This window comes from Arachis hypogaea, chromosome 13 (assembly GCF_003086295.3).
Source record: "Arachis hypogaea cultivar Tifrunner chromosome 13, arahy.Tifrunner.gnm2.J5K5, whole genome shotgun sequence".
In the NCBI taxonomy this organism is placed as follows: domain Eukaryota; kingdom Viridiplantae; phylum Streptophyta; class Magnoliopsida; order Fabales; family Fabaceae; genus Arachis; species Arachis hypogaea.
The window spans coordinates 9,297,425-9,369,513 of NC_092048.1; the positions used below are offsets into that span (position 1 = coordinate 9,297,425).

Genomic DNA, 72,089 nt, shown 5'->3' on the forward strand with positions numbered 1-72,089 from the left:
GAATTAGCAACCATAGTCTCTGATCTATCTAAGACCACTCTCAGTTTCATAACTGAAACAAGGTCCTCTATAAGAAATTTGGAGGCACAAGTGGGTCAACTGACAAAAAGAGTGACTGAAACTTCTCCTAGTACTCTCCCAAGCAATACAGAAGAGAATCCAAAGAGAGAGTGCAAGGCCATTAATATACCCCACACGGCCGAACCTGGAGAGAGTCAAAAGGCAGTGATTTCCAATGAGGAAGACCTCAATGGACGTCCACTTACCACTAAGGAGTTTCCTAATGAGGAACCAAAGGAATCTAAGGCTCACATAGAGACCATAGAGATTCCACTGAACTTACTGTTGCCATTCATGAGCTCTGATGAGTATTCTTCCTCTGAAGAGGATGAAGATATTATTGAAGAGCAAGTTGCTCAGTATCTAGGAGCAATCATGAAGCTAAATGCCAAGTTATTTGGTGATGAGACTTGTAAGGATGAACCTCCATTGCTCATCATTGAACTGAATGCTTTGGGGCAACTAAAGTTACCTCAAAAGAAACTGGATCCCGGAAAGTTCTTAATCCCTTGTACCATAGGCACCATGACCTTTAAGAAGGTTCTGTGTGATCTAGGATCAGGAATAAACCTCATGCCACTCTCTATAATGGAGAAACTAGGGATCTTTGAGGTACAAGCTGCTAAATTCTCACTGGAATTGGCAGACAAATCAAGAAAACAGGCTTATGGACTTGTAGAGGATGTCTTAGTGAAGGTTGAAGGCTTTTACATCCTTGCTGATTTCATAATCCTAGACACTGGAAGGGATGAGGATGAATCCGTTATCCTTGGAAGACCCTTCCTAGCTACAGCAAAAGCTGTGATTGATATGGACAGAGGAGAGTTGGTCCTTCAATTGAATGAGGACTACCTTGTATTTAAAGCTCAAGGATCTTCTTCTGTAACTATGGAAAGGAAGCATGAAAAGCTTCTCTCAATACAGAGTCAAACAGAGCTCCCACACTCAACTTCTAAGTTTGGTGTTGGGAGGCCACCATTAAGCTCTGAGTCTCTGTGAAGCTCTCTAAGAGCTCACTGTCAAGCTATTGACATTAAAGAAGCGCTTATTGGGAGGCAACCCAATGTTATTTAATTATATTTATTTGTTTTCCATTGCTATTTTATGTTTTCTTTAGGTTGATAATCATGTGAAGTCACAAAAATAACTACAAAAATAAAAAATAGAATGAAAAACAGCATAAAAAATAGCACACCCTGGAGGACAGGCTTACTGGCGTTTAAACGCCAGTAAGGATAGGAAAATGGACGTTTAACGCCCAGTCTGGCATCATTCTGTGCGTTAAAAACCAGAATGGGCAGCACTCTGGGCGTTTAACATCGGAAAAGGGTGTCTGGCGTCTAGCTGGCGTTAAACGCCAGAAAGGGGCAGCAGACTGGCATTTAACGCCAGGAAAGGTAGCAGAGCTGGCGTTAAATGCCAGGATTGGCACACAGTGGGCGTTTGAATGCCAGAATGGTGCAGGGAGCAGAATTCCTTGACACCTCAGGATCTGTGGACTCCACAGGATCCCCACCTACCCCACCTCTTCTTCTCTCCTCTTCACACCTTTCCATAACACTCTTCCCCAAATACCCTTGACTAATCCCATCAATAAATCTTCCCCAAATACCCTTCACCTATCAAATCTTACCCTCTTCTCCATAATCTATTCACCACTCACATCCATCCATCATAAAACCCCACCTACCCCACCATTCAAATTCAAACCATTTCCCTCCCAAACCCAGCCCCTATTACAAGAATTCCCTCTCCACTCTACTCCTATATAAGCCCATCATCACTCCTTCATTTTACACATCATAACCACCTAATACCCCCTTGGCCGAATCCATCACACCCCTCCATTTCCTCCATTTCTTCTTCCTCTAATCCTTTCTTTCTTCTTTTGCTCGAGAACGAGCAAACCTTTTAAGTTTGGTGTGAAAAAAGATCTACTTTTTATTTTTTCATAACCATTAATGGCACCTAAGGTCGGAGAAACCTCTAGAAAGAGGAAAGGGAAGGCAATTGCTTCCACCTCCGAGTCATGGGAGATGGAGAGATTTATCTCAAAAGCCCATCATTAAGAAAAGGATGGAGCAAACAAGAGAGCCCACTCATGGACCTCAACAAGAGCATGAGGAAATTCCTCATCAAGAAATCCATGAGATGCCTCAAGGGATGCACTTTCCTCCACAAAACTATTGGAAGCAAATCAACACCTCCTTAGGAGAATTGAGTTCCAACATGGGGCAACTAAGGATGGAGCACCAAGAGCATTCCATCATCCTCCATGAAATTAGAGAGGACCAAAGAGCCATGAGAGAGGATCAACAAAGGCAAGAAAGAGACATAGAGGAGCTCAAGCTCTCCATAATATCTTCAAGAGGAAGAACTAGCCGCCATTACTAAGGTGGACCCGTTCTTTAATTTTCTTGTTCTTATTTTTCTATTTTTCGAAAATTATACTTTATGTTTTATCTATGTTTGTGTCTTTATTACATGATCATTAGTGTCTAGTGTCTAGTGTCTATGTCTTAAAGCTATGAATGTCCTATGAATCCTTCACCTTTCTTAAATGAAAAATGTTTTCTGAAAAAGAAAAAGAAGTACATGAATTTCGAATTACATCTTGAAAATAATCTAATTATTTTGATGTGGTGGTAATACTTTTTGTTTTCTGAATGAATGCTTGAACAGTGCATATTTTTTATATTGTTGTTTATGAATGTTAAAATTGTTGGCTCTTGAAAGAATGATGAAAAAGGAGAAATGTTATTGATAATCTAAAAAATCATAAAATTGATTCTTGAAGCAAGAGAAAGCAGTGAAAAGCTTGCAGAAAAAAATTTGGCAAAAAAAAAAAAGAAAAAAAAAGAGAAAGAAAGAAAAAGAAAAAGCAAGCAGAAAAAGCCAATAACCCTTTAAACCAAAAGGCAAGGGTAAAAAGGATCCAAGGCTTTGAGCATTAATGGATAGGAGGGCCCAAAGGAATAAAATCCTGGCCTAAGCGGCTAAATCAAGCTATCCCTAACCATGAGCTTGTGGCGTGAAGGTGTCAAGTGAAAAGCTTGAGACTGAGCGGTTAAAGTCGTGGTCCAAAGAAAAAAGAGTGTGCTTAAGAGCTCTGGACACCTCTAACTGGGGACTTTAGCAAAGCTGAGTCACAATCTGAAAAGGTTCACCCAGTTATGTGTCTGTGGCATTTATGTATCCGGTGGTAATACTGGAAAACAAAATGCTTAGGGTCACGGCCAAGACTCATAAAGTAGTTGTGTTCAAGAATCAATATACTAAACTAGGAGAATCAATAACACTATCTGAATTCTAAGTTCCTATAGATGCCAATCATTCTGAACTTCAAAGGATAAAGTGAGATGCCAAAACTGTTCAGAAGCAAAAAGCCACTAGCTCCGCTCATCTAATTAGAACTGAGCTTCATTGATATTTGGAATTCATTGTATTTTCTATTCTTTTTATCCTATTTTGAGTTTAGTTGCTTGGGGACAAGAAACAATTTAAGTTTGGTATTGTGATGAGCGGATAATTTATATCCTTTTTGGCATTATTTTTACATAGTTTTTAGTATGATTTAGCTACTTTTTATTATATTTTTATTAGTTTTTATTCAAAAATCATATTTCTGGACTTTACTATGAGTTTGTATATTTTTATATGATTTCAAGTATTTTCTGGCTGAAATTGAGAGACCTGAGCAAAAATCTGATTCAGAGGCTGAAAAAGGACTGCAGATGCTGTTGGATTCTGACCTCCCTTCACTCGAAGTGGATTTTCTGGAGCTACAAAAACCTAATTGGCGCTCTCTCAATTGCGTTGGAAATTAGACATTCTAGGCTTTCTCGCAATATATAATAGTCCATACTTTGGCCGAGATTTGATGGCCCAAACTGGCGTTCAAATTCAGCCTAAAATTTCTGGCGTAAAACGCCCAAACTGGCACCAGAATTGGAGTTAAACGCCCAAACTGACACCCAAGCTGGCGTTTAACTCTAGGAATAGCCTAAGCACGAAAAAGCTTTAATGCTCAGCTCAAGCACACACCAAGTGGGCCCCAAAAGTAGATTTCTGCATTATCTGCACTTAATTACTCAATTTCTGTAAACCTTAGTTACTGGTTTAGTATAAAAACTACTTTTAGTGATTTATTTTAGATAATCTTTGGCAGTCTTATTTGAATTATCATAGACCATTGTACACATTTGGAGGCTGGCCTCACGACCATGCCTAGACCTTCTTTCACTTATGTATTTTCTACGGTGAAATTTCTACACCCCATAGATTAAGGTGTGGAGCTCTGCTGTTCTTCATGAATTAATGCAATTACTACTGTTTTTTCTTTCAATTCATGCCTACTTCTTCTCCAAGATATACTCTTGTTCTTAATTCAGTTAAGTCAAAATGAAGGGGTGACCCGTGACAATCTCCCAATCTTTGTTACTCGCTTAGCCAAGATCCGCGTCCCTAACAACCACAAGCGGTCTACATGATGTTCAACGTAGTCATTGGACGATAGCCGAAGTATATTCTCTTGAATATCTGATACACGGACCGAGTCCGTGAGATTAGTATCTTCGTGGTATAGTCTAGAATCATTGGCAGCATTCTTGGGATCCGGAAAGTCTAAACCTTATCTGTGGTATTCCGAGTAGGATCCGGGAAGGGATGACTGTAAAGAGCTTCAAACCTGCAAATGTTAGGCGCAAGTGACAGTGTGCAAAAGGATCAATGGATCCTATTTCGATGCTAGCGGAAACCGACAGATGATTAGCCATGCGGTAGCTGTACCTGGTATTTTTCATCCGAGACGAGAAATCCGACAGTTGATTAGCCGTGCAGAAACCGTAGAGGACCATTTTCACTGAGATGATCTTACAGCTTGCCATGGAAGGAAGTAACGCATGGTTGGAAGAAGACAATAGGAAAGCAGAGGTTCAGAAGCAACAAAGCATCTCTATACGCTTATCTGAAATTTCCACCAGTGAATTACATAAGTAACTTTATTTTATTTTATGTTATTTATATTTTAATTATCAAAACCTCATAACCACTTGAATCTGCCTGACTGAGATTTACAAGGATGACCATAGCTTGCTTCAAGCTGACAATCTCCATGGGATCGATCCTTACTCACGTAAGGTTTATTACTTGGACGACCCAGTACACTTGCTGGTTAGTTGCACCAGAGTTGTGAAAAGTGTGAATCACAATTTCGTGCACCAGTGGCGCAGCCAGAAGCGTAACATTCTGGTAGTGAGGGTGTTACATTATGGTATCAGAGCAGTTCATCCTGATTACAGCCTTAGGGATGGACTGACTATGCTTTATTGCATTCTCTGAGTGTCTATCATGTTGTAGGTCTTGTCTAAGTGACAAGAATTAGAATCTTATGCACATGACTGCCTATTAATTAATACTGTTAGCTTACCATTGCATATCTGTTGATGTTAAGTCTAGCCAACTTAATGTTGATGACTTATGTGAACAGGAAGTTAATAGGTTATTATAGGCGAATTGGAATTGATAAGAAATAGATAACGCTTACCGCCCGGCTTGGAAACGTTAGCAGTTAATTCTCGAGGATATTCTTTTATGTGTTTTGAAAATTCTATTGATGATTTGTAACATGTTCTTTCATAGTGTGCCTTGAAAATCCTTACTTGAGATTTCTTTTTGAAAATTAGTTGATTATTTTTCAACCTTATCTCTTGTTGAAATGTATTCTCATTTAATCCTAACTGTCTATGTTTACTTAAATTTTTTGGAGGATTTGTTTTTGTCATGTCTTGTGAATTCTGTTCAAGTTCTTTGATTTAAATTTTTTTCTCAAAATGTGAGTGAGTTTTCTTCCTTACATCTCTCAATCTTCTTAAATATCTTTATGACATTGTGATTTCAAAAAAAAATAAATAAATAAAAATACACTTGGAATTTTAGTTTTAAACTTTTTAAAAGAGATTTTCGATTTTCTTAAAAAAAATTTCAACTTAATCCTTTCTGACCTGATTGTACCTATAACCATTCTTTAAATTTTGATAAAGGTATTTTGAATTTGGCATGTCTTTATTCATATGTATTTTTGAAACCATACCTCAAATTTTCTTTTTCAAACAGAATTTGAAATTCCTTTCAATTTTACTGTAATTTCTCTATATATTTCTAATTGACTAAATGCTTGAGTATCTTTTGAGATTTTTAAAGAATTACTTGTGGTTCTTAGTCCAATTAGATTCCATCTTTCAAATTTCACATATTTTGTCTTTACCTTAGAAATAGTTTTGGCAAAAAAAAAAAAAACTTGATTTCCTAACAACCTCGCTTTGTTTTTATGCAAATTCTTAATTGATTATGTAAAGTACCTTTCAAGGTTGTCGAGAAAATATTTCATCCTTAGCCTAGTTAATTTTCATTTTCACAAATTTTGCATAATTTAGTTCGACTTGAATTTGTTTTAACATGACACAATATTCACATTTTTTATGATTCTCTTGAATCTTGTAAAGCGATTGCCCTGTTCTCCTCTATAGTTCCTATTAGAGTTCTTTAAAATCAAAATTCTTTTCTATTTGTATTTTGATTCTTCCTCCCGGCATACTTTATGACCATTCCTCCATATTTTTGTGAACCTTGTGCTCCTCTGATTTGGTTTTAGTTTATTTTGATCTAATTTACTACTACCCTTCTCTTGTACCTTTTAGAGTTTCTAAATTAAATATTTATTGTTATGATGCGAAATGACTCTTTCCGAAATGTTTTCTCGTGCCTGTACATCATTGCTTAGTTACAATCTTGCACCTCCTTCCGAATTCATGAGAAACATAATTTTATCGCTTATTTTTCTCTTCCTGCAAATTGTATCTCTTTGAATGTACTTGTACATATCTCAGTGTCACACGTGATCCTTAGAGGTAAAACCGATGTGTTAGCTCTTTAGGGAATGACTGGTAGAAGAGAAGGTTTAAGTTTTCAGTAGTTCGATTGAAAACATGTTCGATGTCTTATGCCTAGTTGATCTTGTTTGAACTCCCTTGATTTAAGATCCTTTTTCATATGGCCTGATTCCTTTTTAAGTACATCTTAATATATTTGAATGTTCTTATGTGATGGCATTTTTATTTTGATATGAACTCTTAAAATAAGTTTTGGATTCTCTTCTTAAGAAATTTAAATCAATTTTTCTCGCTTAAATTGCATCCATAACTATTCTTTAAATTGACAAAGTTATTTTGAAGTTGACATGCACTGTTTTAGATAAAATTTTGAAAACCAACTTATAAGCAAATTTTTATTTCGAAGTTCTTTTCTAAATAAAGTTTAACTTTTTCCTCTTCTATATTTGCTATAATTTTTATACACGCTTGATTGAATATAAACTTTGAGAATTTTTAAACAAACGTTTGATTTTCTTACAACCTTGCCACGATATCACTGTATACCTTCATTTGATTGAATACCTGAATGTCTTTTAGGATTTTCGAAAAATTGTTTTAGCCTTAACCCAATTGACTTTCCCTTTTCAAACCTCACCTATTTTGTCTTTAACTTGTAAATTATTTTGACAAGAGGCAATTTAATTTTCTTCTGAGTTTTATGCCTACTTTTGGTTAAGAGGTGCACCTAACTATTTTTCTCAAATATTTGAGGGAATATTTTTGTTCTTAGCCACATCGGTATTCATTTTTTTTTTAAATTCTACATAATCTATTTCAACATGGAATTATATTAACATAATGCCACAAATATACTTTTGTTATTTCTTTTACAAAGTGTTTGATGCGCACTTTTCCTTTAAAAATGTAAAATAATTTTTGAAATATTTTTCATTCTCTATGAGCATTCGTTCAGAAGTATCCTTAATTCTACTCGAGACTTATGAGCCTTGTCTTTGATCTTAGACATTCTTTTTCTGTAAACCTCATACTCCTTGACTCGACTTAATTTTGCTTCAAACTACTGCACTACTTTTTCTTTTGTAATTTCTATCGGGTTTTGTTGATTCGGCATTCTTGAGATTGCCAAACTAATTTTCTATCTGACACTCTTCATTTCTTATGCATTCCTGATTATTTGTGATTTCAACAATCCTTTCAAACCCTGGCGGATTTTGTCGCTTGTCTTTTTTCAAGGTCTTGTATTCTTTTGAATAGACTCGAGGATTATCTTAGAATCACATATGACTTTTAAGGGTAGCAAACGAAACTTAAAAAAAATGCTGTTTGTAAACATGAAAGATGGATTGGTAAGTGTGCAACGTTATGAGGAGTATTGCAGTTTATTCCTCGTAAAAGTTTGCAGATGTTAGGATTGTGACGGGTTATGGAGTTGAGAAATGATTGATGGAATTGGAGAGTTAAGGTTCTAAAATGGGTAAAAGATCTGTGAGCGAGCGTTATATCTGTTGTTTTATACCAGCCTGTTTGCAGCCCTTTTTCCCACACTAGCTACTGTTTTATTTTGTGAACGCCTATCTTGATTTGTACCCTATTTTGTTCCTCCAAGCTTTTGTAAAGTTTTGAACATTTATATATGCATACTAAGATTTCATGCTTTTCTATGAAGTGTATAAAAAGTAGAGTGCAAAGACTATGTATTGCCTTATATATATATTAATTTAATTTTCGATGACGAAAATTTTTATAAGATGGGTAGGATGTAAGACCCATAATTTTTTTTTAAAAAATATTATTATGGATTAATTTTAATTTAATTATTCATAAGGAGTTTATTTTCAGAAAATATTTTATTAAAAGTAATTAAATCAAGTTTTGATAATTAAATAATATTTTTAAAGTAATTTTTGAGGGATTAAATTAGATTTCAAATTAATATAATATAACCTACTTTGATTTAGAATTTGCCAAACTCCAATTAAGCAAAATATCCCTAATTTCAAATTGCCCTAAACCAAACCCTAATCTTAAAAATTAAACACAATACCCTAATCCCTTTTACCCTATTAGCCGCCATCCCTAACACACAATATCTCTAACACTTGCAGCTTCAGCCAACCAAAGAAAGAAAGAAAGAAAAAAAGAAAGAAAGAAAAGAAGAGAGGGTTGCGTCGGGGAGGAAGGAGTCACGCGGCACTGCTGGGTTTGCCGCCGCCGTCGAGTTGCAGTCAATGGAGAGAGAGAGCCGCCAGGAGCTGCTGTGTCGCCATCATCGTCGAAGGACCAGCTGAGGGAGAGCGGCGCCGAAGAGAGAAGAAGACGCGAGCAAGGGCAGAGAGAGATGAGGACCACATCAGCTCGCAGTCTAGCTCAAGCCTTGTCGTCGATTATGTTAGGGAGAGGGAGAATCGTGAGCGACCAGAGGAGGAGAAGAACGCGTGGTGGTGGGTGTTCTCTTAACCATCGCCGTCGAAGGATGCTCCACCGCCGCTGCTGGAATCACGAACCGGGGAGAAGAGGGAGGCTGTTTCCATCGCCATCCCAGGTGTTAGAGAGGACCGCCACCGTTGAAGGAACCATCGCCACCAGAGCACTAGCCGTCGTCGCCGTGGGAGCTCGCCACCACTGTGAAGATGAACCGAGGCAAGCATTCTTGCTTTTGGTTTTCGTTATATTTTTACTTTTGGTTTTTGTTCTGTTCTTGCTTCTAGCTTTTGTTCTGATTATTAGGGTTTGCGGTTCCGTCCCCTTTAAAGCTACTACCGGTTGTTTTGAAGATTTTGCCGTAAATCTCACCGTCAAGCCCAGAAGGAGTCACCGCTATTGTTGTCTCGGGTAGCACTATTCTTCCTATTTTGATTTCAACTTCTTTAATTCTGAAATTTATAATGTTTATGCCTTTGTCCTACTGCTATTTGGTTTTCTTGTACTACCCTTACTCTAATTACAGAAATATGTTTCCATTCTAGCCACTGTCGATTTATCTATTACAAAGTCATAATTGATAATGGAACTGCTAAGATCGTTGCTGCTGCCATGAATTGGGGGATAAAGGAGATTATTGAGTTAAATTCTGCGATTGAAATATCGAGGTAGATGCGCGTTTCTTAAACTTGTTTTACTTTCTATAGTTGTTATAAATCGATATTAACGCGTGGAATGCATTTTTGTGATTTCATAAGTCTTATGAATTGAATTGAGTTGTTTTGGATAAATGAGATTATTAGTTTGATTGATAGATTGATCGATTGAGAAAGTTGGATATTTTGATTAGTTGATTGATGTTGTTAAAGTGGTTTTTTTTTTAATTATTATTGGAGGAGATTTATTATTGGCATTTAGTTTAATTTTGGAAACGGTTTGATTTTAGAAAAGATTTAATATTTAAATTTGATTTGATATCGAACTCGATTTAATATCGGAAACTGATTTTAAAACAAATTTAGAAAGGACTTGATATTTGAAAACGTGTTTGTTTATTAAGAATAATTTACTATTTTGGGAAATGGTTCGAGCAGAGTTTCAGGAATGTTTTGGTTTGAAACTGTTTAAGAAGATCAAGAGTTCTTAATTATTGATTGATGTTGTTGAATGAAGTTGCTTTAGATTGCGATTTATAGGATTGGTTGATTGGATTCTGGATTTTGTAATTTCTTTGGGTTGAGTGTAGTTGTTGTGAAAATGGTTATTGGAAGTGATTTGAATGATTAACAGGCGTTTGGTTTGGTTTGGTTGGGATCCGAAAAGGGTGACAGAGTCTGATTTTTAGAGGAGATGCTGCCAAAATTTTATAAAATTATAAGTTTCATTTGAAATAATTATTTAAAAAAATTTATTTTTAAACATTATATGTTTTAAGATTGATTTATAATGAACGGAATGAAAAGAAGGATGATGAGAATTTTCTTTGAAATATGGTTTTTGAATGAATTTGGAAATGAGATATGGATTGATGAATGATGATGATGTTGAGAATGTTGAGAATGTTGAGATATGGATTGAGAATGTTGAGATATGATCTTTGAATTATTCATATGGCTTATGAATTTGAATTATCTGAGATACGAGGTTCCCTGAATAAAGTACCATGGCTTGCCACCACGTGTACCAGGTTGAAAACTCGATACTCTGTTGACCCTACAACGTAAGTGTGACCGGGCACTATATAAATTCCCGGGAATGTAACCCCCATTGAGCAATATTGATTATTTGAGAAAAAGTTATGCATAGACTATTGGGGATGCACGTCGGGGGACAGTCTAAGTATTTTCAGACTTGTCAGGTTGGCTGGATAACCGACAGATGAGCCTCATCAGCCATAGGACAGGCATGCGTCATATGCATTTGTATGCTTTGTTTGGGTTTGAACTTGTTTTGGTTTGCCTAATTGCTAAACTGTTCTTAACTGCTACTTGAACTATTTGTTGTAATTGCTACCTAAACCTGTGCTTTCCTTGTTTGTCTTGCTTGTGTTTGTCCTGGCGTGCTACATTTGAGAATGAACTTTGGTGCTGGATTAATGATTGTGTTGTTTGATTGCGTGGTTAGTTTCTGATTGAGATTTTCCTATAAGAAAGGAAAGGTTTCGGATTTCTGAAAGATTAAACATTGTTTCTTTGAAAAGGTTTTGAACGATTACCTATTGGTTTTTAAAAGATTCATAAGGCAATGATAATCACTGAGCTTGAAAACAGTTTTCTTATTAAATATCTTCTTATGACAACTTTGAAACTCCGTGGTGAGACCATGTGGTTAGGTTCTCACCCCCTACAGCTTTACCTTTTCAGGAACCAGATGAAGCATTATGAAGAGTTATATTGTGTTTGGTTTATATGTTGTTGTATTAATTAGATTATTTTCTTCCCTCGTCTTTGTTATTACGAGTTTGTAAGAGGGATAGGAGTTGTATGTTTTTTATATGTATATAATATTATAAGATATTATGTAAGGAGTATTGTATATGAATCTATGTCTGCTTGTATTTTTCTTAAAATTAGTATTTATTTCTGGTTTTCAAAAAAATCAGCGATACGGTGTCGAGTCACATGCTCCTATTTTAATATTTAGTATATAAAGTAGTCGTAATACTTTTTGTTATCAAAGTGGCGCAGCCAGAAGCGTGACATTCTGATAGTGAGGGTGTTACATAAGTTAAGGAGTCTTATCAGTTAGGCTTAGTTTGGTAAATCTTTTATTTTTTAAAAATAGTTTATAAAAGTTAATTTTTATAAGTTGTAGTATTTAACTTTGAAAAATCAAATTAAAAATAGCTTTCAATAAACACAAGCAATAACAATTACCTTTGGTAAAATAGCTTTTAAAATTTAAATACTATAATAGACATAAATGTGAGCGTTAAATTTAAAAATTAATTCACATATAAGATTATATTAGACTTTTAAATTTTAAAAAACACAAACCAATTTTAAAAAGTTTTACCTTAAAGTGTTTTTAAAAGTATCTCAATCTTTTAAAAATTACAAGTACAAGCACATAATCTTTTTTATTTACCAAATACAAAAGGAGGAACTTAAACTTTTAAAAAATACAAAGACCTCTTCAAAAAATTTTACCAAACCAAATCTCAACCTAACCAAGTTAAATTAGCGTCTTTAATTCATAGTTTTTAGGGCAAAAAACTAGAATAAGCCAAGGCAAGAAATGTGTAACCTAAATACGCCAAAGTGAAAATCGTTTCAGCAATAAGCCAAACGTGAATTTTATGTAATTCGAACCAGGGTGGTTCGAATTACAAATCTTAATAATTCGAACCAAGGTGGTTCGAATTAGGTGAAGAGGAGCTTTGTGTGTAATTCGAACCAATGTGGTTCGAACTACTAACCCAAGTAATTCGAACTCCTCTAGTTCGAACTATAGCCATTTGTGCAAACTATGTAATTCGAACCAGGCTGGTTCGAATTACCCTTTTCATGGTCCTTCATAAATCGAACCAAGCTGGTTCGAATTAGGGGTGATTCGGCTATATAAGGAGTTCGAATCACCCTCATTTGAACTATTATTCCTTCCCCCTACCCCACCAAATCTCAGAGAAAACGACCCAGATTCTCTCCGAGGAAGACCTGAACGGAATACTCTGCTGATGGGGGACGATCCGGCACGGTTATATCGCTTGGACGGAGTCGCTCATATAGCCGGGGTCATCAACGACGAGGTTAGTACGGAAATATTTTTGATTATAGCGGTATTTGTGACTTAGTAGTTTTGCATGTGGGTTAGATGGTGGTATATGTTAGTGGTTTATGTAGGTGGTTTATGTTAGTGGTTTAAGTTAGCGGTTTAAGTTAGTAGTTTATGTTAGTGGTTTAGGTTGGTGGTTTAGGGTAGTGGTTTATGTTAGTGATTTAAGTTAGTGGTTTAAGTTAGTGGTTTTTGTTAGTGGTTTATTTTGGTGGTTTATGTTACCGGTTTTTGTGAGTGGTTTATGCAAGCGGTTTATTTGAGTGGTTTAGGGTAGGTGGTTTTCGTTAGTGGTTTTATGTTGGTGATTTGTTTGACGTGTTTCATTGTAGTTGTTTTACGCTAGATGTTTTATGTAAACCGGTTTAGTTAAGGTTTTTCTTGTTAGTGGATCTCGTTAAGCCGGTTTATGTTAACGGCTTAGTTGTGCGGTATATGGGTTTGTTTTCCAGTTGCTTATTTTTCATGTAATGTTATGCGGTTTTATTTAGCAGAATGGTTTGTTGATGATTTATCGCGTTGCTTACGGTTGTGGTTGGTTTTTAAGCTGGTTTTAACTATGCGGTTCATTACTACTCGCAGCCCCAGCGATGCATTAGGATGTACCCGCAGTCACATGTCCGCGATGCAAGCGATACTCTGTAGGTACCCAAGGAGAAAGAACCAGTCGGAGTGGTCTCTGCTACAGTGAACTCGGAGTTATCCCGGTCATACAACGTCACCGTGAAGCACCTGGCCGTCTTCAAGTTGGCCTCAATACACTTCACCAAATGCTGACTGAATTGTTGTCCGGTTCCCATCTGCGCCTCAGCCTCTCTCCCCTTGCGAACAAAGAGTTCCGCAAGCCTACAATATGTTGCCTTGACCAGGGATGCTACAGGGAGATTTCTGACCCCCTTGAGGATTGAATTCACACACTCGGAGATGTTCGTCGTCATGTGACCAAATCTCCGACCCTCATCACGATGCTGAGTCCACAAGGAGTAGTCAATCCGGTTCGCCCAGTCACACATCGCCGGGTCTTTAGACCGAAGAATATCAAACCAGTAATCAAATTCAACCTCGGTCTTCGCATACGCCGCGTTGACTAGTAGCCTCCTAGCATCTTTGCCCTTGAAGGTAAGGGCAAAATTAGCCGCTACGTGTCGTATGCAGAATGCACGGTACGCAGATGGCGGCAGCCAACCTCCGTCAGGGGCCTCAAGCGCAACCTTGATGCCGTTATGCCTGTCCGATATAACCAGCAGACCGGGCTGCGGGGTCACGTGCTCTCGAAGGTGCGAGAGAAAGAATGTCCACGACTTTGCATTCTCACCCTCCACCAGGGCGAATGCGACTGGTAGAATGTTGGAGTTCCCGTCCTGTGCAATCGCGATGAGCAACGTTCCCCCATACTTCCCATACAGATGTGTGCCGTCAATGCTGACTAGCGGCTTGCAATGACGGAATGCCTCGATGCACAGAGGGAAAATCCAGAAAAGTTTGTGGAAATACGCTTGAGACTCGTCCACCTGTCCTCCAACTCGAACCGGGCTCGTTCTGAGGACCGCAACACTTCCAGGCATCGTCAGCTGGACACCCAACACCCACCTAGGGATGTCGTTGTATGACTCATCCCAGTCACCGTAGATGAGGGCAATAGCCTTCTGCTTTGCCATCCATACCCTCCTGTAAGTCGGCCTAAAACCAAAGTGCGCTGCCGTGGCGTTTAGGAGCACCTTTATGCTCACGGATGCGTCAGCCCTAACCATTGGCATAATGAACGCCGAAATCACATGATAATCCAAACTCCTGTGGTCGCTAGAGATGGATGTGGCCAGGCAAGTGTGAGGTCCGTTGTACCGTTTGACTTCCCAAAGACCCTTGCGCTTCCGGAGACTCAGTCGAATCAACCATGTGCACCCATTCCCAAACTCGAAACACTTGCCCACGTACCTCCGGTGATCGGACTCCAGCACCTTGTACTGTACCCCTCGCCGGATGCTGTAACTCTTCACACTTAGCAGGGCCTCGTCTTTATCCTGGAATTGCTGACCAACCTGGAACTCTGTCAGACCAGCAGTCTCTTCCGCATCTCTAGCTCCGAATCCAACAGCGTGCCCTAAAATCCCCTCATGCCTCATGGCGTCCAAGTCCAATGAGGAAAAATGTGGTGGATATTGCTGTGTGCCAGAGCTAGAACCACCGCCCGCCAATGCAGGACCAGTCGCTCCAACCTCGTCGCCGCTGTCATCCTCAATCGTATCCGGCTCGACGTCGTCCTCATCTGCATCACCCAAGACTCCGTCTCCGACGCCAACCGGTGGAACGCCCTCTAAAGCGTTCGGCATAATATCAAAGGATCCTGCCTCGTCGCCTACGCCGTCATTCAGATCAACCGCAAAAGACGGGGAGGCGACAAGTTGGACCGCTGGCTCGTACACTGGGACGGACGAAGAAGTCACGGCAGCCCTGGAACTGGAGCCAGCTGCCGTGGCTACATTGGTGGTATTCCGGTTCGAACCCCCTGAGCTGGATACCACATCAATCAGCTTTGTGAGCAACTCTGGTGTCCTCACCTCCGGAAACTGCCTCCGACAAAGAAACATGACTTGCAGGTCCTCATCACTACCAATCGTGAGACAATCATACTTCACCGTATCGTGCAGGATCGTGACTGGAATGCGATAGAAAAACTTCTTAACCCGCTTCGCACCTTCCAGGCCAAGTTTCATCAGCACAGATCTAACAAGGTCATCATAGCTTGTCGTCGGATTCACGACAATACAGAGAGGATCCTTATCTGTGAACTTCACTCCGGAACGAGTTTTCCTCTTAATGGATCCTCTGTGGTGAACCAGAACAACAAAACTCTCCTCACTAGCCATCTTACTGGTCTAATGAGACCAACTCACGCTTAGAACGGTTATATAGAGGTCTATCTCCCACTAATTCGAACCGGCCCGGTTCGAATTATGGTTTGTGTAATTCGAACCAGCCCGGTTCGAATTACTCAGGCCGGATCTCTCTCTATAATTCGAACCTACCTGGTTCGAACTATGTCCAGTCAAGGTTCGAACCAACCTGGTTCGATTTATGAAGAATATTTTGGTGGGAGTTCGAACCACTTTGGTTCGAATTACATTCAAAGCTACTCTCCTCCTAATTCGAACCACCCTGGTTCGAATTACTAAGGTTTGTAGTTCGAACCGACCTGGTTCGAATTACATAAAATTAGGTTCTGGATTATTGCTGAAACGATTTTCAGTTTGGCGTATTTACGTTACACATTTTCAACGTTGGCTTATTAGGGTTTTTTGCCCTAGTTTTTATTTATTGTCGCCAATATTCTTAGATCCGATATATAAAAAATTAGTTTGTCATAAATTTAATATTTAAATATTTATTATTAATTAATATATGACTACATAAAAAAATAAAATTTAAATTTTTTAATACTTATTTAAACAGATAAATAAATTTGCCGTTCTATCAGCTCAAATTGATTCACACTTGGCTAAGCCACCAAGTTTTTTTAATGAGTTTGTGGTACGGCGGTAATGGATGGGACGCAAAGTCGCAAAGGCTTTGTCGTCCCTACTGCATGGAAATGTCACTTGCTCATTTAAATAACCAAGTCATAATGATATTCAATCATGCATGACCCACCCCACATATTTAATATCTTCAGAAGTTGTTGGCTTTAAAAGATTTTATGATTGAAGAGCATGCATATATCTGGCCATCCTGCTCCCGATAACGGACAAAGGAACGATGAATTCCCATGCATGCTTAATTAATTTGATTTTTTCTTCTCTTATCCTTTTTGATAGAATGTTATATATGGAGACAGTAATTTAAAATTATTTTATTTAATTTAATATATATAATTTTATTTTTATATATATAATATTTAATATTTTATATATTTATTTTAACAGTAATGATTAAATACAAATAAACAAATTATAACTATCTTTGACCCCAATTTTAGCTAAAACATTTTCGTATTATTAATAATATTTGATATAGACATGCATACAGCAATTGCATAATGGGGGAAGTATGTAGAAGCATTGGCAATCACAATCCACAGATAGATCTAAGACAAGAAAACCGTTGATGCTGCTGGAACATACATGCTTCTATCAATTGCCTCTGTTATATTTGATGTAAAGTGAATTTTATGGTATTTATGATTTGGTGTTTAATTTTTGTCTAATTTAATTTTTATGATAAAATTTAATTATTTAATAATAATTTATTTTTATATTTTTAAAATTAAATATTAATTTTTTATTTTTTAATAGATTAAACAAATATTTTTAAACATCATAACAATTACCTTCATGTTAAACACCTCAGAAACTTTTTTTCCTCAATCATAAGCTACGCAGCTGATACTTTAAAGTAGCTCTGTTGTCGCACTTCAAAAGCGTGCCTTAAGGGACATTCATAAATACAAACTCTACACTTCTGCAAATTAGGCCACATTTTTGTAAGCGACATCTATCCCACCATAGCCTATTTTCTATTCGTTTCTTTTTGTAACAAACTATTTTTTTTTTTTTGCAATGGCTTTTATTTTTTAAAACATCAGTATTATAGGACTAATATAAATATTATTTAAAATTGTTGATTAAAAATATAATATTAAACTAATGGACTAAAAGTATTGAATTGGTAACTAAAAGTAATGATGTCTAATATAAATTAAAATTGTTTGTTCTTAAACTTTTTCCTTTCTGAAAAAAATGGCCTCTAGTGGAAACTTATAGTGACCCTTTAAAGTATGACATATATATGTCTTGATCTTATTGCCATGCTTTTTCAAAATTATGTGAAACAATAGGTTATTATAAATTTGGATCTTTTAAATTTTGAATTTTACTTTTAGAGGATAGAGTATGATCTATCACCATTTATTTCATAGGTGGAATCAAGAAAAAACATGAAAGAAAAAATATTCAATGATAAAAAATTTTACTTTATCTTTTAAAATGAAGATCTAAAATTTAAAAGATCCAAATTCGGTTATTATATATATGATGTTTGATTTAGATTTAGTGTTATTAAATGAAATAGATTAAATATTCTATAAACAAAATTACATATTCTAAACGGTTATATATCCAAATATAGAAAAAATTTACCATAACAAAATGTTAAAATATAAATATAAGAAATGAAGTCTTACAACGGTTGAAAATGGATTAAGTGAAAAAATATATAATATAAAGGACCCATATGCATAAACTCATTAATTTAAAATTTTGAATCAAAATATGATCTCGAAGGCATTCTTACTTAATCTACTTGTGTATTCCACCAACACAAGTAGATAGAAGATAGTCACACCAATAATATATATGATAGTTATTTTTCATATTATATATAACCACGGTTTCGCTAGCTAGATAAATGAAAATTTAAACAAACGTGAATAATTGGTCTATATTTTGGTCCACTAAAAAAAAAAAAAAACCACCTCAATCAAGTAACAAAAAATTATTTTATCTTACTTTTTCAACTTTTTAACTATCTGATGCTGTTAAAAATTTTATCAGCGCCATTGTTACTCCACTAGTTCTTCATTGGATTTGCAACAAGAACAATCATCTATTTTATATATAAAATGAATATTCATCTTTTTTATATGTAAAATAAAATATAATAATAAATTTGTATGTAAAATATTATTATCTTTTTTATATGTAAAATGAACATCCATCTTTTTTTTATATAAAATAAAATTAATAATAGATTTACAATAAGAACAATCATCTATTTCGTATATAAAATGAACATCCGCATGCAAAAAATTAAAGATTTATAGAGATAGATTTGTAAAGTATAATAGTTTTTGAAATTATTTGAACGGTAACAAATGTAAAAATTTTAATAAAAAAAAATTATAGAAGTCAGCTTCATAAAAGATTACTTTCTTTAAATTAACTATGAGCAATAAGAATATGTTATATGAGTTTGATAAAAAATATATATGTTTTCTGCTAATTTTATTGCCTAGATGTTGTAGGAAAGAGTGCGAAAATAAGAGATGTGATAACTTATAATTACGTTAAGCCAATTGAATGGGATTGTTCTCTTCACGGCTGTCTGCACGAGCTGCGGAGGGACAACATTGCACTGTTAGACTGCACCTATATTGGTGTGGTGGTGCGGTAGCGTCAACACGGGCACGGACATCAGTGTGGGATGAGGCTGTGGCGACGTGCACGGGCGGTTAAACGGTGGCGTTATGATGCATCGAAATGGCTGTCTCCGAAACCGATGCCGAGTTTTAGGCATAGTGTGAATGTATTTAATTGTTAATCCTAATTTTTTAAAGAGAAAATTTGGAAAATCAGTACTTTTATTAAAATTTGGTCAGTACTTAACCAATAAAAGAAAAACGAATAATTCCACACTATTGGATATAATCTCACCCCACTAAAAACACTAATAATAATTAATTGATAGCTACAAATTACAAAACCTGCTGCCCCTAGCACTCCTCTTTTTCAAATTTTAAAATTTAAAATTAAATAATTAATTAAGAATCTCATTTTTATTTTTTAATTTACTTTCCTTTTTAAATTCATTGTTCACATCGTTTATAATCATCATTATTCCCCTATACTTTCTCATATACCAATATCAATATCAATATCAAATACAATTTCTGTAAAGATGATGAAGAAATACATCAGCTGATGATATGCTTATTCCTTCTTCACTTAATTATATATCTTATACATATGACAAGATGATATATAAATATAGTGTTCGTACAATAATGGAATCCATATCATATAGATTACAGAAGATGCCCCTAAATCTAATTAATAATACCTCTTTTAGTAACCTTGACCTTCAAGCCATGTTTCATGTGAAGAATAACAGAAAGACATGGGCACACATTATGCCCTTTCACCACCTCAAACTGAAAATTCAACAGCAAAGCAATGGCGATGATCTTCATCTGAATAAAGCTTATATTTTTACCCAAACAACTTCTTGGGCCTCCATTGAAAGCTATGAACTTGTAAGATGGTACGTGTATGATGCTTCCCTTTTCAGAAATCCACCTTTCTGGCTTAAACTCCAAGCAATCTTCTCCCCATATTTGTTCCATTCTTCCCATTGAGTACAAAGAGTAAAGTATCATAGTATTTGCATTAACACGATGCCCACTAGGAAGTATATCAGATTTAACTGCACATTTGTGTTCAAAAGGAAGTGGAGGGAAAAGTCTCAATGCTTCACATAAAGCTCCATGCAGATAAACTAGCTTGTTAAGAATTTCTAACCTTGAAGTGATGACCCAATTTTCTTCCTTGGTTATCAGGTTTGCTCTAAATTCTTCAAGAATCTTGGCTTCAACAAGAGGGTGGGTTGAAACCAGCCAAAAAAACCAACTGAGACTTGCACTGATTGCATCCCTTCCTGCTGCTAAGAGATTAAGTGCATTGTCTCTTAGAAACTTGGGCTCTATTGTTTCCATTCCACTTTCCATTACAAGAGCTTTAAGCATGTTAAATTTCGATTCATCATCATCTTTGGTGTAGTTGAATTTGTTTTGCTCTTGGAATGTGGATGATATAAATTGATGCAAGAATTGGTCAATTATTTTTCGACATTCACCGTAGCTCTTCTCTTGTCCAATTTGGAGCCACTTTTGAAGCTTCCACAAAAATCTTGGGGCAATGTGTCTGTAGAACATTCCATCTTCCATCTTGTTGAAAGCTGTCTCAAAAGCGTTTTCCGGGAACTCATCCATGAGCTTGTTAGGAAGGGAGTTAGGATCAAAGCCCAGCACTATGGAGCAGATGTTGTCAAAGGTGAATCTCTGAAAAATGTCTTGCAAGTCCACAATGGTTCCAAGTTCCGATGCATCATTGAGAAGTGGAACTAGGCAACTCTCCAGCTTCTTATGAATGGTTTTCACAAACGAACTCTCAAACGAGTTTTGTTTGAACAACGAGTGCAGTGTGTCCCTGTTGCGCTTCCATTTGTCGGAATCGATGTTAAAGATGCCATCTCCCATGATTTCAAAAATCTCATAGAACTTAGGCCCTTTAATGTAGTTGTCAAAGTTCTTGCTGGTAATGTGGTGCACGTTCATAGGGTCAACGGTGATGAGAAAGTCAAGGTTTGTGAGCCAGGGACCTTTGAACAGGAAAGTACCTTGATAGTGCTTCAAAATAGTGGTTGCATAATCATGGATATTGGATAGATTACATAAAAGTGCTGGTAGCATACCAAAGAAGGGCCAATCAATTACGAGGTTATTTCTGTTGGACAGCCATGTGTGGATGAAGAAGAATGAGACAATGGCTAAAAAAATAACAATTAAATCTAAGGAGTCCATCAAGATTTGGCCTTATTTTTCGAGGGCTTGTTTTGAGTGATGTCTGATATATGCATGATGTGGTTTCTTTGATCATAAATTTATATAGGCACATAATCTTTCTAACCATGAAGATAATACTACAGAAAGAAAAAATAAATAAAATAAATAAATACGATACTTAAACGTGTTTTAGTCACCAAAAAAAACGTGTTTTAAAATATTTGTATGTTTGTATTTTATTATTTATTCGTTTATATAATCCCAAAAAATATATGTATATCTGTTTACATTAAAAAAATATTTGCAATATGATTTTAACCGACTTAACAAAGATATAATTTAATTTTATTGAAATTATTGTATTAATTTAAAAAAAATATATTATTTATATACTGAAATTAATCAATACAATTTATTATTGTGTATTTATGTATAAATGTATATTTTATTTAATTTATTTTTAATATATATTTTATATTTTAATATATATTTTATATTAATAACTAATTTTAATAGTGGATTTTACTATACATTTAATATTTTTTATTAATCTAAATCACAATGTAAACGCTTTTTTAAATTGTCTAGTAGCCTGATTTCATTTATACTAACTGCAAAGAGTGATTTGAAATTAAAAGTGATTTATATTAACGCTTTTTTTGGAACTATTTATTATAAATAATGATTTAAAATTAAAAATAAAATTTATTTTTTTAATATTTGATTTTAATTTAATTAAAATTTTATATTATTTTTAATTATTTTATCAATATAATTATACAAGTGACAAAATTTAATTGATTTTCTATCAAAGTAAAAATATTTTTATACATCATTTAACCATCCTCAACTAACTACAATAAATTTTTATTATTTTTATAAATTTTTTATAATTATATTTTTTATTATTGTATTTTTTTCAAATTTTTTGAATAAAAAAATAAAAATTAATTAGATTTTTATAATTATTTTAATTCATCATCAAACAAAATATAAAAACACAAATTTTTTCACCATTGAGTGCATAAACGGCGAGGTGAGGTCTGTTAGCTGGAATCCTGCTTGCCTTGATGATGAGGCTCGCAAAATTGGCTGCCGTTGTGTGAAACGCACTTGTTTATTGTCACCGAAATTGGAACCAAAATTGGTTGTGTCATTGGTCGGCCGTCATTGAAATGGTGCCATTGGCTCTGAAAGGTGTGGCGACGCATTTAAACCAATATTAATGATGCATTTCCTACTTGTGTGCAACTTCTTAATATGATTAGTACAACTATATAATTATGCTTAAACGACTGCATTTGTACAATATTTCGTGGCTAAACTTTTTTATATCAGTGATTTTAATGTGAAATGTAAAAATATTTGATATTTTAATGTTTTATACTATTGTAATAGTAATATATAATAAAAATAATTTTTTAATTATAAAAATTAAAACGTCATTCATATTTTATAGTAAAAAAATTTACTTATAAAAAAAAGTGTTTTGTACTACTAATAAAAAAGGAAAAGTCTAGGGGGCCAGCAGTTTTGGTGAATTTTGGCCAGCATATAACCAACAGAAAAAGGTGAGTCATTGGATGAAATCTCACATTAATCTCACACCATTAGATCATCATTGATGGCTATTTGATGGCTACTAATCACAAAAGTTGCTGGCCCCTAGCATTGCCCAATAAAAAATGCACAACCGTTGGGGCAAATTTGACTTTCACTAGTATAAAAAATGCTCACTTATCCAACCAATTAAAGCCCCACATACATTGTGTTCACGTCATAAATCATTGAAATATTTTTAAGTTAAATTTAAATGCTTTTTAGACACTGACGGACTGAAATGGCAACCTCACCTGAAATGTTTCCGTATACGAGCTCATTAATTATGATGTGGAAATAATACCAACTAAAATAATGTTACTATTTATTTAAATTAAATAAATAGTCTAAATGAGATCTACCGGTTCCAGTTATTCCACATATCTTGAGAGGTTGCTTCCAAATTTTTATGGTGGATATGCATTTTCACAGTTAACAAGTACTGCTCATCAATCAGAGGAGTGCCAGAGGATAGGATGATCATGCACATGCCAATTATTAATAGAAAAATCTTTGTATTATTTAACATTTAATTTTTTAATATTAAAATTAGTTTTTCTAATGTTTGAAGGGTTTAAAATTTAGTAGTTAAAATTTATGATATAAAAGTTAGCTAGAGTGGCTAACGAGAATAACAAATAAAATGGACTAAATACTTGAACTGAAATTGTAGTCATGTTAAGAATGCACGGTGTTAGGAGAAAGAAAGAAAAAAGAGTAGAATAAAAAATAATTAAAAAAGCCAAAATTAATAAAGCTGGCTATAAAAAATTAATTCTTTAATGAAATTGTTTATTTTGCGTGTTTTTATTATTAGGAGATTTAAAGTAAAAATAGAAACAATAGATAACATCTACATTTACTATGTATATATATATACATTCAAATATATGTCATGATTAATAAAATTTATTTATAATTTTATATTATATTTTTTGCATTTTTTATTCCAATTATTTTTAAATTTATGTGATTCATTTATAAAAAATATTTATACCAATAAAAAATAAAATTATTTTTTAAATTTAATGATATTAGACAAATGAGTCGATTATTCAATCAAATAAATTAGTTCAATATAATACTTTTAAATTTGTAATAATAATAATAATAATAATAAATACAACTTTTTACACAGGTCTTAATCTAATTATTTAAATTCATAAACTCATAATCAGCTTTAGACTGATTTATCATTTCTAAAATATTTTCAGTTATTTAATCTATAGTTAAAGTCTCTCGCATGTTATATAATCTATCATTTGTTAAAGTTTGTTAGTTTGTCACATTATTCCTGCATATTAATTATACTACACATTTATAGAAATATCTAAATTTTTATAATCATATTTTATAAGAATAATTATCTAAATAAGATGATTAGAAAAATCTAAAAAAATAAATAAATAATTCAATTACTAAAAATATAAAAAATAATATTTAAAAATATCTAAAATAATATCTAATACTTAAAAATATCTAGAAGTATTGATTAGCCAATTTTAAGAGTCTATAAATAGGTCATGATAGAACTCATTATAATCAAGTGAGCTAACACACTCAAGTCTCATTAATTTTTGTACTCTTTTTTCTAACGAATTTGAATCCTCTAAAATGAGAAAATTGATAAAATAATAAAATAAATAGTTAATTATAATTAATTTTGTAACTTCCATAAAATATATGTTTTATTATCTTAATTTAAGAGTGATTAACTTCTCACTTAAATCAATTTTTTTATTTTAAAAGATCTTAATCCCTTTTAAATTATTAATAATGTAAGTATCAAATTTGTCTAACCATTTATCTAAGTTATTTCTTTATCAAAACTATTGTTACTATTTTTGCTACAATATTTAAGTCCATAATACACGAAATCAACTTCAAACTATATTTCATAAAACTATCGGTGGTACTTGAGCTATGTTTGATCCATCATTTATTGGGCATAGAATATTTTTTGATAGCTTCTCAATTATACATATTCATCATATTATAACTCACTCTAACAAAATTTTCTATAACCATGATTATCTCAATGCAACTATAAGTATTCTCATACCTAGATTATTCAAAAGACAATTATGAAAATTGACATTCTCAAATAAAAACTTTTCTATAAACACAAAACTGGTGGAAGGTTGTCCACAAAGAGTTCACTATACTAAAAAATCAACCAACCTTTTCCGCTATAGAAATAAAGAAATTAAAGGAAGAACAACAAAAAAATTATATTACTTTATACTTTCTCCAACAAACTGTGACCAAGATAAATTTCTCAAAGATAGAAGAAATATTGTCAACCAAGGAATTATGAAAAAATTTGGAGCAGTGGTACTGAGCTGACATAAAGGTACATACAATCTTTTTCCAATCTCTAAGAAAATCATATAGAAATATGAAAACAAAAAATTATAAAAAAATAAAAAATTACTATACAATATTAATGAACTCAATAACTGAAATGAAAGTTTGGAAATCATTTGCTAAATAAAAAGATAATAGAAAAGATACTAATTAGTTTAGTATCCAAATTTGATCTTAAAGTGTCTAACAATTGAATACACTAAGGATTCATCAAAGTTAGTGTTGGTACAAAAAATGAATTTTTTTTTTCAATAAGAGAGCGTTTTGACTGCTAATGGTTTCGACAACAGAAGCGGTGTTTCGACAACAAAAGTAGAAACAGGTAAGCTGAAGTCAAAAAAGATGGTACAAAGAGCGTCGAAGTCAAAAGGGAGTTATTACCTTTTCTTGATCACTAAGACTTGCTATTCGACCTTCAAGTTGAGTAGAGAATATAGGTGCGGAAATTGAAGAGTATGCTAAAGAAACGTGAGGCTTGAAGATCAAGAAAGATGTGAGTGTCAAAATTTAGGAGTCAAAATTCTTCATGGTCAAGACAAGGTCATGACTGAGAAAAAAGAAGAAGTAAGATCATGGACAATATGCTCCATGGTAACACTATTTTCATGATTTATAAATAGTAGAAACTTAAAAGAGTTTTAAGACTTCTTCAAAAACACTAGATTATCACACATAAGTCTTCGCTAAAATTTTCAGTCTCCGTGATGCAATGAAAGAACATGGAGCACAAGTACATGTAAGTGTTGGAAGTCCATTTTTATTTGTTTTTATTTTATTTTCTTTTTTCGTTTCTTTTCATTTATTTGCTTTACGCATTCTATTTTTTACTTCTGTTCTTCAAGAAATTTGTTTTCTTTCAATTTCAACTTTAATTTAAAATTTTATCTACTTTATTGCAATTCTTTATTATTTGCCACTATTCAAGCAACTCATATATTTTGACATGAACGCTAAGTAATTCTCAGGTCGAGCCCACTCTTTTTCAGAGGAGTTGTATCTGCTCCCTGATATTTAAAATCTTGAGACAAGCTCGATTCGACATCCTGTCAAGATATCCTGTCAAGGCTACCAAAAATCGAGTGAAACAGCTAGTATTAACAAAGTTAATAAGCTCATTACATGTTTTTTAACAAAGGATACCATGACGAGGTGGCGATGATGAAGCTGCGGGAGGCAGCGAAGACTCTGCTGGAGGCGGCGATGATGCTGCTGGTGGTGTTACGTTGACGATTTCGTTAGACACGGCGATGACGAGGGAAGATCGATTGGAGGAGGTCGTAGTGATGATGAACGAGAATGGAGCAGGAGGCGCCGACGCTGTTGAACGAGCGCGGTGCATGACGTGGCAATGTTGAGGCAGTGACAGTGACTAGCGATGAGAGTGAGTGATGGTGGCGGTTACCAACGAAACGATAGCAAATGGTGGCGATGGGGGTTGACAGAAAGAGAGAAAGAGAAAGGGGACACAAGTAAGGTTAATGATGTTGCAAAAATGGAGGAGAAGGATTTGCAAATTTGAATTTATGGTCAATTTTACCCGCAGATTTATGCGTAGCCTGTGACTAAAATGGTATATTTCATTTAATTACCTTATCGTCGAATTTTTTTGTCCCTAAATCCAACAATAATGATCGCGCCAATTTTTCTTTTTTCCCCCTCCAATTATTATCAGTGAATTTATTGTTGGAAACCGAATCCGATGTAACTTGTTTACCCGATTGACGAATTTATTGCCAAAGCAGTTGATAAATCTGTCACTAACTTCCGACGGTATTAAGCGTTTTTCTTGTAGTGATAGTAGAACTAAGTATATAGCTATCAAATATTATTTTACACGAAAAGTTTTATTGGAGATAAAAGATATAGATTGAGTATTGCACCACAGATGAACAACTAATTAACTTCTTCAATAAGGCGCTCCCAAAATCAAAGTTTAAACGATTTCAAAAAATATTTGAAGTTACACAAATTTACATCAAAAGAAGTACGTTACACATTTGTAAAAATATCTAAATTTTTATGATATTTATTTTTATCTAAATATTATATTAAAAATTTTAAAAATACATAAATAATTCAAGTCTAGAAATATCTAGGATAATAACTAAAAATATTTAAGATCGTATATATCTAAGATAATATCTAATATCTAAAAATATCTAGAAGTATTGATGAAGCAATTTGAGAAACTTATAAATAGATCATGATAGAATTTATTGTAATCAAGTGCGCTAACACACTCTTTTTATTAGTCTTTGTACTCTCTTTTAAACTATCAATAATATAAGAGAAAATTTCACCGCTTTTTCTGCGAGATACTAAAATGACACTCTTCTTCCCTCTATTTTATAAATGTACATTTTTTTCCTTTCTAATTTTTGAAAAATATCCTTTTTAATCCACTTTATAAATTTTTTGTGTTAACTAATATTAACTTTATCCATTTTTTAAGAAAAAATAAATTATTTTTTTGAAAAAATACCCATTAGCAAAAATTTTATTTTTTATCACTAAATTTTGCTTACCAAAATGTTTTTCTAATAAATTATTTTTTTATTAATTAAATTATATTTTTATTAAAATACTTTTGAAAAAACTAATAATTAAATTATTTTTTTTCTAAAATACTTACCCTTTAATAATTTTTTAATTATTAAATTATGATTTTACTAAAATTTTTGTTAATCATTATTTTTATATTTTACTATTAATTTTTTGATATCAATATATATTATTTTAACATTAAATAAAAAATCTTACCACTGTTAATATATATAACAATTAATATATATTGATATTAAAAAAGAATCTTACTAAAATTTTTTATTTAATGTTAAAATAATATATATAGATATCAAAAAATTAATAGTAAAATATAAAAAAATTGTTAACAAAAATTTTGGTAAAATTATAATTTAATAAATTAAAAAATTATTGAAGGATATTTTTTTAAAAAAAATTATATAATTATTAAATTTTTTAGAAAATACAATTTAATCAATAAAAGAATAATTTATTAAGAATATTTTGGTAAGCAAAATTTAATGATAAAAAATAAAATTTTTATTAATGGGTATTTTTTTAAAAAATAATTTATTTTTTCTTAAAAAATGGATAAAATTAACATTAGTTAACACAAAAAATTTAAATATGAGGTTTTTTAAAAATTAGAAAGGAGGAAAATGTACATTTATAAAATAGAAAGGAGAAGAATATCATTTTAACATCTCATAAGAGACGGAAGTGTAATTTTCTCATAATATAATTATCAAATTTTTCGAATTATTTGTTTAAATTACTCTTTCATTATCAAAACTATTTTTGTCGCAACATCCAAATTTATAAACACTAAACCAACTTCAAACTATTTCATAAAATCATTTTTGCAAAACAGGTAGACAATTACGCTAATTATATAATATAATTATTTTCATATTATATATGATCCATATCAATTACAGACATTGAAAAGATGATGAATATAGTCAATACATGCATCAGCTGATGATATGCTAATTACTTCTTCACTTATTTATCCTATACAGATGACAAGATGATATATAATGTCCGTACAATAGTGGAGTCCATACCATATATATAGATTCCCCTAAATGCTAAATCTAATTAATAATACCTCTTTTAGTAACCTTGACCTTCAAGCCATGTTTCATGTGAAGAACAACGGAAAGACATGGAGACACATTATCCCCTTTCGCCACCTCGAATTGAAAATTCCACAGCAAAGCAGTGGCGATGATCTTCATCTGAACAAAGCTTATGTTTTTACCCAAACAACTTCTTGGGCCTGCTTGAAAAGCTATGAACTTGTAAGATGGTATGTGTATCTTTCTTCCCTTCTCAGAAATCCATCTTTCTGGCTTAAACTCCAAGCAATCTTGTCCCCATGTTTGTTCTACTCTTCCCATTGAATATTGACAATAAATACCATAGTATTTGTATTAACACGATCCCCACTGGGGAGTATATCAGATTTAACTGCAGATTTGTGCTCAAAAGGAATTGGAGGGAAAAGTCTCAATGCTTCACACAAAGCTCCATGCAGGTAACTAGCTTGTGTATAAAGTTTGCTCTGATTTCTTCAAGGATATTGGCTTCAATAAGAGGATGGGTTTGAAACTAGCCAGTAAAACCAACTGAGACCTGAACTAATTGCATCCCTTCCTGCTGCTAAGAGACTAAGAGCATTGTCTCTTAAAAACTTGCGATCTATATGTTCCATTCCAATTTCCTCCACAAGAGCTTTAAGCATGTTAAAGTTTTTCCTTTTAAGCATGTTAAAAACTTGCGATCTATCACTACAAGATTAATGTTTATTTGAGGGAGTATTTTAGTAAAGGTTTTTAAAAACTTCCACAATGCATTTTATTTATGACAATTTAAAAAACCTCCACTTATAATTCATTAAAATTCATAATTTCAAAACAAAGCTCATTTTCTCTTTCTCCAAAATGAGAAGCGTCAAGTTAGCTGAGAGAGTGGCTATGAAACCCTAGGTTTTTCACCTCCATTTTCGCCGCCATTCCGGCTGCCGTTTCCGCCGCCGCCGCCGCCGACGCCGACGCCGTTACCACTGCCATATCCGTTGCAGCAGAGACCTTCCCTTTGAACTGCTGCTGGTACTGTTTTTTCTTCTTCCGACGCCGTTACCACTTCCGAGCTTCTTCTTCTTCAACGCCGCTTTCTGTCACTCCAATTTCTCTTTTGAACTGCTGCTGGTACTTCTTTTTCTTCTTCTTCCCTATTAATTTGTTGATATTTCTTCTTTGTTAACAATAAATTGCATTGTGGATTTTGTTTCTTATTTTTCTTTATACCGTTGAATTGGTTCATTTGGTTAATGGTTTCTTAATCGAACTTTAAGAAATCGTTAATTTATTTATATTAATATATATTTTTTTTGCATTGTGTGGTACTTTGTCTTCGATTAATATATTTTATGTTCGCTGCAATTTTTTTGTTTTTCCGGTTAAATTTCTTTTAATTTTGTTGCTGAAAATATAACTTATTTTTATGTCTTTTCATTTTTTAATTTTGCTCTTTCGTTCTTTATTCACAAATTGTATTCAGTTGAACGAAATCCATTGCAAGACTAGAACTTAGGTTGATAAGTTAATGTTAGGTGAGGGCACGTGGTGGTAGGTCCTTTGGGCTCAATTATCTGCTATTGCTTTACATAATTACATGGAGTCCTTCACGGACCATGATAATTGTGTGGAATGACTCATCCTAACTTCATATATGAGTGTGAAGTGTGAACCTTTGTTTTTTCCTTCCAATTATTTGAATTTAATTTCTTAATTAGCTGTTTTGCAAATGGATAATTCTAGATTATCTCTTCTCTTAATTGATCATCTTATAGATTGAGTATTGGATATATAATATAATAAGCAGCATTTAAAAACTAAGCTCTTTTATTGACATAACATCAAATGATCCAATAGGTGGCTTTTGAATTAGCTCTGTGGCTTCTTTAGAAGAGAAGGAAAGAAAAAAAAGTAAAAGTTAAAAACTAAAAATTGATCTCTTTTTTTTTGGTGATTTCTGAAAGCTTATTAGCAAGATTAAGATGCCTTGCCCTTTTGTCTCAATCAGATAATTCCTCCTTGCTAGTTAGTTTCTGCCAATCAATCTAACTCTTACAACAGAAAAAAAGCAGGAAAAAAAATAAAAATAAATAAATAAGTAAATAAATAAATCTGATCTTTTGTGCTGACAAATATCTCAGTTTCAGTATCCACAGAAGTCCATATTCTTTTGGCAGGAGCTGTTCCAGGATCCTATACCAACATAAATTAAAACATGCCCATTATTCATTTTTCTATGATGTAACAAAACATAAACTCAAATAACATTTTTGAATAAGAGTCTCTTATAGTTTTCTTTTCGTGTTCAAGATAGATTGTTCTGTATCTCTTCAAAGCTGAAGCCTGTGAGTTATTTAGTCGCTGTACCTTTGTTTCTGATTCTCTTGTCTCAGTTTTGAATCTTTGCTGTGAATAGGGCCTATTGAGATGAACTTTGGTGTGTAAGCTTCCTCGTTCAACTTGAATAGATGAGAAGGAACCTTGTAAATGCAACATTCATCAAGCACCAATGGTTCAAAATATTTCTGGAATGTTAATTAATATTTCCTGAATCTTAGGTTTTGTTTCTCCTTCTAAAGCATTATTGTTGTTAATGTTTGGAGAAGCCATTGCAACCTAACTTCTCTTATTGCCTAATAGAATCCATCACAAAGTGAATATTCAATAAATCACTTAGCTTCAAATATATAGTAACATATATAATCTTGAAAGGGTAAAAAATTAAACTGAATCTCTTTTAATTTATACAAAGCAGAGATATAAGAGAAATTCCCTGAATATATTTTACCAAATAGTAATGATTTTTTTCCCTAAAAGAACTTGCAAATACCAATTAAAGTGCAAGAGCTAAATGACTAGTTGCTTTTCAGTTTCCATTATTCATATATTTTCCTTTATAAGGTTTGAAGCTGCCTTTTGATGTGTTTTTTTCTTTCATGTCTTATAGTAATTAGTTTTGCTAAAGAGTTCAGTGATACTGATTTATTATGCTTTCATTTCAATTGAGTTAAAGTTGAAAATTGCTTCAACAAAAATAGCTTTTTATTTCAAGCTCTTTTGTTCCTTATTTTTGGTTTATATGTCATGCCCCTGGGTTATAGTTCACTATTCTTCAGAGTTCAGGCTGCTTATTGCTTCTGTACCACCTCTTGTCATTCTTAGCTCAAACTGATTTATAGTGTTGCACCTTCCGAATTCATTATGTTTCCTAAATAATCATGGGGAATGTATTGTGTATCAGGAGGGGAGAGCCCAACATCCAGAAGCAGTACTCATACTCATACTTGGATTCAATTTTCTAATAAGTGATACTTGCACCGTCCATGATACTACATTTTTCAGTGAGTTAAACAAATCTTCAGCAACCACAATTTTCATGGCTTGACAAGATACTGCATTTTTTAACGAGTTAAACAAATTTCCCAAAGTATAAAAAAAAATTGATTACTATTTTCCATTACTACAGTTTATAATGCTGGATTGCTGGCTGAAATTGTCCAAATTTTGGTTTAAGACCACACCATCACATACAGAGTGGCAACGTGCAATTAGAGATTAGAGAGTGATAACACTTTCTATTTAATAATAATAATAATAATAATAATAATGATAGCACTTTCCATTTAGCTGGATGCATGTCACCGTCACTTTTATTGTTTTCTGGCTCCTTTCTTTAATAAAATGTTAGTTATTTACTATTTACTAATTACTATTTAGTATTTACTAATTAAGTATATGGCTCCTTTCTTTAATAAAATGTTACCTTTAGTGAAAGTTTCTTGCATAGTATCACTGTCAAACAAAGAAAAGGAGAATCAATTTTTTATTAAATAAATTAAACATGTATATTTTGAACTTGGTTATATTAACAATTAATGCATTTAAGTTATTATGTTATTATAATTTGTAATTTCTCCTGCTTGAATGTCCAGAGAATTATGGAAAGGATTTATCTTGTGCATTCTTTAGTAATGAAGGGATAATAAATAATCTTGCACTTGTCTGCGTCTATTTATCTATTTGAATGTCTTGTTATTTTGTATGGATCTATATTAACTTAAAGACCTGATGTTTAATAATTAGTAAATGAAGGGAGTTAATTACTGTAAATGGGAGGTTAGTAGTTTACATTTCACATGGCATTTTCTTGACATTTTTGTCTGACATCACAAATGCTCAAAGTTATTTTCTAATACACTAATTGTTCTAACTATAATGAAGCACTTGATTATTTTTGCTGATTTTACTGTCATGCTTTTGTAATAACAGACTAGTCTTATTCATAAAGGTATAAAAGTATTTTAATATTAGATATTGGACATACATTTTTGTGAATTAAATGTGAATATTACCTGCTTGATATATAAATTTTGAGCAGGTTGTGTAGTTGCTTTGCTGTCACAATTCTTATATGCTGATTTATACTTATGCTCGAACTTAAAATGTAGAGGATTTTTTACTATTCTCAATTCTGAGAGAAAATTTGTAACATTTGTCAATTTTGTAACTTTATTCATAAAAAACTTGTAACTTAATAACAATTTTTTGTAACAAGTTAAGAAACGAGTGAGAATCAATGGAGACTCATGATTTTTATGTCTCTCGTAACAAGTTAGTATAATGTCTAATTATCTTGTGTGCTTAACAGTTTTGTGTTTGTTAATATGCAGTCATGCCAAGGGAAAAACGCATAAAAAATCCATTGAAGTTTGTAGATGAGAGGGAAAACAACAATGCTTCTCGTTCACTTCAACCTCCAGCACCAGCAGCATCTGAAGATACCACTAATGTAGAGGCTAGTGAGACTCCTTCTCAAGCCGCTGCAAATTCCATTTCATCTGATGGAGCCACACGTTGTTCTAATTCAAAGTCTTCATCTGCTTGGAATGTGGAGATAATTGGTATTAATTTATATTGCATAACTAGTGTAGAGGCAACTGATTCACAATATTAATTTTAATAGATAGGAAAACTTTAAAAAATCCTCATAACTTAAAATGGTAAATGATGATAACTGCCTCTTTTTGAGATGTAAACCTCCCAATTTCACTAAAAAATTTCACTTACCACTCACTCACGCCTCAGATTATGATGATGGCTTTTATTTTATTTTATTTTATTTTCTTTTGGCTATTATTTGAGATTTATATATTATGGAAAATAATGGGATTGTAGCAACATTGTAACAGCATGTATATATGCTTCGGGGAACTTGAAGAGTCACTTATTAGCTAGTTTATTATAACACTATTCTTTTATTTATTTATTTTTTAATTACTTGTTTCCTGTATTCATTTCTCCCATACCCCAGGGTTCTAATGTCTTTTTCCAATCACTGCTTCTATTTGTAACAAATATTATACACTGTTATCATTTAAATCATTCTTATTTTTCTTAAGACTCTACAAATGTGAAGAAGAAGGCTAAGATCAAAGTCAAGGATGTTTGCAACTTACTTAGGGGAGACAGTGTAATTGTAGAGGTTGACGAAGAGGGTGCGATATATGGTGAAGCACAAGGTTTACTTGCTGGTTATTGTGGTATATTAGCAACTAATGCACGTATCTTTCCAATTAGCTTTGAAAAGTGGTCAGGACAAGAAAATGGTGGCATACCTAAGTCTTTCAAGGATGAGTGCTTTGATACAATGATAAAGGTAAAATCCATTTTATTTGAAACTTCTATTAGTTCAAGTAATTATTTATTTATTTATTTATTTTTTGTTTGAAGCCCCACTTCTATTTTACAAGCACAGAAAAGATTGCCTACAGGTATTGCATTCAAAGTATTGCAAAGAAGTGGGCAACATATAGGCAAAGATTGTGAAATGAGTTCTATGATCCAACCATGAGAAGAGAAGCATTGGTGAACAATGTGCCTGATGATGTTCCAAGAGATCAATGGGCTTGTTTTGTCAATTATCGACTAAAACCGTCTACAATTGTAAGACACTAAACAATTCATTTAGTTATTGTTCTACTTTAATTAAAAAAATTATTAATTAAAGTTATTATATTTATTTTTAGGAGCTTTGCATGAAAAATAAGGAAAATCGAAGCAAGCAAACCATTCCTCACACTTGTGGATCTAAATCCAACTCTCGGAGGCGACATGAGATGGTATATATATACACACACTTGGTACATGTGTGATTTTACTTGCATTATATATGTTAATTGTTTAACTCTTTATTCCTTCTTTTTTAGTACTTGGAAACGGGAAAGAAGCCTAGTAGAGGAATAATGTACATTGAAACGCATAAGAGGAAGGATGGGTCTTTTGTAAATAACAAGGCATTAACTATAGTGGTAAGTGTTTTATAAACCTTTGCTGTCTTATCTTATTTTATTTGTATGTGATCATGTGAAAATGGGATTTGAGTGTAGTTGCTTGTGGATTGAGATATATAATGATTATAGGAAAGTGGTTCACTTCACTTCACTTTTCATTTTAAATTTTTAGTTGTGATAATGGTCTAGGAACATTAGAATAATCATAATCTGTAATGCCATTGATTACATGTGTTGTTACTTTTAAATTGAATAGTTTCTATTTACTACTTTTAAATAGGAACAAATTGAGCTGAATATGACACAGTCAAATACACAATTTGAGGTGTCCCCTAATGATGCTGTTGGTAAAGTTTTGGGGCCTGAACACTCTGGGAGAGTTCGTTGCATGGGCATGGGAGCAGCGCCTACAAATACCTTTAGGAATGTGAAAACTCGGCTTAATGGGATGACCATCTCCACTAATTCAGCTGTATCTTCTTCACCTACTACTGCTGCAATTTTACAGGAAAAGATCAATAATTTGGAGTCCGACTTACATAATTCACAGCAAAAGGTCATTAGTCTAGAGTCTAAGTTACAGCAATCATTTGATATGATGAAAGCATATCTAATGATGAAGGAAGGAGGAATTCCCGAAGCACTTGTTGGCTTCTTTTCTGCCCGCGAGGTAACTTTATAATAAATTCATTTGTTAGGAATATAAGTTTAGATGGAATAATACTCATTAATAATGGAGTCTAATTATTGAAATTGAATATGTTCATATCATTAATTCTAATTATAGAAAAGGGAGTGTTATGTTAAAGTTGTTACATTATTTTACCAACTTGTTTCATTATCAGTGGTAACTCACGATATAATAATAATTAGCCGAATTTCAGGAGTTCGGCACCAATTGACAAAATAGTTGCAATAATTAGTTATTAGGCAATTACTTAATTATATCAATTTGGTCATAAATTAGTGCAAGTTGTCTCTGATCCTATTTCAGGATAATGATATCATTTTGTAGTAAGCAACCAAGCATATCCGCATGTTTCTGCCTCTTCAATCGTACAGCTGCAGTTTTCTATTTTCTTATACTAGGTTTAGATGCTCTTTAAAATTGAGTTGTAAGGATTTTATATCGAATTATCTTGATGCTTAACTTTACTGAAATTACTAATAACATCTTATGTTTACATATAGGCTAATGATGCTGAAAGCGAGCCTACTACTCCCTTTGATGCTAGGAGATCAGTTGGTGATAGCAACGGACATCCGAGGACAAATATTTGAGATTTTTATGTAATTAGATGATATTAAAATATTGAATATTTTTACTTTTTAAAGAAAAACAGTAATAGTTATGTAGAACAATACCATATGGAATTATGTTTGGAACTATTGATATTGAGAATTTTTTTATATATAGAGTTATGTCTTATATTATTGAGGAATTGTGTTATAAAAGATTTAGTTTTTAAATTTTGATATTAAAAAATAAATTTTTAATTTGAGAATATGTAAATGAGTTGGGATTAATGAATGATTTGAAATTAAAAATAAATAAATAATTATAGGATTTGTGGAGGTTTAAAAATCTCACAAAATAGTTAATTTTTGTTAAATTAAAAAATTAATTTATGGGGATTTTAAACCGTCACAAAAGTGATTTAAAATTGCCACAAAAGTATAATATAAAACCCCCACTAAACACACATAAAACCCCCACTGAATAGATTGTGGAGGTTTTTAAAAACCCCCACAAAAGACCTCGTGGCACCTCAAATTTTGGGGGTTTTGGAAACTCCCACAAACCATTTGGTGGGGGTTATAAACCTCCACAAATAGGAAAAAAAACCTCCACAAATAAACAAAAATCTTGTAGTGTATGTAGTATACTTTTAAGAAGATTTATGCACCATAAGTGACTAAAAAAACTAAAACACTTCTAGCAATAGTAAAGATGAAAAATAAAAGTTTTTCGCTAAGATGGAATTACATCATGGAAACTTTATTAAATGCACAAGAAGATTATTCATGATTGTGGCATCGAAGCTTTGGTCATTTTCATTTTTATGGATTAAAATTGCTACACCATAAGCAACTAATGAGGAATCTATCAAATATTACAGAGATTAATCAATCTTATAAAGGTGTTTCCTTGAAAAACAATATTTTCAACCATTTTCTTTTTAGAAGAGTTTAGTGAGCTAAGGAGATACTTGAATTAGTTTACAATGATGTCTGTGGACCGATGAAAACACTATCACTCAATAACAATAGGTACTTCATTCTCTTCATTGATGATTATACTAAGATGACTTAGGTATATTTCCTACATGAAATATCAGAGGTTTTGGCATTTTCAAGAAATTCAAGCAATACATGGAGTAGTAAAGTGGTTGTAGTATCAACGTACTTCGTAGTAACAGAGGAACTGAATACACTTCCAAAAAATTTAATAAATTTTGTGAAGAAGAGAGTGTCGACTGTCGAACATCAACTCACAGTTGGATATGCTCCTGAGTAAAATGGAGTATATGAGAGAAAAAATAGAATTATGATAGAGACGGCACGCTTGATCCTTAAGGAGAAAAATCTATCAAACATCTTTTGGGCAGAAACTATATACACAGTAGTAGTATACCTTCTAAATCATTATCCCACAAAAGTAGTAGAAAATAAAACTCCAATTAAAGTATGGAGTGGACGAATGCCTTCTACAAAACATCTAAGAGTTTTTGAATGTCTATGTTATGTCCACATTCTCACAAAAAATTATCTCGATGAGAAGACAGAGAAATAAATCTTTCTTGAATATAGTGTACAACCAAAGGGATATCATGTGTATAACTTGCAAACAAATAAACTGATAATCAGTCGAGACGTGGAGTTCGATGAATATATTTCATAGAACTAGGAAGATGAAAAAGTCGAGAAAAAAAGCATTGAAGTATCACAACAACCACCTACAAGACTAGAAGAACAAGAACGTGAAAAAACAAGTACAACTACTCCAACAGTAGAGCAACCATTGATTTTCCTCCAAAAAAAAAAATTAGACCTCTACAAGATGTATACGAAACATCTAATTTTGCCAAGATTGAGCCTAAAACTTTGAAGAAGCAGAAAAGCAAGAAGAATAGAAAAATACAATAGAAGAAGAAATCAAGATTATTAAAAAGAATAACACACAAAAGTTGGTAGATCGCCCTTCAAATAAAGATGTTATTGGAGTCAAATAGTTATACAAGACTAAACTCAATCTTGATAAATCTATTCAAAATCATAAGACTTGGCTTGTTGTTGCAAAAGGATATGCACAAATTACTGGGATAGATTATACAAAACCGCCGTCAAAGGGTAAGTAGTTTTATTTTTGAATATAGCAATGGTTATGAACCGCCACAAAAGGAATCCATAACAAAATTTTGGTTTGTAGTAATTATTCCAACGGTTTTCTAAAACCGTCACTAATAGTTCCTTGTTTAACATTATTCAAAATTGCAAATTGACATTTTTTAAAATATTTTTACACAATGGTCATCATCCCAATCATGTAAAATCCACTGCTAAAACAAAACAAAGCAAAAAAAAAAAAAACTAACAATATTAATTGCCTTTTCCAAGAGCAATCCAATTTATCAACAAGCAAGTACGCTAATTATTTTCTTTTTTTTTAAAAAATTATCAATATAGATGAATGAAGTTTTACATAAAAAAATTAATGTTTATTATTTAGTGATCAATTCTGTTTAATTCAAAATATAGAAATGTTTAGATATATTGGAGTGGTTGGAGAACTGCCGCTGTTGAGCTCTGAAACTGCCGTTATCTGTTGTAAGTGTTGTAGAGCTCCTAGATACAATAAGGGCACTCATTGCTTTAACCGCACAAAAATAATGAAAGATCTATCAACACCTTGATGACGTTATGCATTACTTCTATTCTACACTTGAATTTTTTAGAATCAAAAGTAACACATAATATCATCAAAGCGTTTGTTCTACACTTAAATTTCACAAATTACATGATAATTTAATTGATATAATTTTTTAATTATTTTTTAAATTACATATTGTATAAATATAGTTGGTCTTTTTCTATTGTATAACTATCTGTTACTTCTGACTCTGAAAAATTCTAAGTTCTAACTCGTATACTATTTTGGAGGACTACACTTTATAATAACTTTTTTAACATTAAAAGTTTTGGTAATGATTCTTTATATGCTAAAGAGTTAAAAGACATTTTTAATAAATTTTTAGAAATTATTTATTGTTCTATTTTAAATTCATAAGTTTATAAAAATATATATCTTTTGGAATTTAAACTAAACCACAAAATTTGAATTTATATTCTTATTTGTTTGATTTTTTTATATTTTACTTGAATTCAAATGGGGATATTTCGTAAATCGAATCAACTACTTGTGTAACACATACATGATAAATCGAACCAACTTGATTTTTATTTACTACTAATTGTGCAACACATTCATGGTAAATTAAATAAATTTGATTTGATTTACATGTAAATAGCATAAATCAAATCAATTTGATTTGGCATGTAACTAATTCTGGTTTAAGATATTTGTGTAATTTTGAGCTAAATAATTTTATTTATGTGATTTACCCTATTTTTAGGTACTAGATATTCTCTTAGATATATATTATCTTAAATATTTTTAGTTATTATCTTAGATATTTCTAGACTTGAATTATTTATGTATTTTTAAAATTTTTTAATATAATATCTAGATATTTATTTTTACAAAATATTATCATAAAAATCTCGATATTTTCACAAATGTGTAACATAATTAATACTCATCTTTGATGTACATTTGTGTAACTTCAAACATCTCTTAAAATTGTTCAAACTGTGATTTTGGGAGCGATTTAGTGAAGATGTAAGTTAGTTGCTCATCTGTATTGTAATACTCAATCTTTATCTTTTCTTTCCAATATAATTTGTCATATAAAATAATACTTGATAGCTAGCTATATACTTGATTCAACTTTAATTTGATGAACTCGATTGATTGTCATTGCTATTGCTAATTTGCTGCCACACAATATAATTGTTGGGTCTTCTTGTTGTTTTCCTATATCTTTAAATATTTTCCTTAGTCATATTGCTTGACTGGTAGCTTTCGACTTCAACAGATTATTAAGCCACAGTTTCTTGTTTCTTTGATACCCAAGAGAATACTCCAAATCCTAGTGTAAATATATATATATATATATATATATATATATATATATATATATATATATATATATATATATATATATATATATAGAAGTGCTTTTGATGTCATCAATTGAGTTTGTCCAAACACTATCAATATATCCAAATAGTTTTAGATCTTCAGTAGATTTGTAGTGAATGTCATATCCCTTTGTGCCTTGTGATATCTTAAGATTCTTTTTGCAGATCCATAGTGCTTTTGACTTGGTTTTTGCATGAATTTTGATAGTAAACTTGTTGCATACATAATGTCCAATTTTGTGGTGGTTAGATAATAAAATGGGTTAAGTACGATTTTGGTCCCTAAGATATATGTCAGAAATTTTATTCATCTCAAACTTTTTTTGCATTTGAATTCGTTTCTAAGGTTTAACTTGGTTTTAAAATCATCATTTGAGAAAAATTTTTTAAAGATGATTTTACCCTTAGCTTGTGTGTCGTCATTTCATCTTCAACTCCGTCATCTTCTCTCTATACGCCTTTTTAATCATCCTCTCCCTCTCCCTTTCCTCAAACAATGTGCCGTTCCTGCTCACATGCACCACAAACACCAGCTTGTTCGAGTCATGGGATGAAGGTATCACAGATCTCTTAGCTCGTAGAGGAACGACTTCATCGATGTCCATCGAAACTGTGCCGCCATTTTTGTCGGTGTTCGTGTTGATTCCATCTTCGGTGTCAGCTTGGGGTTTTCCCGCCGAAACCCTCATCAAGGAAACGGAAATCAACCATGCACGCTATCGTTGTGGTAAAGTGTGATATGCAACAACGCGTTCGTCTTTCAGCATCTTTGCCACTTGCCTCTTTACTCTGTCTCTACCCACCATCTCTGTCGTGGTTGTTGTCCCGCTTTTGCCCACCGTCTCCCTCATCCCTACTGGTAAGATATTTTGATACTCTTAATTTCTGCATTAAATTTGCTTCAAGATTCATGGATTTCATTAGTAATTTATCCTAATTTTTACCTTGTTATTGAGTGCTGCTTATTGTTTGATTGGAGAATTTTGTTAATTTCATGAATTTGTAATTGAGGTTGATCACTTTGGAGAAGAATTGTGAATTTTAAGATTATAAGACTTGGTTATGTGAATTGTTTTTGGAATTCGGTTTTTATTGTTTATGTGTTGGTTGAATGGGTGGAGTAAGGTTGGGACAAATAAAATGTTCGGCCTATATCTTAGGGACTAAAATTGTACTTAATCCTACTAAAATATGTTTCCAATAAAACTTCTGTATTATGAAGTATCTATATCTTTAGATTCATCTTTTTTTTTGTTTTTTTTTGTAATTTCTCATTATGGACTAGAGAAATTGACACTGCTTTACAATTACTCATCTTAAACTTTTCAATAAATTTTGAGTATATTTCTTTTACAAAAAAAAATATATTTTTATTTTGATTTACCTCATTATCAAGAATATAATGCACCAATCTTAAGTCAACCATATCAAATTAAATGTATGCTTCATCTCTTTTTTGAAGTCTTTGATCATTGTCTCATTGTATTTTTTTTGTAGATAAGATAGACGTCCATATACAAAGAAATGATAAAAATATTTGAATTACCTTTTATATATATATATATATATATATATGATCAATTAAATATTTGTTAATTTGACTATACCATAGAGCTTGCTTGAATCGTCCATAGAACACTTTTAATAATAGATAATTTTTAGCACCCACATATCTTGAATATTATTAATGTTAACGATATTTTTATATAAAAATAATAATTAATATTATAAATAACTTAATATATTTAACATAATATATGTTTATATTTTAGTTATGATTATGGCATAAAAAATTGTGTGGGAAGAATCACCTAATACTACCTAACAAATTAGAAAGTTGTATAATGTTAGAATTCTAGAACTAATAATAATTAACATGCGTAATGTTAGAGAGAGAATAATTTAAAGTTATGTTATTTAATTTGATATCGTCTATAATATATATATATATATATATATATATATATATATATATATATATATATATATATAATATTTTAATTATTCACTATTAATATTACTTAATTATTTTGATAATAATTAAAAAATATAAAATAAAATAATTTTAGATTATTTTAAATTAAGCGTTAAGTACTTTTTTCGTCTATAAAATTGTCTCCAACCTTTTTTTTGTGTTAAAATCATCCTCAACGTTACAAAACGTTATAAAATCGTCCTTTTGTCCATAAATAACGTTTTTCAAACGATTTTGTCCTTAAAAAAAACCCTCCCGTTCCCCACTAACCCCAACCCCCTTTATCATCATCACCGAGTCTCTTTCTCTCTTTCTTTCTCCCAGATTCCTAGCTACTCTCCCTCACCAAATTACCTCTAATTAAAGTTGAGAGAGAAAGAGAACTCCGGGGAGGCTTGGCATCGGGATGGGTGATAGAGAAAGTGGAAATGAGTGGCCTGAAAAGCATTGTGATCGGAGGAGGGACGTTCAATGGGGAAGCCTTCGAATTCATCCTCATCCAGAAATTGAAGGTGGTGGGAGGCAGTTTCGGGAGATCGGAGGATGCGGCTTTGGGATCGGGTTGGGGATCGATGGGGGTAGGAGGAGTGAGGTCAGTTGTGAGAGGTTGGGAAGGTGGAGAGCGGAAAGTGGTGGGATCGATAGAAGTGTCTTCGAGTTCGTCGTCTTCAACTTCGAATCCCTCGACATGGTGGCGCTGTGACGTGTTTTGGGAAGGGAGAGGCGACGCTTGTTGTGGCTGCTGGCTTTCGACGAACGGCGACAGTGGGTGGCAGTATGAAGGAAGAGGAAGAAGAAAAGAAGGGGAGGCAGAAGGAGGGTAGAACCGGCGCACTGAGGACGGCGGCAGCCAGAGGTTGGTGGCAGTAGGTTCTCGCACTGAGTGTCGTTCTTCCTTTTTTTTTTAAGAACATAAACATCATTTCTTTCTTTTTATTTTTTTTTAATTTCTGTTGTTGCTGATTTTGGATCTGAAGTTGTGGTTGATGATTGCTGACCTGTTGTTAAATCTGAAATTTCTGTTGATTTTTTTTGTAGATGTTGTTGTTGTTGATTCATTTTGTTGTTGCTATTGTTAAAAGTGTGTTGTTGTTGCTAAAATTGCTGAATTTAGTTTGTGGGTGGGTAATAGTGATTTAGAGAGGAAGAAGGTATGATGGTTATGGTGGCAGTGGTGATGACGATGAAGGGAGAGGGAGAGAGAGGGAGAGGGAGAGAGCTGCGCAGCGATGATGATGATGATGCAGAAGTTAGTAGTGAAGGTAAGGAGGGTTTTTATTTTTGTTTAAGGGTAAAATTATCCGAAAAATATCGTTTATAGACAAAACAACGATTTTATTACGTTTTGTAACGTTGAGGATGATTTTAATACGAAAAAAGGTCAAGGACGATTTTGATTTTGACCTCAAACCTTAGGGACGATAAAAGTACTTAACTCTTACATTATTCTTTTATTGTCTATAAAATATTTTTAAAGAACATATGTCATGTTAGAGAAAAGAACTTGTGTTTTTACTATATACTTAGTGTGTGTCGCATATAATAAAAAGTACCAATTATTTATAGATGTCAACCAAATAAAAATAAAATCACAAAAATAGTTATCTAATTTAAATTTAAATAAGTCACCAAAAAAAAATTTAAATATAAAATTTAATCTGACTAATATTCAAATGTTATTCCAACACATGTCGAATTGCAATAAAACAGTGACACGTTCCAACTTTTGCCTGCTCCATTATTATAAGCATCAATGCTGCAAAAAACGATACTTAACATCAAGTAGTTGAAACTCGCCTCTCACATTCCACATAATAAGTTTTATTTGTGTACATTAACGAAACTAATAAATGAGATGGTTAAATTTAGGATTTTTTATATATATAAAATAATTAGAAAACAAACATTTTAAATTATTCCAAAAGAATTTTTATTATAAATTTTTCCTCTATTTATGTAAATTACTACAGATACATAGTTGTTACCTAAACATTTTGGTATTCTGATGTTTTAAGGGATTACACTACGTACTAAGTCCCGGGCTATGGAGTACGGAGTACAGATTATTGGGTATTAGTCTATTAATTAAAGACGACACACATAATTTAGCATAAAAGGCCAAACAACTAAAATGTAGAAACCTGCAACAATATAGTAAGAGACGTATTTAACTCACTAAAACCCTAAAGGTGGTAGCAATTTATCATCACTGAGCCTGAAGCATGCATCCATTTAGCTAGATTCATTGTTCTTGTTCATGTGGCAGATTTCAAAAACAAAGATTCCGATATTTTTTTATTTTAAGTATTTTCATCATATTTATCTCACTAGATTAGATTATTTCTTGTGTTGTTGTTGAAGTAAATGGTGATGATAATCTAGATGAGATTATATTTAGTTACCAATAGAATAAGTAAGATTAGTAGAAAATGTAATTTATGTTAGATGATACTTATAATAATAACAAATTCTTATATGAATGACATTTACAAGTCATAAACCATGCCTCAAACAAAAAAAAAAGTGACAGTGAATCGTCTAACCTCAAATCCCCTTTCAAGCTTGAATGGCCTTGTTGTGGTACCTTTCGTCAATATCGAAATTGACGTTGTCAACAAACATATCCTCAACCAATGCCTCTATTTGGCTCCAAATTCCATATTCTTCGTAACAAAGTCTACGAAATAGCCGTTAACTAGTCATTTTATAAGGATGCTTTAACATCTGCATTTGAGTGGCCGCTTAATATAAGACCCTTTAACGCGTTAATTTAAAATTTTGGATCAAAATATGATGTGGAAGGCATTGTTATTACTTAATCTAGGCTAAAATCTCGTGTCATTCCACCAACACAAGTAGATAAAAGATAGTTACACCAATAATATATGATAGTTGTTTTTCATATTATATATGATCAATATCAAATACAAACATTGAAAAGATGATGATGATATGCTTATTACTTCTTCACTTATTTATCTTATAAAGATAACAAGATGATATATATGTTCGTACAACAATGGAGTACACACCATATAGATGCCCCTAAATCTAATTAATAATACCTCTTTTGGTAACCTTGACCTTCAAGCCATGTTTCATGTGAAGAATAACAGAAAGACATGGACATACATTATGCCCTTTCACCACCTCAAACTGAAAATTCAACAACAAAGCAATGGCGATGATCTTCATCTGAATAAAGCTTATATTTTTACCCAAACAACTTCTTGGGCCTGCTTGGAAAGCTATGAACTTGTAAGATGGTACGTGTATGATGCTTCCCTTGTCAGAAATCCACCTTTCTGGCTTAAACTCCAAGCAATCTTCTCCCCATATTTGTTCCATTCTTCCCATCGAGTACAAAGAGTAAAGTATTGTAGTATTTGCATTAACACTATCACCACTAGGAAGCATATCAGATTTAACTGCAGATTTGTGCTCAATAGGAAGTGGAGGGAAAAGTCTCAGTGCTTCACACAAAGCTCCATGCAAATAAACTAGCTTGTTAAGATTTTCTAACCTTGAAGTGATGAGCCAATTTTCTTCCCTGTGTATAAAGTTTGCTCTAATTTCTTCAAGGATCTTGGCTTCAACAAGAGGATGGGTTGAAACCAGCCAGAAAAACCAACTGAGACCTGAACTAATTGTATCCCTTCCTGCTGCTAAGAGACTAATAGCATTGTCTCTTAAAAACTTGCGATCTATTTGTTCCATTCCACTTTCCTCCACAATAGCTTTAAGCATGTTAAACTTTGGTTCATTTTCATGTTTAGTGCAGTTGAATTTGCTTTGCTCTTGGAAAGTGGATGATATACACTGATGCAAGAATTGGTCAATTATTTTCTCACATTCACTATAGGTCTTCTCTTGTCCAATTTGGAGCCATTTCTGAAGCTTCCATAAAAATCTTGGGACAATGTGTCTGTAGAACATTGAATCCTCCATTTTGTTGAAAGCTTTCTCGAAAGCGATCTCTGGGAACTGGATGAGCTTGTTAGGAAGAGAGTTAGGATCAAAGCCCAACACTATGGAACAGATGTTGTCAAAAGTGAATCTCTGAAAGATGTCTTGCAAGTCCACAATAGTTCCTAATTCCGATGCATTATTGAGAAGTGGAACTAGGCAACTCTCCAGCTTCTTATGAATTATTTTTACAACTAAACTCTCAAACGAGTTTTGTCTGAACAATGATTGTAGTATGTCCCTGCTGCGCTTCCACTTGTGGGAATCAGTGTTAAATATGCCATCTCCCATGATTTCAAAAATCTCATAGAACTCAGACCCTTTAATGTAGTTGTCAAAGTTCTTGCTCGTAATGTGGTGCACGTTCATAGGATCACTGGTGATGAGAAAGTTGACATTTGTGAGCCAGGGACCTTTGAACATCAAAGTACCTCCATAGTGGTTCAAAACGGTGGTTGCATAATCATGGATATTGGAAAGATTACATAAAACTGATGGTAGCATACCAAAGAAGGGCAAATTAATTATGGGGTTATTTCTATTAGATCTCCAAGTGTGGATGAAGAAGAATGAAGCAATGGCTACAAAAATAAGAATAAAATCTAAGGAGTCCATCAAGTTTCGGCCTTGTTTGGAGGGCTTTGTTTGAAGTGATGTGTGATATATGCATGATATGGTTTCTTTGATCATAAATTTATATAGGTCGCTCATGATGCTTTCTAATTCTAATGATGTTTATAAGAAAAAACAAATAAATAAAATCAATTCCATACTTAAACGTGTGGTTTTAAAAATATTTTTATTTTTATATTTTATTATTTATTTCGTTTATAATTATTATAAAAAATATATGTACGAAAAATGTTACGTGAATAAGATATTTTAATAACAGAAAAATATAGAAAATTAACTCTATATAGTAGCAAATTTTTCAAAAAAAAATCATGTTTTTAAAATAAAAAAAAAACATGGGCTATTCTCATTTTTCTTCACCTCCCTCCAGAAAACGTAGAAGTTGCAACATTTTGTGCCATCTCTTACCGCTATATTTTTTAGTTTTTGGATGATTATTTTAATAATTTTAATAATTTTATTTTTTTAAGTTTTGAATATTTTATTTTTGAACGTGTATTTTTATAGGTTTTGAATATTTCTTTTTTTATATTTTGGATGTTTTTTATTTTAAATTTTGGATGATTCATTTTAATAGTTTTAAATGTTTTATTTTGGATTAAGTACGATTTTGATCTTTAAGGTATAAATCAAAAATTTTTTTCGTTTCCAATTTTTTTTTTTTATATACAAAATAGTCTCTAAGCAGTGGCGGATTTAAGGAGGGCCTAAGGTGGCCATAGTCCTCAATTTTTTAAAAAAAATTAATACTATTAGTTTATTATTATTATATAATTAATATATATATTATAGATTAAATATATTTTAATATATTAACACACTAAAAAAATTTTATATATTAGTAACTTAATATGTATAAATTATAATGTTGAAAAAGTAGAGAATGGTTCAAAATTTATTTCAGATGATAAATTGATAATTTTAGTTATATAAAATATCGAAAACAAATTTAAAAATACAAAAATCCTAAAGTATGTAGTTGAATGTTGATTTCCATATAATATAATTATTAATTTTGACCTATATACCATAAATTATATTTTGTTGACTTTTTATTATGTTATATTTTAATTTATTTTGTATTCAATTTGGCCTCCTTCTTATAAAATTTCTGGATCCGCCATTGTCTTTAAGGTTTAATTTGGTTTTAAAATCGTTCCTAAGATTTAACTTGATTTTAATTTTTTACGGCGAAAGCGGAGACAGAGGTAAATTGTGGACAGCTTCTTCTTCTTCTTCTTTCTTTCCCCCTTCTTCTTCTTCCCTTTCCCTTTCGCAAGAGCAAAAACACTCTTTTTCTCTTATTTTTCTTTTTTTTTATTTTATAATTTTTTTGTTATGGATAATTTAGTCCAAAATTTTAAAATTTAAATAAAAAAGATGATTTTAAAACTTAGTTTTAAATCTTAGGGACAATTTTGTTTACGAAAAAAGGTTAAGAATAAAAAATTTTTTCGACCAATACGTTATGGACCAAAATCATATTTAACTCTTTTATTTTCTTAAATTTCATACGCTTCTTTTTTTTATGTTTTGGATGTTTAATTTTCTTTTGTTATATTTTGGAGTTTTTTTCTCAACAATTTTAATTTTTTTATTTCGTTTGACTTTAGATATTTTTTAATATTTTAGATATTTTTTATTAAGTTTCATGTGTTTCTTTTTGCTAGGTTTCATATATAATTCTTTTCATAATAATTTGGGATGTTTTCTTTTGAAATTTTCGGACATTTCTTTTAAATGGTGAGGCAAAAGAAGGGACCGCTTTAACAACAACGATGGATATATTCTTAAAAAAAATATTTGATACTTCTAAAATTTATACATTCGAAACGTAGGTATAAAAAAATTCAAAATGATACTTTCATTTTTCATAATTTACTTTTGTTTAGTTTTAATTATATATTCTCAAAAAAATATCTAATATCTCTAAAATTTAAACCTTTAAAATTTGAGTACAAGAAACATCTACAATGATATCTTCTTTTTTAATAGTTTTCTTTTATTTATTTTTTGTTTGCCTTCTCAAAAAAAATATTTAAAATTTTTAAATTTTAAATATCTGAAATTCAAGTATAAGAAATATTTAAAAGTGATGTATTCTTTTTTACCATAATTAAAAAGAGTTTTTATTACGTTCAGATTTTTTATTTTTTTTTGTTAGATTTTGGATATTTTTTTTACAATAATTTTAGATGTTTATTTTCATTTGGTTTTAGATTTTTTTTTTAAATTTTAGATATTTCTTTTTATTTGATTTTGGATATTTTTATTGATTTGTTTATAGCCAAACTAATAGTTGATGTTGTTGGCTGGTACGCTAATTAGTTACCAAACATGATTGGTTTGTAACTAAGTTTAATCAAATATTTGTTCTTTTTTAATTAATTTTTATTATGTCATTAAATTATTATACTAATTTAGTTGAACTTGATTATCAAAATTATTTAATCATGTAATATCACCCATTTTGAATAATTGGCTCTTAAATAAAATGTTATATTAATTCTATGATTTAAAAATAAAATTTAAAATTATTTTTAATTATTAATATAATAAATTTAAAACTATTATTCTCTTAAAAAATATTATTTTTTGAACAAACTCCTCCTTTAGTTAAACCTACCACCCCTCCTCTCCGTCGTTCAAGCTCCGCAAACCCTTGCCAAATGGGCGTCTCGCCACCTCATTTCCTTCGTCGTGCCAGAAATTTTTCAAAAAATCACTCACTCATCAGTGGTAATAACTAGTAATTAAACCATTCATGTGTTATAGTAAGGTTGTCAAACGGATCACACCGACTTATCTAAATTCGGTCCATCTAAATTTGTAGATTAAACAGATTGGTCTATTTATGTTCGTTTTATTCATGAGCTATAATTTTTTCGTTTTAGATCATTTATGATCAGACTAATAGGTTAAACAGACTAATTTATTTATCTTTTTATTTTAATTTTAAAAATATTTTAACAAAAAAATTATGTTTAAATAAAAAATCTTAAATAACAATGTCTTTTTTAATTTATGGATCGAATTTTTAAATGAGATTGAAAGATATATTGATTAAAAGTATTAATTTCTTTTTAAAAAATATAAACAAAAACGAATTACTATTTAATCCGTTTAACCAGTCATTTTTTTGAGTTAATCGAACTCAACCCATTTAACTTAAAATTTAAACAGACTTACAGGTATTAAACGAATAAATAGATTGGTTCAATAAATTTAGTCCATTTTTTCAATTCTACATCATAATGCTCAAAATAAAAATAAATAAATAATTAAAAATTTTAAGCTTTGCCTGTTTTAGCGAAGTGGTGGAACGTTCCCATTTTAAGGGCTGGGATGGAAATGAAAAAAAGAAAAAAAAAAGTGATACTATATATACAAATTTTTTTGTAATTAAATCTAATTGATTAGCTTAATTATAATAAAATTATTTTCAAAATAAAACGCGTGATATGGGCTCCAATGCTTCACTAGCGTACAATTCAAAAAGCTTGGACTATATGTACAAACTTTTTCATATTTTTTATAACACACAATTTTTATTAAAAAGCACACAAATTTTGAAGCATAGCACATAAAATTTTTAAGTATAGTACACAAAAATAAGAACGTAACACAAGCTTATCGATATAGTATACAAATTTTACACACAGTACACAAATTTTTGAATCATAATACACAAATTTTTAAAATACAGCACACAAATTTTTGCTACACCAAACTTTATGTGTATATTTTTTGGTGGCTACTCCAATGAAGATTTAATGATTGTCATCATGTGAAGATATATCATTTTGACCATTGGATGATAGATTGTAGGACTTGATTTTATTTGAAGTAAAAGTGTTACCTTTATTTAAAGTGTTGCAAAATAAATAAGTTACACTTTTTAAACAAGGATCATCATGAGAAGATGTTTTTGGCATCTTCATGGGAGTAGCTGCCATATTTTTTTATTGAATTCTATTACACATTTATTTTTTCTCTTTTTTTTCATAGTGTATAAACCGATCACTATTTATTGTAAACTAATGTTACATTACAAGTTCTATTTTTCAAAAAAAAAAAAACACACACACACACATAAAAAGGTGCTGTTGACACTCTTTTTAAGTATGTCATCATGGCTCGTGGCTATTAATTTCGATGTGCATGCAGTTCCAATATTTTTTTGCGGTTATGGTCCACAGAAAGTGTGGCAATCTCTGGGTGCATTCAACACATCTCCTTTGTGTTCATAGAATGCTGCCCTTAGATGTAAAAGGTATAAATCAACTTTGAATACAGTTGTCCATCAATACTGTAAACACTATACCACATCACATGTGTAATTTAAATAAAGTGAAACAACAGACGTCTCCTTCATTTTCATAGTACACAAGTAATCGAAGCTAATAACTTGATAGCTCACACTAATTTGACATATATTATTAAACAAATTCTAGTTTATCATAGCACACAAATATTTAAGCGTAATACACATTTTTGTTCAGCATAGCATACAAATTCACATATATAGCACAAAAATTAGAATTATAGAATAACACTATTTTTTCAAACAACTCAATTAAAAAAACTAAAATCATCATAAATAACCATAATAATATATATCGAATATAAAAAAACAACACAAGTAATCAAAACTAATAGCCTAGTAATTCACATTAATTTATCAAAAATTATTAAATAAATTCTAGTTTACTATAGCACATAAATATTATTTAAACATATAGCACACATTTTTGTTCAACATAGCACACAAATTTATACATATAGCACACAAATATTGAGTATAGAAAAATAACATAAAAGGTATTTGTATTTTTTCAATTCACTCAATAAAAAGATACATCTAATTTACAAGGAAAAAAATTAAACAACAACAACAAGACGTTAAAAAAGAAAGAAAAAAGAAGGAACGTAAAAAGAAGAAAACGAAGAAGAAGACAATGGTAGCAATGACAGCAGCAACAATGACAGTGGTGGTGGTGACAACAACAATGACAATGTTAAAGGAGGAATAAGAAAAGGAGAAAGAGAAAAAAAAATGTGACTGAAATTTAAATTAAATTTTAATAACTTAGTTAACTTGGTTAATGAAAATATTTAGATATATTTAGTATTTAAAAAAAAATGTACTGATTCTAGAATGTAAGAAACGGTGGGGTTTACTGCTTTGTGCAGTTTTCAAGCTTTCTTAGCTTGTATTTTGAAGTCTCAAATTTTATGGTTTCGTAATGAGGTGTGGGACTGTTCAAATTTGGGAAACTTGTGACTCGAGTTCAGAAAAAAAAAAAAGAAGAGATTCAGATTAAAGAAAAGGTTTGGTACACAAATTTAAGTGGTGAACCTCACAAATCAGGAGTGGGAGGTTGCTGTTATATAGTAAAGTTAACTCAGCATAGCTAACCTAACTAATTTGCTAAAATAATGTTACAGGTAGTTACAGCTAACTTAAAGCATAGCCAACCTAACTAATTTGCTAAAATAATGTTATTAGCTTAAGGGTATCAACATCCCCCCTCAAGCTGGATAGTGAAAATTCACTAATCCAAGCTTGGAATACATCTGCTTGAAGAGTCCAAGAGGCAAAGCTTTGGTGAATACATCAGTTGTTTGGTGAGCTGAAGAGATTGGCAGTAGCTTGAGTATCCCAACTTGAACCTTTTCCCTTGTGATATGGCAAACCACTTCTATATGTTTGGTTCGCTCATGAAAGATGGGATTGGCAGCGATATAGAGTGCGGATTGATTGTCGCAGTACATTGTGAAAGGCTTTGGATGATCGACATTGAGGTCCTTGAAGAGATAAAGAAGCCATTGTCCTTCGATGGAACCAAGGGCCATTGCCCTGTATTCAGCTTGGGATGAAGAGCGAGCCACCGTGGCTTGTTTCTTGCTCTTCCAAGAGATGAGGGAAGTGCCAAGAAAGAAGCATTGTCCAGAGATAGAACGACGTGTATCGGCACAGGTTGCCCAGTCAGAATCTGTGTAGCCAGATAAAGAGAGGTCAGAGTCGCTACTGAAGAAAAGACCAGCTGCTGGAGAGGCTTTGAGATAGCGAAGAAGATGCATGCCAGCTCTATAATGATCATTAGTAGGACAATCTAGATATTGACTAAGTTTGCCAACCGCGAAAGAGATGTTCGGACATGTGTTAGTAAGGTAGATGAGGCACCCAATGAGTTGCCTATACTTGGTTGTATCTTCGAGTCTAGTGCCTGAAGTCTTTGTAAGTTGAGAAGTGTAACACATGGGAGTGGAATTTGGATGTTAACATACCAAAATCCTTGAGGAGATCAAGGGTATATTTCCATTGATAGAGAGCAATTCTCTTACCATTTCGAGCAATTTCCATGCCAAGAAAGAACTTGAGTTGACCAAGGTCCTTGATGGTGAATTTCTTGTCAAGAAGTGTCTTCAGGTTGTTAATCTCTTGCATGTCATCCCCAACCATGACGAAATCATCAACGTACACTAAAACTGCTGTAAATTTGTTGCTAGTTTGTTTAGTAAACAATGAATAGTCATGCCTAGACTGCACATAACCCGCTGCTGTGAAGACAGAGCTGAGCTTCGAATTCCACTGCCTGCTCGCTTGTTTGAGTCCATAAAGAGACCTTTCAAGTTTGCAAACAGTATTGGAAGGGACTTGTAGTCCTGGTGGTGCTTTCATATAGACTTCTTCGGGTAAATCGCCATGTAAAAATGTTGTATTGACATCCAATTGGTGGAGGTGCCAGCCTTTTACTGCTGCAAGAGCCAAGATGAGTCTGAATGTTGTCATTTTAACCACCGGACTGAATGTCTCGAAGTAGTCAAACCCGCGGTTTGAGTAAATCCTTTTGCAACAAGTCTTGCTTTATGTCTTTCAATGGTCCCATCAGACTTGTACTTTGTTTTGAAGATCCATTTGCAACGGATTTGAATTCTCTAAATTTTGAATTTCACTTTAGAGATTAAAGTGTGATCTCTCACCATTTATTTCATAAGTGGGAATAAAAGTAAATATGAGAGAGAAATCATTCAATAATAGAAGATCACACTTTACCCTCTAAAGTAAAAATTTAAAATTTAGAGGATCCAAATTCATTTGCAACCTATTGCCTTTTTCCCAATAGGGAGAGTTGTGAGAGACCAAGTTCTATTGCTTTCAAGAGCCAAAAGTTCATCACTGATAGCTTTCTTCCAACAATCTTCCTTCACAGCTTCTTTAAAAGACTTGGGTTCAGTGTTAGATGATATGGTGAGGGAAAAATGTCTCTGAGATAGTGAGAGTGCATCATATGATAAGTGAGCAGAAATTGGATACCTGCAAGGACTATTGGTAGTAGCTTTAGAAGATGAAGTTTGCATGCAATGATAGTCCTTTAAGTAATTTGGTGGCTTTCTTGTTCTGCATAGTCTCTCATTCAATTGTGATTGTATGTGTATTTGTGTGAGGTAATGGTGTTTGTGAAGGAGGAGATGATGATGCATGATCAAAAGTTTGTTGATTTAGTGAATTTGAGGAATTTGGTGTGGGTGTGTGATTGGACTGTGTATTAGATGCTAATGTTTGATCATGAGATGATGAACTATATATGTGGTGGTGCGTGATTATGAGTGAGATTGTCTAGTGTATGATATATATGTGATGCATGAGATGTAATAGTAAAAGGATCTATCTCGTTAAAAACGGTTAAAGATGACTTCAAAAGTCTTGGGTTCTCAATTTGAGTGTTAGTGCTCTTTGTGATAAGAGGAAAATTAGACTCATAAAACACAACGTTCCTTGAAATGAAAACCTTTTTATTTGTTAAATCCATCAAAATGTATCCTTTAGCGTTTGATTTGAATCTGAGGAATAGACATTTCCTGGCCCTACTGTCAAGCTTCTTCCTATTTGCTATCAATGTACAAGCAAAAGCAACGCAGCCAAACACTTTTAAGGAGCTAATGTCAGGTACCCTTCCATATAAAATGCTAAATGGTGAGTTCTTCTTTAGCTTAATGCTAGGTATTCTATTCATCAAGTGCACAACATGATTTATTGCATGAGGCCAAAGACATTCGTGAAGGTTTGATTGAAAAATAAGACCTCTAGTAATGTTAAGAATGTGCTGGTGCTTCCTTTCCATAACGCCATTTTGTTGTGGAGTTTCCACACATGAAGTTTGATGAATGATACCTTTAGATTGGTAAAAAGAGGTGAGATTAAATTCTGGACCATTGTCGGATCAAATGGCCTTTATTGTTTTGCCGAATTGAGTTTCTATCAAGAAAATAAAATTTTTAACCAAATTTAAAACTTCATATTTCAGTTTGAGGAAGTATACCCATGTATATCTACTCTTATCTTCAACTATTGTAAAAAAATATTTGAAATCGTTGTTTGAAGGAATAGAAATTGGTCCCCATATATCAAAGTGCACTAAGTCAAAAAATTCATTAGATGTAGTAGAACTAACAGGAAAGGGCAGTCTCTTTTGTTTAGAGAAATGGCAAACATCACATGGTTGTTTAAATTCTTTACCATCTACAAATGGATAAATGTCATGCATCAATTGTAATGTATCTTTTGGTATATGACCTAGTCTAAGGTACCACAGATTATTAATATTGCTAGTGTAACTTATTGTGCTATTGGAAAGAGAAGTGTCATTGCGGCATGCTCCATCATGTGTAGTATGTGGAATTTGTGATTGTTGAATGAGAGATGAGGCAGAATTTTGAACCAGTTTAGTGTTGGGTTGAATAGTCAAAGAGTATAATCCTCCATTTTCCTCAGCTGTGCCAATCGTCCTCCATGTATTCAAATCCTGTATCTCACAGCTCTTGTCAGTGAAAGAAGCTTTGCAGTGTAAGTTTTTAGTTATTTGAGAAATTGAAATAAGATTGAAATTGAAATTAGTAATGTATAAAACGTTTGTAAGATAAAGATCATTTGAAAAAAGAATGGTTTTGGAAATAGAAGTGATAGTATGAGAACCATTAGGTAATTTGACCAAAATTGGTTTTATATGAGTGTAGTTGATAAAATTAGTAAGTGTGTGACATACATGATCAGTGGCTCCTGAATCAAGTATCCAAGAGTTGGAATAAAATGATTTCAATGACAAGAGGTGTGATATGTGTGTGCTCATGTATAGGGTGTGAGTAAGAATACCTGACTCTGAAGAATTAATTGTGGCACCAAGAGACTGAGAAGGAGATTGTTGCAGTAAAGCTATGAGTGCTTGTTTTTTATCTTGAGTGAAAGAGAGCTCAGCACTTCTACCTTCTTATTGTGGAACAAGGATTTGACCTCTAGTTTCATTAGGTTCTACAGTGATCATCACATTCATTGTTAATGTGTTGTGCTTTTGTTGTTGCTTGAGATGGGGTGGTAAACCATGCTTTTTGTAGCAGGTGTCTACAAGATGACAAGTCTTGTGACAGTAGGAGCAAGTTTTGGATGGTGGCCTTCCAAATCGGCCACCTTTTCCTCTAACCCCTCTACCTCGTCCTCGAGTAGCCAGATGCTGAAATCCAAGAGAGGTGTCAAAACTGGATTGAGCAGCTAGAATTGTTTTTGATTCAAGAATGTCAAGGGTGGTTAATTGTCGTTCTTGCTGGGTCAAGAGTGCAAATGCATCATTAATTGTTGGGAGTGGGTTCATTAACATGATTTGTGATTTCGCTACAGCATATTGTTCATTGAGACCCCTTAAAAATCGAACTAAGTAGCTGTCTTTTCTATAATTTCTAAAACACTGAGTCCACAAGTACAAGATTCTCCACAATTACAATGAGGAATTGGCCGAAAGATGTCTAATTTTTGCCATACAGCTTTCAATTTAGTGAAGTATGAAGTAATGCTCAACTCAACTTGTTTGATGGAGAACAACTCTTCCTCAAGTTCAGCTATTCTAAACACGTCCCCCTAATAGTATCGATGTTGGAGATCACGCCAAATATCAGCAACATTGTCATTCTATATTACACTATGAAGAATTTCTTCACTGATCCAGGAAGTTAGCCAAGACACTACATGGGTATTGCACTCCTCCCAAGCCATGAAATTGGGGTCATTTTCTTGAGGTTTCGGGAGACTTCCACAAAACAGAGCTTGTTCTTTCCTTTCAGCGCCAATGTCATGACTCTTGATCATGAGTTGTAATTATGAGTGGTTAACACAACGTTAATGATGGAGATGCCAGGATTTTCTCCATGATGCAAGACATAAGGGATTGATGGGTCAGAGATGGAATTGACTTGAGTTCTTGGCATATGTGATTGAAGGTTGGATATCTGAGATAATAAACGAGCTAGGTTTTGAAGATCAGAAACTGAAAAATTTGAATTCGGATTTTTATTGTTGGACCCTGAATTCACCACAATTGGAGGCTCTTAATGGTGTGCCATGGTTGTTTAAGAAAAGAGAAGAAAGAATTTAGGGTCAAGAAGATGAAGGAACACGAACGGAGTCACAAGACGCTCACCCACCATGTTCAAACTCGGGAAACTTGTGACTCGAGTTCAAAGAAAAAGAAGAGATTTAGATTAAAGAAAAGGTTTGGTACACAAATTTAAGTGGTGAACCTTACAAATCAGGAGTGGAAGATTACTGTTATATAGTAAAGTTAACTCAGCATAGCTAACCTAACTAATTTGCTAAAATGATGTTATTAGCTTAAAGGTATCAACAGGAACATTCCCATCCAAGAATTTGCATCGAAATGACAAAACATAGGATTGATTCTAGAAAGAAGAAATGGTGGGTTTTCTTTGTTTTGCATTTTCATGTTCCACTTACACTTTTAAGTACCCACGTACAATAATGTATTGATATATGAAAAAAAAACAGTCATATTATATATCCAAGTTTTTAGTAATTAAGTTTAATTAAGTTAGTTTAAGTTTAATAAAAATTAATTTTATTGGTGAGAATATAAATACACGTTCCAACAACAGAAATGTTCTCGTGTTCTTCTCTTCTTCTTCTGTCTCCTTCTTCCTCTTTGTGTTTCTTTTTTTTTTTTTTTGCGTTCCTTCTTCTTTTTCGTGTGTTTTCTTCTCATTGTATTTTATTCTTATTGTTGTTGCTATGTGTTTCTCTTCCTTCTTTTTTGTGTTCTTTCTTTTTCTTCGCGTATTTTTTTATCGTCTTTTATTGCTGCTGCGTTTTTTTTTTCTTTTTCTCCTCCTCTTCATAGTGTTTTGACATCATTTTGTATTTTTTCTTCTTCTTTGTTTGATTTTTTTGTTTTTATTCTTGTTAATAGAGTAAAATCAAAAGAATAATAAGAAGGTAAAATAAAAAAAAGATGATGAGCAAGAAAATAAGAAGATGATGATAATAATGAAGAAGAATGAGGAGAAGGAGTTTTGAGTTCAGTGCATTCTGAATTTGAATTTTGGTACATTCTGGTCTTAACTTGTTTTAAACTGAGTTCGTTTGTTTGTCATCATCATTAAGGAATTTCGGTGCATTCTGGATTTGAACTGTTATACATATAAAAAGAAGACAACGATAATGACAATAACGATAACGATAATGATAATAATGATGACGGAGGAGGAGGAGGAAGAGAAGAAAAAGGAAGGAGGAGATGGAAGAAATTCAAATGAAAGGAGGAGGAGGAGGAGGAGGAGGAGGAGGAGGAGGAGGAGGAGGTGGTGGTGGTGACGACAATAATAAAGGAGAAAGATGAAAAAAAAGAGGAGGATGAAAAGAAGATGATGATGATGATGATAATGAAAAAAAAGGATGAGAAGTTGAGTTATCATTTAGTAATTTTAGTGCATTTTGGATTTAATTTTGGTACATTTTTATCTGAACTTGTTTTGAACTGAGTTTGTTTGTATGTCGTCGTCATTAAGAAATTTCGGTGCATTCTGGATTTGAATTGTTATATATATAAGACGATGATGATAATAACAATAACAATAATAAAAACGATGATGATAATAATGATGATGGAGGAGGAGGAAAATGAATGAGGAGATTGAAGAAACAAATGAGAAAAGAATTGAAAGAGGAGGAAGAGGAGATGGAGGTGGTGGCGTGGTGGTGGTGACTGGTGACAACGACAATAATAAAAGAAAAATATGAGAAAAGTGGAGAAAAAGGAGGAGACGAAACAAACAATTAAGGTGGAAAGAAGAAGAAGAAAGAAGTCGTCGATCAAAAGACAGTTATAATATAGTGGCGTGCAGTGATGGAGCTTAAAAATTCTGAGGGGGCAAAAAATTTTCATATAAGAAATACATAATAACATTTATATAGAAACAAAATTTATAAATATCATTATTTTTAAAGTTTGATAATAAATAAATAATTTTATAAATAAATTTTATAAAATATTTTAGAGTAGTATTTTTTGAGTTTTGAGTAACTTAAAATATTTATTAATTGAATTAGAACTAAATTTTTAGTATTTTCATTATTTTTATTGTCTAATTCTAAAAAATTAAGATCAAACTCATTAGATGCAATTCTTTAAATATATAAACGGTAACATATGTAAAATAAATTATAATTATAATGATAAAAATTGATATAATACTTATTGAATATTTTTCTTACAAAAGAAAAATTCAATTAAAGAAACCAGTAAAATAATATTAAATTAAATTAGATAAAAAATTATTTAATTTCTTAAAGATGATATAAGAAAATATAATTGTATAAAATTTAATTTGAAAGATTTAAATTATATAAATTGTGACTTACAAATTTTTTATCAATTTATATAAATACAATAAAACTAATATTTATTGAATATTTTAATATTTTTTATCTAAAAAGTTAAATTGAAAAACTAATAAAACACAAAATAATAGTTAAAAACAAATCAATTATTCTAATGATTATGATGATGGCAAGTCTTGTTGTATTCTACAAAATTATTATAATTTTCAAAAATCTATTAGTGTATAATTTTCAAAAACCAATTAATAAAATATGTAATAAAATAGATTAGTTATCATTAGTAAAATATGATAAAATATATCGAGTGAATAGAGAGATATGACTTATGAGTCGAAAATAGTGTTTCTAAATTAGTTAAAAAAACTTGAGCTAACTAAACTAGTGATAGTCACTGACAAAAAAAAAAAAAAACTAGTGATAGGCTATGATATATAATTATTTGTATAATGAAATTTTTAGAGGGGCCATAGCCTTCATGGTCTATGAAAAGATCTGCCAGTAGTGGCTTCTTTAATGGCGCATGAATATCAATTAAGTTATACTAATTTAGTTATATTTAGTTGGATAATTAACTTAATTTTAGAGTATTATTATTTATATGTAAATATGTGATAGTTTGTTATGCTAGCATGTTCAAAATGCAAAGATGGTTTCATGCATATCATGATCGGACTCTGAGTAAATCTGGCCTTGATGCTGTTAAAGTTTCTCCAAAAGCTCCAAGAGTAGGATTCCACGGTTGGGAGTTGGGGGTTGACGCGTACGGTCACTTTGAGGGAGTGGGTTGTTGGAGGTTGGGTATGATCATTAATTATTAGTATAAAAAATATATTAATTAATTATATATTAAAAATAAATAAATTAATATATATTTTTATAATTTTTTTTGTTATATACATAATATTTTTTATTTTTAAAATATACACACTCATCTTCTATATAAATTAACTAACATATACTTTAATAAAATCGACTAAAATACTTTTCAATAATTATTGTAATTATATATAATAGTAATAATAATATAAAATACATTATTATAATAGATTTTATATATTTTAATATTTTAACTTGTTACAAAAATATTTAATTTGAAATTTTTACATATTTTATGATTAATGGTCAAATATTTTAAATAAATAAAAGGATAATTTACACATTAAAAATAATTAGAAAGCATATTTATACAATTACAATATTCTAAAAGAATTTATATCTTGGTTCTAATTCTAATTTATATAAATCGCCATATCCTGTAGGTTTTACACATTTTTATGTAAACTACCGTACCTACGTGATAAAAATATGTTACTTTTATAATTTGTCATTTTTTTATAATTATTAGAGACTGATTATTTAAAATAATAAAAATAACATATAGAAAATGACAAAATATGTTGTAAGTAAAAAATTGAAAATAATATACAAATAAACTAATAGTTTAAGATATTAACATAAATGAGTATTAAATTAAATTATAAAACTCTAATAAAACATATAAACGCTAGCTATACAAAATTAGTATATGAACACACTATTATTTCTATTAAAAATATATAAATTTTAGTTACACACACACACACATATATATATCATCAAATATGTTATTTTTTTAAGTATGTTTAATTTTTTTCTAGTATTCTTTTTTGTAATACTCTTTTTAGTACGTTATTATTTATTATTATTATTATTATTATTATTATTATTATTATTATTATTATTATTATTATTATTATTATTATTAATTTTTTATTTAATTTACTCTATTTAATGAGATCAATAATTTATATTATAAAAAGATAAAAATAATAAGCATGTATTTTCCAAATATGTCAATTGCCCTTGGAAAAATGAAAAATTATAATATGGATACATATTTGAAATATATATGTTTACTATTATTTTTTTAAATGTGTGAATTGCCTTGAATAAAATATGACTATGCTACATATACATTAAAATCAGCTCTCAGTATAAAATACATGTTGGAATACAAATACACATTAAAAATAAATTAAATCACATATATATTTATATATAAATACATTGGTAACTGGTTTTAGTAGTTGATTTTGGTGTACGAATAACATTTTTAAAATAAAATTATTTATCACTTTAATATATATATTTATTACTACTATTTCATAATATACAATATTTTAACTTGTTATAAAAATGCTTAATTTAAAATTTTCAATATATTTGATTATTAATGTTAAAATACTAAAAATAAATAAAATATATTACATTTTAATACTTTTATATTTTTATATTATTATTTTTCTATGATAATAATATATTTTTAATAAGTTAAATATTAAAAAATAAATGAAATTTACTACCATAATTAATAAAAATATATATTTTATGCTAGTATTTTTTTTTTAAATTATCAAATAATTATTACTTATTTGTCTATATATGATTATAATTATTAAATTGAACCATATTTTAGTCAAATGGATTAAGGTGTATGTTATATTAATTCTTGTATGTATGTAAAGAGAGTGTATATTTTAAAAATATAGAAGATGAAAGTGTGACTCTTATTATTTAGTATTTTATTATTTTAACACAATAGAAGATAATGTCATTTTCTCTTATTATTTTTATTGGAATAAGTTTGTTAAAAAATTATGTTTCTTAATAGAAAGATCATTTTAAAAATTTATTATAAAATTAGAGACAATTTTGAAAAAGAAATTAAAAATGATGTTAATTTTAGACAAAAAATTTAAAGACTAAACTTATTTAAAAAATATATACATAATATTTTTTTATTAGATATATGAATAGAAAGTGGATATTATTGTTCTTATTTTGATAATATCACTTTTTCATAAATTTATACAAACATATAAGGTATTATATTGAAGCTGTTCAATAAGCAATAATTAGTCTATTTGGTATATTAGTAGTACCCTCTAAAGTTCACTTTTAATAACGAATAACTTTTAGCGCCCGTATATCTTGAATATTATTAATAATAAGGTAATTATTTATATAAAAATATTTTTATATAAAAATAATAATTCATATTACACATAACTTAATATAATTAATATAATATATATTTATATCTTAATTATGATTATGGCATAAAAAATTGTGTAGGTGAAAAACCACCTAATACTACCTAGCAATTAGAAAGTTGTATAATGCTAGAAGTCTAGAACTAATAATAGTAAGTTAATAACGAACATGCCCAATAATAATTTAAAGTTATATTATTTAATTTAATATTATCTATAATTTTATATATATAATATTTTCAATTATTTATTTATTACTCTTATTATTATTATTATTCAATTATTTTGATAATAATTAAAAGATATATAAAATAAAATAATTTTAAACTATTTTAAATTATTTTTTATTATCTACAAAATAGTTTTAAATAACATATGCCATGTTAGAAAAAAGGATTTATGTATTTACTATGTATTTAGTGTGTGTGGCATATAATAAAAAGTACTACTTATTTATAGATGTCAAACAAATAAAAATAAAATCACAAAAATAATTATCTAATTTAAATTTAAATATAAATTCTAATTTAACTAATATCCAAATGTTATTCCAACACATGTGGAATTGCAATAAGATAGTGACACTGACACATTCTAACTTTTGCCTACTTCATTATTATAGGCATTAATGCTGTAAAAGAAAATACTTAAAATCAAGTAGTTGAAACTCGCCTCTCACAACTCACATAATAAATTTTATTTGTGTATATTAATGAAAATTATTAAATAAAATAGTGAAATTTAGAAATTTGTATGTATATAAAATAATTGGAAAACAAACTTTTTTAGATTATTCCAAAAGAATTTTTATTATAAATTTATCCTTTTTTTTATTTATGTAAATGACTGCATATATAGTTGTTACCTACAACATTTTTTACATTCTGATGTTTTAAGGGATTACACTATACTAAACCGCGAGCTATGCAGTACATACAGATTATTGGGTATTACTGTATTAGCCTACTAATTAAAGACATACACCATCATTTAGCATAAAAGGCCAAACAACTAAATTGTAGAAGCCTGCAACAATATAGTAAGAGACATATTTAACTCACTAAAACCCTAAAGGTGGTAGCAATTTATCATCACTAACACCCTAAAGCATGCATCCATTTAGCTAGATTCATTGTTGTTCTTGTTCATGTGGCAGGTTTCAAAAACGAAGATGTTAGTTGGATATTTTTTTTTATTTTAAGCATTTTCATCATATTTATCTCACTAGATTAGATTATTTCATAGGTTGTTGTTGAAGTAAATGATGATGATAATCTAAATGAAATTATATTTAATTACCAACAGAATAAATAAGATTAGTATAAAATGTAATTTATGTTAGATGATACTGGTAATAATAACAAATTCTTATATGAATGACACTTACAAATCATAAACCAAAATAGACTTACATACATAATGGCGGTCACCCTACTGCATAGGTTTTGTACACCGATTTTGATTCCAATCCATACAGTACACATTTTGATTCATCCAAAGAAACAATTTCAAATCTAGCAAGTCTTAGCTTTTTCTAGTGTGAAATTTTATCAAAATAACAAACTACACAAGAAACTCAACACACGAGGAGGAATTAACCTCTATCATAACTTTTTGATAAAATTAAACATATTAGGTTCCACTCCTAACTCCATCTCTACAAGAAACCATCCCAAACACCACCGTCACAAATGGAACAATTACCATATGAAGTTGCTCTATATAGTCTTGGATATCTCTCTCGTTTTTTCACTTTCATCAACAAATCGTGCCAAAATTTAGCCTTCGTCCCATCCCCAACCTGAATCTACAAACCCTCTTTATATAACTCAAACAACTCTGGTTCCTTATGCTTCAAGCCACCAATATCTGTCATACACCCCATTCTTTCTTATTAATTAATTTTTAATAGGCCTACTACTTCCATCAAAGTCATTACACAAACACACTACTTTCTTTCCTAACGGACACTCTTCTTTATTAAACCTCTACCACCACTTAAACAAATGACCAATATTTTCTAGCGTTACATCTCCCACTACTAAACCCCTTAAGTTCTTCGGCCTTTGTACAACAGATCACCTCATAGTTGGTATTCCCCTCCCACGGGTTGACTTAGTCAAAAGAACCTTGATCACAATGCCATAAGCTTTGCCGCCACTACCTTTGTAATTTTAAACATGTTCAAGCAATACATCGACAAATTATTGATGAGAACCAATTTAATCATCAGCACTAGTTTTCTTGCTTTTGTCAAGTACCTCTCCTTCCAATCCTTAAGTCTCTCCTCCACTTTTTTAATAATCGGATCCCATGTTCCCACCCTCTTCGAATTTGTTCCTAATGGAATTCCCATATAACGGATCGGTAAATTAACTGATCTGCACATCCCAAATTGTTGCATGACAGCTTAAACTCTTCTGTTTCGCAATTTAATTAAATAATTGACGACTTCTCAATAATATCACATGTAGTGACGCTTATAAATTTTGACATATATCTTGATCTTATTGCCACATTCTTTTGAAAATGTGTAAAAGTATATATAAATATATACAAATATTTATTAGTAATTGATTTGATGATTTGTTATTTATAGAGTATTTTATTCCCTTGATACCTTAAATGAGATAGATTAAATATTCTATGAATTTAGAATGTTATATATCTATCCAAATATATATATAAAAAAAAAACTTACCACAATAGAATATTAAAATATCAAGTATAAAAAATAAAGTCTCACAATAGTTCAAAATGAATTATTAAATAATAAAAAAAATCATAAAACTCATTAATTTAAAACTTTTGGTTAAAATGTGATGTCTAACAGATAGTTATTTAAACTGATGTTTTACTTCTAAAATATTTTTTGTTATTTAATCTATTAGCTAGTTAAAGTCTCTCGCATTGTTACTACAACACAAGTAGACAGTTACGTGAATTATATAATATAGTCATTTTTTATAAATATGTTACACTAAAATTATTTATTAAGATTTGTTCTTATATATTTGTATATAAATATAAGTGTAGTTTAATTTATTTTTAGTGTGTATTATATATAATGATGAATGATTTTTATGATTGATTTTAGGATGCACTTAGTTGTATTTTTCGTATTACATATGATCAATATCAAATACTAATTGTTATCGGTGACTAAGAGAAGGGGAGTTAAATCTTAGTCTTCTTTTCTGCTGAGTTTAACTTTCGTTTTTAATAAAGAGAATTCAGGAGATATTTTTGTTTTTGGCTCCTGTTGAGTTAGGAGATACTTTTCTTTTTGTCTCCTGAATTACAGAAATAGTAAAAGAGCAAAGAAGAGAGAGTGACACTCAGAAATATCCTAATTCAACTACTCAGTGCAATATAACCTACATCTAGTCTCCATTATAATTATGATGAAATTTTTTACTATCTTTTTCACAAGGTACATATACCAATCTTTTCCTAAAATCTACCCAATCATATATGGGACAAATCCAGATTCTAACCCAATTTGAATTTGACTAGATCTCAATCTAGCTTTCAACAGCCAAGTGCTAACCCAACTTATAAGAAAATTTCCACATGATCATAAAACAAAACAGAAAGATGTACAAAGAAAACTGAGACATCTTAAGGCTTTTTCTCCAAATTTAACTTACTGCATTTTACCTCTTATTAACTTTTTCTTACAAATCTCACTATGTTTGTCTTTTTCAATGAGACTCAGACAGACAAAACTGAAAAAAATAAACTACTAAATGAGAACCATGAAGGAGAAGAACTCAACAAGCTTAGAAAGCTATGAGAACCGAACTCTGTGCTTAGTTCTTACTCTCTTACCTTCAATCCTTGGCCGTTCACCTTTATTATAGAAGAGTGAAGTTTTCAAGGTTGAAGCTAGTTCAAGGTCCATCCTGTCTTCTTCTTCTTCCTCTGAGCTTGCAGCGACTTCGTCGGTGATGAGAGAGAAGTCCGAATCTATTGCATGCAACTTACTCATTCTCTCTCATCCTTTTTCTTCAAGCTTCTTTAATCTTGATCGTAGAACTTTGCTTTGTCTTCAAGTTTTGATTTGAATCGTGAATCTTCTGCTATCCAAAATTGACTTTGATTTCTCCATGGTTGTTTGATTTATACTTGTGATTTTGTGAATTTCTTCTTGGTTTCTTGATGTATGTAGTACAAATGAGGAAAGATGTTTTTTATGAGCTCTGATCGAAGTGTGATTAGCTTCTTAGTTGTAGTCTTTTTTTTTTTATTTTGAAACAAGTTTTTTATTCTTCAACACATCATAACTTCTGTCCTTTCCATTTTCTTCTTTCTTTTTTATTGAATGACGTGACCGAATAGAAGAGAAAAAAGAGAATTTGACTTTCGGTAAAAGTCAAGATAAATTAAATTGAATTTGAGCTTAGGCATCAAGTTTCTGTTAGTGATGAGTGTAGGTTACCAAATAGACTAGAAGGGATTTTGGGCCACTTTTCTTCCTTTTCTCTTATTTGGTTTAGAGGCTTGTTATAAAATTTGGCTTAGTTGTGATGGATCAAGGTCTATATTTGTGTGGACTTAATAATTTCTATTTTAGACAAATTGTTTTATTTTTCTCTCTGCACGTTAAACCAAATATATTAAACAAACAATTGATAATTACATAGAAAAATACTAGTTGTACAATACTAATCAGCCTTTAATCAAATTTAAATAATATTTAATTATTTTTTATTGTAACATGTTCCTATTTTGTACATACATATCTATAATTAGATTTTAATTTAAATTTTAAAACCTACCCACTTTATTGGTGGTTACAATGACTTTGCTTTACTTTCGTAACTTCACGTAACAGATACAGTTTTTTAAATTCCTTATTGTACGGAACATTCACACGCATTAGTGAATCCCAAACCAAAAAGGACGCTGACAGCTGAATTCTCCGTTTCGTCTTCATTGGTGAAGACTATCACCACCTTCCAACTGAAGCACTCTCTCATTTTGTATTGGTGAGGATCTGTTTTACGAATTTTTAGTGATAAATGGTCGAATATAATTATATTCACAAACTAAAATATTTTTAATTGTAGTTTTTTTTCAATTGTAAAACATCTAAAATTATTAAGTTATATAAAAAATATTTTTAAAACACATCCAAAATCATAAATCTAAAATTTAAATTTAAACATTAAAAAATAATTGTAACACATCTAAAATTATGAAGTTATACGGAAAATATTTTTGAAACACATCCAAAATCATAAATCTAAAATCTAAATTTAAATATTAAAAAATAATTGTAACACATCTAAAATTATTAAGTTATACAGAAAATATTTTTAAAACACATCCAAAATCATAAATCTAAAATTTAAATTTAAACATTAAAAAATAATTATAACACATCTAAAATTATGAAGTTATACAGAAAATATTTTTGAAATACATCCAAAATCATAAATCTAAAATCTAAATTTAAACATTAAAAAATAATTGTAACACATCTAAAATTATAAAGTTATATAGAAAATATTTTTAAAACACTTTCAAAATACAGAAATTACACATGCAAAAATAATTTAACATTGCAATATATATGAAAATCTCTTTAGGCCATTTTATTCGATTTTTATTTCAAAAAAATCAAAATTTATACAGAATAATAAAAAAAAGTAATGGTGTCAGAGACCCATCCAAACCTCAGGTAAGTTTTCGGCGTGGACGAACGGCGACGAGGAGAAGAAAGGCGGCGTGAGCGCCAAGAAGGAGGAAGACAGCTTCAAGTGTTTTGACATGGGGCAAACGTGACTTCTCTACTTTTTTATTTTTTTAATCTTTTTTTACTGAAGATATGAGACTCGAACCCACAACCTCTTAATTGAATATGGGGAGACTATGCCATTTGAGGTATAACTCATTGGCAACGTGACTTTTCTGCTTCTTTGAGTGTTTTGTACGGGTTTAATTAATAATTTGATGGTTTAAGGTTTATTTTATAATTTTAAAATCAAATTTTTGAATTTTGAATAATTTGATTTTTAGATATGTATTTAAATTATAATATATTAATAATTAAATATATTAAATCTCAAACAGAAATTTAAAATTTAAAATTTAAAATTTATTTTTTTTAGATTGTATTTAAATGTGTATTTAATTTTAAAAAGACAATAAATTTATTCATAATTTTTAAATGTGTTTGTTTTAATTTTTTTTAAATTATTGTAATAAAAAGCTGAATATTGTACCACTTTTAAAGAATACCTAGTTGAATTGAATTACATAATAATGTTTGTTCCACCTGAATTAGTTTTTCAAATTCAATAAGTACAAACTTTGTGAAGATCCATGATGAAAAACTACATCAGCTAAATGATACGCTTATTACTTCTTCAATTATTTGTCTTATACAGATGACAAGATGATAATATAATGTCCGTACAATAATGGAATCCATAACATGTAGATTCCCCTAAATCTAATTAATACCTCTTTTAGTAACCTTGACCTTCAAGCCATGTTTCATGTGAAGAATAATAGAAACACATGGATACACATTATTATGCCCTTCCACCACCTCAAACTGAAAATTGCAGAGCAAAGCAATGGCGACGATCTTCATCTGAATAAAGGTTATATTTTTACCCAAACAACTTCTTGGGCCTGCATTGAAAGCTATGAACTTGTAAGATGGTATGTGTATGATGCTTCCCTTTTCAGAAATCCACCTTTCTGGCTTAAACTCCAAGCAATCTTCTCCCCATATTTGTTCCATTCTTCCCATTGAGTATAAAGAGTAAATCCCCATAGTATTTGCATTAACACGATGCCCACTGGGGAGTATATCTGATTTAACTGCAGATTTGTGCTCGAAAGGAACCGGAGGGAAAAGTCTCAATGCTTCACACAAAGCTCCATGCAGGTAAACTAGCTTGTTAAGATTTTCCAATCTTGAAGTGATGAGCCAATTTTCTTCATTGGTTATGAAGTTTGCTCTGATTTCTTCAAGGATCTTGGCTTCGACAAAAGGGTGGGTTGAAACTAGCCAGAAAAACCAACTGAGACCTGAACTAATTGTATCCCTTCCTGCTAATAAGAGACTAATTGCATTGTCTCTTAGAAGCTTGCGATCTATTTTTTCCATTTCGCTTTCCTCCACAATAGCTTTGAGCATGTTAAACAGTTTCTTATATAAGATGATTAGGTTAACCTTGAATGTCATTTACTATTCTCTACAGGAAATGGAGGCATATATACGAGGTATTATCCCTAACTTAGCACAATTACGTGATATGCCAGAAGCCTTTGTTCAAATGCAATGTATTGTCGTATTATTATTCTAAATTATTTATAAAAGCATATATTGTGAGTAGTTCATTTGCATCTTATAAGACTTTTTTTATTTCTATAAGCATTACTTTGGTAGTGTCATAATTAGTATATGCTTATTAATTTGTTACGATATGAAATTAAAGAATGTAGATTTCAATTTGTGGTTTTATATATATAGCCCTGATCTTATCATTTGCATCTTTGGTTATTAGTGAAGGGGTAATGCTAGTTAGACAAAAAAAAAAAAAAAAAACAGTCAGAACTTACCTTATTTAGCAAGAGCAGAGTTAGAAGAAACATTAGAGAGGGCTAAAAATATTTACACAATAAAATAATATTAAAATAAATTTTTGAGGGGGACTAAACTGAAATTTACATATAATTTACATGTAAAAACTTAAAATTAGGGGGGCCGTTGCCCCCTTTCGCAGTATGTAGCTCTGCCCCTGTTATTTAGCATTAATTAATTGTCGCAACAATTAATGAATGCTAAATAAGACAAGGTATTGCTGTTTTTGGCTGATTTTCTTTGGTTACCAAACATTTCCGCTAGTGAAGCAAGGAGTGGATCCAAATATTAATAGTAGAAGCAAAATATATTGGATTTGTAAGTAGAAGAAAAATATATTGGAGATCTTGTAAAAGGAGAAACTAGATATGACTATTAAAATCGACGGCAATGTTATCAATTTTTAATGTAATAATAGACAAAATATGTCGGTAATTAAATAATTAAATCGACCGCTAATTTCTCAATTTTAATAAATCAAATATCAACACAAGCATCGTCGATTTTAGATAATATTATCGACAACCAAGGTGTCATTTTTATTAAATATGTGAAAATCTTAAACATATATTGTAACACACTACTACACAGAGCTTTACGCTTAAGCCATAAATCAGAGGTGGTGTGGTATTACGACCTCTAAAAGTAAAATTTATATATAACAGTATTGAAAAGGAATAATATACGAGGAGCCTTGAAAAACAGGTAAAACAAAAATCGCGAAAATAAAAGCGCAACACTCAGACAACGAGATTACTTGCGTGTGAAGAAAACTAAAGTAAATAAATAGAAAGTAGGAATAGAGGGTCAAGGATACAAAATAACAAGCTCCTAACTCAGCCTGCGAAGCTAAAGCTGGTCGGAGAATATTTATATACATATATACATAACCCTAATTAAAACCCAAAATATAAGCAAAACCCTAGTTCTCCATAATCCTCTAAGAGGTACAAAATAAACAAATTGTTTGGAGAGAGTTAAGTTATATATAAGCTATACATCAAACTAAACCCAAAAACTACTCCGCTTCAGAAGTCCAGACACCTAGCGCGAGGTGCCTCTCGACCTGCATCTGAAAAACAACAACACAATATGGGATGAGAACCGGAGATTCTCAACATGGTAAAGGTGCCACGTATATAAGATATAAGGTCATGGGAATGCCGAAGGCAATCTTAGAACGTCGATACTCAAATTATAAAGTTTAAAATACTAAATAGAATCCATAAAAAGGGTGGTCATCTAGAGAGTTCTAAGCCTAGCTTAACTTAGATTTATTACTGCGCCCCTTTCACCTTTCCTCCGTACCTCCATCTCCGGTGAGTTTACAAAGACAGATAAACAGACAATTTCAAGCACAAAGAGAACAAGTAGTGCAAGTAGTAAATATAATAGTTAACATAATGTATTTAATTAGGCACTCCCAAGTAATGCATAGCAAACAAAGCAAACATAATGCATATGATGAATGCCTGTCCTATAGCTGATGAGGCTTATCTGTCGGATATCAAGCCAACCCGACAAGTCCGATTTGCTAAACCATGGACTGTCCCCCGACGCGCATCCCCAAGAGTCTATGCATGACTTTTTCT

At 31.3% G+C, this 72,089-nt stretch overlaps 4 protein-coding genes across 4 annotated transcripts; 1 reads left to right on the forward strand and 3 right to left on the reverse strand.

Moving 5' to 3' along the window:
• Positions 1 to 19,964: 19,964 nt before the first annotated feature.
• LOC112735739 (alkane hydroxylase MAH1) lies at positions 19,965 to 21,552 on the reverse strand. The gene has a single exon (XM_025785250.3). The coding sequence runs from the start codon at positions 21,496 to 21,498 to the stop codon at positions 19,966 to 19,968; it is 1,533 nt and encodes a 510-aa protein (XP_025641035.1). The 5' UTR covers positions 21,499 to 21,552; the 3' UTR covers position 19,965.
• Positions 21,553 to 31,762: 10,210 nt separating this feature from the next.
• Positions 31,763 to 36,785, forward strand: LOC112735741 (uncharacterized). Its single transcript, XM_072213362.1, has 7 exons — positions 31,763 to 32,392; positions 33,722 to 33,952; positions 34,451 to 34,707; positions 35,078 to 35,170; positions 35,258 to 35,359; positions 35,622 to 36,011; positions 36,533 to 36,785. The coding sequence occupies exons 2-7, from the start codon at positions 33,724 to 33,726 to the stop codon at positions 36,620 to 36,622; spliced, it is 1,161 nt and encodes a 386-aa protein (XP_072069463.1). The 5' UTR covers positions 31,763 to 32,392; positions 33,722 to 33,723; the 3' UTR covers positions 36,623 to 36,785.
• Positions 36,786 to 45,629: 8,844 nt separating this feature from the next.
• LOC112732567 (alkane hydroxylase MAH1-like) lies at positions 45,630 to 47,048 on the reverse strand. Its single transcript, XM_025781318.2, has one exon. The coding sequence runs from the start codon at positions 47,046 to 47,048 to the stop codon at positions 45,630 to 45,632; it is 1,419 nt and encodes a 472-aa protein (XP_025637103.2).
• A 7,227-nt stretch (positions 47,049 to 54,275) lies between these two features.
• Positions 54,276 to 70,098, reverse strand: LOC112732571 (alkane hydroxylase MAH1-like). The gene is made up of 2 exons (XM_025781325.1): positions 69,379 to 70,098; positions 54,276 to 54,449 (listed from the first exon to the last, which is right to left on the reverse strand). The coding sequence occupies exons 1-2, from the start codon at positions 70,096 to 70,098 to the stop codon at positions 54,276 to 54,278; spliced, it is 894 nt and encodes a 297-aa protein (XP_025637110.1).
• Positions 70,099 to 72,089: the final 1,991 nt, after the last annotated feature.

Excerpts from the sequence above, each read along its gene's own strand:
- LOC112735739 (XM_025785250.3), bottom strand. The coding sequence starts at position 21,498 with ATGGACTCCTTAGATTTAATTGTTATTTTTTTAGCCATTGTCTCATTC.
- LOC112735741 (XM_072213362.1), top strand. The coding sequence starts at position 33,724 with ATGCCAAGGGAAAAACGCATAAAAAATCCATTGAAGTTTGTAGATGAG. Across the intron at positions 35,360-35,621 it reads ACAAGGCATTAACTATAGTG|GAACAAATTGAGCTGAATAT; the intron begins GTAAGTGTTTTA and ends ACTTTTAAATAG. Across the intron at positions 36,012-36,532 it reads GCTTCTTTTCTGCCCGCGAG|GCTAATGATGCTGAAAGCGA; the intron begins GTAACTTTATAA and ends GTTTACATATAG.
- LOC112732567 (XM_025781318.2), bottom strand. The coding sequence starts at position 47,048 with ATGCTACCATCAGTTTTATGTAATCTTTCCAATATCCATGATTATGCA.
- LOC112732571 (XM_025781325.1), bottom strand. The coding sequence starts at position 70,098 with ATGACATTCAAGGTTAACCTAATCATCTTATATAAGAAACTGTTTAAC. Across the intron at positions 54,450-69,378 it reads AACATGGCTTGAAGGTCAAG|AGACATTTTTCCCTCACCAT; the intron begins GTTACTAAAAGA and ends TCACTATCTCAG.